This window comes from Dasypus novemcinctus, chromosome 1, assembly GCF_030445035.2.
Source record: "Dasypus novemcinctus isolate mDasNov1 chromosome 1, mDasNov1.1.hap2, whole genome shotgun sequence".
NCBI classification, from domain to species: domain Eukaryota; kingdom Metazoa; phylum Chordata; class Mammalia; order Cingulata; family Dasypodidae; genus Dasypus; species Dasypus novemcinctus.
In genome coordinates, this window is record NC_080673.1 from 36868046 (window position 1) to 36940134 (window position 72089).

A 72089-nucleotide genomic window follows, 5' to 3' on the forward strand; every position below is an offset into this window, starting at 1 on the left:
AAGCTGCCATTTCGAACATGTAATGCATGACCTAGCATGATTTAAAACTGCACTTTCTCCCCTTAAACCTACCCCTTAACCCTGTCATCTCACTCCATCCTATGACACTACCCTAGACCCTCCTACCCTCAACTGTATGAAAATGTCCAACCCCTTCAGCTTGGAGAGACACACAATGAAGACACACAATGTCTCCTGTCTCCTGCTGGGCTGGCCTTGCAATAAACTCTATCTCAGTTGTCCTCTGTGTACTTCGGCAAGGAGCCTGTTTGAGCAGTAAAAGACTATACTTGTTGAAAGGATAGGCTCTGCCAGCTAGTTGCCTATGTATGGGTATTGGCTCTTCTGTTAACTCTCCAGCTGACTTTTGGCAAGTTACTCAGACTTCATGTTCTCCAGTTTCCTTACGGGCTAAATGAATATGATAAAAGGATGAAAGGTTTGGTAAACAGGGGCACTCGGTTACTTTATTATTGCTCCCTGATCACCATGCTAATTATGTGGGTTTCCTTGTGAGCTTGGAGAGCAGCAGGGGCACTAATCCTTGTTTTCCAATCATCTCCCACCTTCCAGCCCATCTATCTCTGACCTATTAAATTTATCTGTTATAGTGCAGTACAACATTGTAAGAAATCCACACTTCTGTTTTATAGCTCATTATAGTATTAACACTATTTTTAAGAACTCTTCTTAAGAGGATTTTATGTGTCAAGAAATGCGATGAGCCACATTACAATGAGTTTTGAGTCTTCAAAGTTCATAAGTTAGGGAGAACATTTCAGTAGTCTCACAGAGAGGGCACTGAACTCTGAAGGGTTCCTATAATTCAAGAACATTTGGTTAAGTACATGTCAAGTAAAACCATTCACATGTACACAAGTGTGCACAATTTCTCATAGTCATCTTTTACAGAATTATCTTTTAGTTAACACTTTGGAAATATCCCTTTCACACGTAAAAAGTAGGTCAGGTTGACAGGGAAAGAATAACTGTCAAGAGGAATAGAAATGAAAAGGAGAAATATAACGTGGGTTGTAATTGAATAATGAACTAGATATTTCTAAGGAGCCTTAGTTTCATCAAAAGATAATAGATACCACTTGTGCTTTATAATTTCTTTTTTTGAAAAACTGACAAAGAACTGTCAGGTGAAAAAGTAAAGTCATCTTATAATGTCATCTCAAAACATTAATTTAGAAAACCTTAACTCAACTTACAGAAAGTTCCAATTTATTTTTCCTGAAATATTTTTTCTAAAAACCCCTTATATAGGACTCAATTTTCATAAATGTTCTTACAACCAGTTCATTGTAGTGTTTAGGTTCAAAAGAACTGCTCTAATCAGAGCTACGTTTTATAGATAAAAATACTACATATATATATGTATATATACAGGTGCATAAACTGCCTTAACTTTCTTGACCCAATGATTACTTTCGTTTTCAATTCAGCTACTTTTCTGGTTTTGTTTTTATAAATAGCAAGCTGTGATTCAATTAGCAGGCAAGGAGGAAACAAAACAATCAAATCTCTAAGATGACCTTTCACTTTTTATGGCGGACTCAATCATGTTTGTCTAGACCTGCTGCTGTCCAGTGTGACAGCAGGTAGACATTGAGCACTTGAAATGTGGCTGGTCCAGAATCGAGATGATTTTCAATGTAAAATACACACAGGATTTTGAAGATTTAGGAAGTAAAACTAATGCAAAATATGTGTTTAGTAATTTTATATTGATTGCAAGTTGAAATCATGAAATTATTTATAGAAAATAAAATAAAAAAATCATTAAAATTAATTTCATCTATTTCTTTCTACTTCTTAAAATGTGAATTTACTAGAAATTTTTTACATATAAAACTTCATATTTTATATTCACAAACATTTCATTTGTACTTGCGTCTGTAGCTCACATTATATTTCCATTAGGCTGTGCTGAATTCTAGCAGTTTTCTAGACAGTTTTAAAAAGTATGTTGCTTTGGAGAGAAAAAATAACTATTCCAATATATCAAGGGATTGCAACTACACCATACCATGTTATCCTGTTCTGTATTTACAACTGAGAATATAAAATCAGTAAACTGACCATATGTTTCAAAACATCATTGCACACACAAACGGCACCCTGCAGAAAGTTTTGTCCTCCAGACACACTTAACTTCACAAACCATCCTGCCTCTAATTCTCCAAACTACTGGCTTCTTTTGACAGGTTACCACCCTTTCTTGTCAGATCCTGAAATTGAAATTTACATATTTTTCAAGACATAATTTCTTCAGGTCTTGTCAATAGCTTGTCTCAGAGTTCAGGATACAAACTCCTCACAGGTGTCCCATTCAGAGTCCTATTGCCCAGGAGAAGAGGGTCAGTAGAATATTACACTCTAATATCTTTACACGAAAAAATACTAAAATCCCTTTTGTTATATTATTTGTACCAATACATTCAGAATTATATGTTCCAGACACTTCTTGTCTTTAATTTTTAAGAGTCAACTTTCTATTCAAAGGATAATATTCTGATTTGGTAATTGAAACTCTATTTGGGATCTAATGTGCCACTGTTCTTATGTCAGAACTGGAAGACAATGCTTGAAATCAAGATACATTTCTTCCCTTATTTTTAGATGATACAAAGTATAACTTTAGTTAAAATTTTCAACTTAAATAAAACTAATTAAATACATTAAGGCAACTGTCCATTAGAAACATATATATTAATACCCATTCCCAGTTATCTGTTTATTCTGAATTTTGGCTTGGCATAAAAAATCTTACCAGATGTTTGCCTCTAATTTGTTTATTTCTTAGAGGTTACCTTAAAAACCCTTTAACTGATATACGCAATGTTCTTTGACTTCTAAAATTAGTACAGTTAAGATTTTAGATCATCTTTCTTGTATTCCCAAAAGGATCTTGCCAAAGTCTCAGCAGTGGTGTGTTGGAATTTTTAACAAAAAATGATGGAATTTTGAAGTAAGAATTAACTTTAGATATCATCTCACCCCTTCCTTTTTCATTGATAAGAAAAATGAGTCCTAAGAAGTTAAATCCTTTGTCAAGACCACATGCCTGGCCTTGGCAGAACGTAACTCAGGCTCTTTACTCTGTTTTGCATTTTTTAAAAACCTTTACTATTTATTCTCTGTGATATGGTAGAGGTAGCAAGGAAGAATCATAAATGCATTTCTTTTTTAATACGAAATAAGGGTTTTTCCAATTTCCTCCTTGTAAATAAACAGTACTTTCTTATCTGTATTTGACAGCTTTTTACATAAGTTAGATGCTTAGAGTAGCACTGTAAAAAAAAACAAATTATTTTACCATTTTATACAGCTTCTTACAAAATGAAAGAAAAACTTATGGGTGAAATATCTGTAGAAAGTAAGTGAATAATTTCATACCAGACATATGTTCATTATTGGGGTAGAAAGAATTATTTTCATGATATTCCTTTGAACATGGGGGAGGGTGGAGAGGATGAATTCAAGATCACGCACAGGAAGAATGACAATTGAGAGTCAAGAGTCAAGGTAGTGAACTGCACTTGCAAGTGGCAGACTTAGATTCCAAACAGCATTCTCTGCTGCCCTCTATAGGTTCTAAGAAACATTAAGGAGGGCTGCAAAAAAGGAACATCCTGCAGACAAGAAAGCAAAACATATCATTTGACAAATCAATCCTAGACTTCAAGCAAATGAAATAATAAATTACTTCTGAAATACAGACTTACACGCACACATATATATACATGTCTACCTATACACAAATGCACATACATGTGTATAGGTGTGTGTGCATATTTAAATCAGTATGCTATTATAAAAAGTTAAAAATGTAAATATGCCTTCAATTTAAACTTATAGAATGTTTTCTTTATTTGGTTCTAATGTTTCTGTTGGTTTTCAGAGGGTTTATTTCAAGATACAGCAAAGTGAAAATGTGTTCACTGGGTTTTCCTGTTGTCCCTTTCTTATATACTCACGGCATGTGCTGGCCATGAAACTCCCTATAATTTGAGATGCATCAGAACATACCTCCATGAGTTAACTTTCAAAACATCTATTACTAGTGACTCTCAGGTCTGTTTTTCTTGTAGTATATATATAATCTTTTTAGTATTCTAGAAAATGTCAGATCCCAGCACCGCTGACTTCTCCTGTGTATTTCAATTAAATCCACCAACAATTCTAACTAGTGATTACTGTGATCTCCATTTTACAAGACAAAAATGGGGTTACAGAAAGGTTAAGTGACTTTACCAAGGTCTAGGAAGAAGCCAGTAAGACGTTGTTTGGAAATCAGACTGAATTGCCCCAATTTGGGAAGGAAAAATTTTTATTCTATGCACTTTAATGCCAATTAAAACATATTCACAAGAACATAAACTCGTGTTTAATATTCTTTCTACATTTCCCCTTAAACTGTTATTTTGAATTTCCCATCTTATTTAATGGTACTGTTACCTTCCCATTTCCCCAAGCCAGAATCCCAGATCCTTACTGTCTCTCATTTCCCATAACCAATACCTTATTATGCTCTTTTAATTCTGAAAGTTGATTGCTTCCCAATTAGTTTCCTTCACTTTAAATCACTTTAAATCAATACACAAACTTCTACAACAGCCTCCTGCCTCCACCCCGATTCCACATTCTTCTTCCTCTATTTTAGCTTCTGTGTGAATGGCTGCATGAGTTCCTCGAGACACAATTTTAGTAATATCATTTTTTAAAACACATTTTCCTTCTGTTCTCTTTATTCTCATTTTTCTTTCCTCATTCCCTTCAACTCTGACTTCTAACTCAACCAGTTTAAAAAGACTGTCCCTCAATTCCTTCACTTAACAAGTATTTATCAAGTGCCCATTTCAGGGGTAGGTTCACAGGATTCTAGGGAATCCATTCTTAGAATTAATACTGTAATAATGGAAGAACATGTAACATTGATAGAGAGGTATTACTAGAGGTTCTGAGGGGAGGGGATGGAATAATAGGTGGAATATAGGGCCTTTTTTAGGCATTGGAATTAAGTGTAAACCACAATGTAAACTATAGATCTTGGTTAGCAGCAATGCTTCGATATTAATTCATCAAATGTAACAAATGTACTACATTATTGTAAGATGTATTAATAAGGGAAGATGTGGAAGGGGGATGGATGGGGTATACAGGAATCCCTTAAATTTTCAGAGAAAATTTTCTGTAATCTGAAACATCTTTAAAAATAGTTTATTATATGGAAAAAGATTAGAAACAAATAAATAATAGAGAAAAGGAACTTACAGCCTAGTAAGGAAACATATATAAATAGATGTGCTAAGTATTGTAAGAAAAAAATTATAAGCAGGTAATACAATAAGGCAAGGAAAAATTAATTTTGCCAGAGAGCCATGGAAATGTTCTCAGATGAAAAGATGTTGAGTTGAAGAGAAATAAGAGTTTACCAGCTAAATATGGTAGAAGGCATTCCAGGCAGAATAATATATATAATTTCAGAGGTAGCAACTAGCAGATGAGAGTGGGAAGGGTGACAATTCTGTAGGCTCTGCTAAGGAGTATAGACAATGGATAGCAATTAAGTGATTTTAGACAGGAGATTAATCTTCATTTGACAAAGATCAATCTGGCTGCAATTTGGGAGGGAAAGGGCTGGAAATAGAAGGAAGACTTGGGAATTGTTCAGGTTAGAGATGATGAGCTCCTGAAATAGGATAATGGAGGAAGGAAAAAATATAAAAGTATTCAAAAGTGTATAACTGGAATGTAAGTTTTTCAAGGGTGTGGATATTTTGTTCATTGATGTGTCTCAAATACCTAGAGGAGTGTCATAAAGAGTTACTCAATAAATGTATGGTAGATTCTAAAAAGATGGCAGTACCAGTGTAGTCCTTGAATCTTACTGAATTTTCCTTAACACAGACAGTAAAAATAAGAATACAAAACCAAAAACCCAGGGACATCTAAATTAAACAAGACACTTAAACCAATTTACCTGCTATCCAAATATTTTAAAGAAACAAAACCAAATCCAACATACTGGACTCACTGAAAGCTACAATAAACAAGTTGTGTCATCATCTATGTGAGAAGAAATAGAAGGAAGGAAATGGTGCTGAGACAAAAGAATCCTCATATCACCAACACACACTTACGGGAAAACTCCCTGGACCAATCTGAGAATATAGCAGTCAAAACTGGGAGGGATTCTACAGATAACAAAATAATTGTAGAGTGTCCAAGGAGTCTAGCATAAAGTCTGAAGGTGTTGGTATGGGCTTGGATATATGATACTTGGAAATAACAAACAAAAGCTCCATTCCAGGACAAGGAAAGAAATTGCTAGGAGAAGAATCCATGTTAATCCAAACAGAACAGTTAGGACAAAGAAGAGAAGGTACAGATAAAAGTGGAAATTAAAAACACATGATTCAACAAGTCTCAGGACAAAGGAGAATTCAATGTAAAATTGCAGATAAAAAATGCTAAATTAAAAAAGGACATAATCAAATTCTGCTGAGTACTTCCAAAGATGTTATGAGCTAACACTATACTAAGGAAAATGTATAGCAGTAAATTCTTAAATCAATAAAAAAAATAGATTGAACATCTAATGAAAAAAAACTGGACAAAGAATAATAAAATAAAATGAAGTCAGAAGAAGAAATAATTAGACAGCCAAAATTCCTCAGTTAGAAAGTAGAAAAATAGAACAACTCATTAATAAATCAAAAAGGTAGTTCTTTGAAAACATAAAAAAGACAATACACCAATTTACATGATCTTGGAAAAAATGAAGAAAACAAACACTGAGGCAAAATAACCATCAAAAGTGAGAAAATTTTAAAAATAGTATGAAAATAAACTTTTTGTGACTACTAAAATAAAGTCTAAATGTTTTTCTAAAAGAAAAATAAAATTTATTAATATTGAGTCCAATAGAGTTACAATGTCTAAAGAGATTATCAGAGAATAGAGAAAGCAGTTAAGAGACCCTCCACAAAAATTCCCCAGTTCCTGATAATTTCATAGTACATTTTTACCTAACTTTTAAAGATCAAATAGTTCCAAAGTTAGGTAAGCTATCTTAGGCTAAGAAAAATAATAAAATTTCGTATTTGTCTTATGACTATATCATTGATCCCCACACCTGACAAAGACTGCACCAAATAAAATAGACTATTCCTCCTTATAAACATTAACAGAGAATCTTAATAAACTATTTGCAAAAAAATATAACAACACATTAAAAAATAAAAACATACTTATGCCTTAGGTAATTGAGATGTTATCGATGAGATAAGCTATATAAAGTCCTGAGAATTGAAACTTGCACAGACTAAACACCCAATAATTGTTCATCATGATTATTAGAAGTCACAGATTTGATGACAGGACATTAAAGGAGATGAAGAATGAAACTTGGGGAATACCAATTTTTATGAAGTCACTAGAGAACAAAGCTGGAGTATTTAGATGTCCAAATTCAAATCTTACTACAAAGTTACACTAATTGAGACTGTGTGATACTGGCCTAAGGATAGCTGTATAGATAAAAATGGAATATAACTGAGAATCCATACATTTATGGTCAACTGATTTCAGAGAAGAGTACACAAACAATTCAATAGTGCTGGTACAATTGGAGAACCACATGCAAAAGAAAAATGTTGAACTCTTACCTCACACTGTATACAAAAACTAACTCAAAATAGATCAGAGACCTCAAGGTAACACCTAAATCTATAAAAACTCTTAGAAAAATAGGTGTAAATCATTGTGGCCTTGTCTTAGATAATGGTTTTTAAAATGACACACACACACAAAATTAGGTAAACTGGACTTTAACAAAAGTATAATCCTGTGTGCTTCAAAGGACATTACCAAGGATATGAAAAGAAGACCCCAGAATGGGGGAAATATTTTAAAATCTTACATCTGTTTAGGGCCTAGTATCCATAATTTATAAACAAATCCTTAAAACTCAGCAATAAAAAGACAACTAGCTTTTAAAATGGACAAAGAATTTGATTAGACATTTCTCCAAAGAATATATAAATCACCAGTGAACACATATGAAAATGCTCAATATTATTTATTTGGGAAATGAAAATTAGAACCACAATGAGATACCACTTCGTATTCACTGGGATGGCTATAATTGAAAAATGGATGTTAGCAAATGTTTAAAAGTTGTGGAGAAACTGGAGTCCTCATACATTGCTAGTGGAAGTGTAAAACAGTACAGCTACTTTGGAAAATTTTGGCAGTTCCTCAAAAAGCTAGACATAGTATGGCCATATAAAGTAGCAATTCCACTCTGAGGAATACAATCAAGAGAACTGAAAACATGTCAACACAAAAGCTTGTACACAAATGTTCACAGTTAGCATGACTCTTAAAATCTGAAAAGTGGAGGCAACACAAATGTCCAGAAACTTATGAGTGGACTAACAAACATGGTATTCGTACAATGGAATTTTATTTAATCTTAAGAATGAATGAGATACTGGCTCATACTGCAGCATGGATGAACCTTGAAAACGTATTAATTAAAGAAGCCAAACACAAAAGGCCACATATTGTATGAGTTCATTTATAAGAAATATTCAGAATAGGCATATTCATAGAAACAGAAAGTAAATTAGTGGTTGCCAGGGGCTGAGGGCACAGGGTTTCTTTTTGGGATGATAAAATAATCTGCTATTACATAGTGGTGATTGTTGCACAACCTTGTGAATGTACTAAAAATCACTGGATAGTACTGTTAAGAGGTTGAGTTTTATAGTATCAGATCTCAGTTTTAAGTGGATTAAAAGGGAATTGTCAGAAACACAGCAAATTGTTAATAATTGTAAAACCTGGGTATGGGTATTTGGGTGTACACTGTGCAATTCTTTTTTATGTTTTGAAATTTTCATTTAAAAATGTTGGGGGAATAATTTCATAGAAACAATGAAAAGAGAATTTAAAAAAACAAAAACAAAACTATCCATGAGGCAGTGCTCAGTGCCAATGCAAAACAAGCATTGCAAAGAGTAGTATATACTGAATTTAGGGAATCAAAAATAATTTAAAGTCTGTAACAGGTAAACATTTAAAATGTACTTACAAAAATGGCATTAATAAGGTGACAACAAATAATGTAAATATTTTTATTAAACTTGACAATTGTCAAGAGACAAGTGAAAAAAATAATTTATTGCAGATTCTTTTACATAGTATCATGGAACATTTATACATATACGGATGTGCTGATATGAAATACTAAATTTAAAGTAAACCATTTTTACACAAAAGCTGTTGCATTATATTTTATAAAGATAGTTATTAATAAGTTATCAGAGATGTTGAAGAATAATAGGCTATTATTCCAATAGGAATGCATATTATGTTGAAATTCACTTTTCTGAACATGATGCCCTGGATATAATCACATTCTTCCAAACTAAGAAAAAGAAGCTGATTTCTGGGAATAAAGGCCAGGAAAGGCTCAAACAGGAGTTTCCCAGCAGTGATTCCAGCTTTGTTCTTGGTTATGTTTAGAGCCCTTAACATTTAGCCCAAGCCAATGTGAAACAGTGCAGCTTTCTATGACAGCTGCATGTGGTAAATGAGATTCAATAAAAGGAATAAGATATAAAAGATAACATTTTAGAAGAGTTGTAATCACCACATGATTTGAATGAGCAACCAGTTTTTAAAAAATGCATATTCTGTATTTCTGAGAGGAAATTAGCTTACTTCAAAATACTATTTTCTTAACATGGCATAATAATTCTTACTTCGGGAGTCTGAAAATAAATTGCATTTTCCCCTAAAACTTAGAATTCACTCTTTAGAAAATGATTTCTATAATGATATACACCAACGCTATATAAACTTTATTATATGTCATAGCCATTAAAATATACATATATATGAAGCACTGAACAGATTTGGTAAACCATGATATACATGATATACATACACATGGCCAAACACTGTTCGTTTCTGTTAATTAAATTCAACGAATCATGATTGGGTGCTTACTACTTGCATGTCACCATGTTAGGGGCAATGCTGGTAGTAGATTTTAAGACACATGAAGCTCACATTAGCCAGACTTCAGATAATGTACCTTAAACAAAATAATTAAAAGCAGAGCTAAAGTTGAATAATGACTAGTGAGAGAGATGTCTAGGAGAAAGGCCTGGGATAATTGAAGAGGGCAAAGCAAAATATGTAATCCATATGGGAAAATTGCTACTAGGCTTGGCACGTGTTAGGGGATAACTGGAACCTAAGCTGCAGTCTTCTTCATCTCGCAATCCAAGGTTCAGTCATCATCCTGCTCTGTTTCCTTTAAAAAAATTGAAGAAATAGGGTATTAATTTTCAGTGACAATAAAACTTGTTAAATCTCCAAAATACGTAGATACCTACAGTTTTTGCAAACCAGTCTCACCATATTTCTGGGTGAAATAGGGCCTCCCAACTAAGATGACCAATGGTTGAGGAATAGTTTGATTTATCAGAAGAACAATAGTAAGCATGCCAACCTAAGAGATAATTATTTAAAATAAAAGCATCAGAAAGAAAACAGAGATAAATATTTTAAAATTTGGTGTTCCTTTCCCTTTAGGATGTGTTAGACTTTAAAACCATTTTTAGGGGATGTACACATACATCGAAAGAAATATGATCAAGTAGCCTCATGCCTTCTAAAGACTAGGTCCATCAACAGGGACCCAAAGTATCAAACACTCTTCTGATGCAATATGGGGGAAAGGCTGGGCATGAGCTCTGCTGTAGAGCCCCACTGTGAGCCGCAGAAATCCAGTTTGGGTATGTGGGCATTCTGGGGCCCAGTCTGGTATGTGAGTTCTGGCTGGACTAGTAAGAACCGAGAACTTTCCCCAATGGAAGCATTTACATTCTGGCATATCATAAATCACTCCTCTCTCCAGAAGAAATCCACAAGGGGCTAGAATTTTTGCAAAGATCCCCAAACATTCCACAGGGGGTATCTTGACACTTGGAAGGATCTTATGCCTCAAGGTTAGGAACCCTTCCAAGAGCTGCTGCCGTGACTTAGCCCTCGTGTTGAACTCACAACCAGCTTAGAGAGCTGAGGGGAGAGGTCAGGAAAAGGCCCCTCCCAGCCCACTTACCTCTGTCATGTTTGAGTCAGATGCCAGAGGAAAGCAAAGAACAGGCCTTCTAGATCTATGGCTTTGGGTTTTAATTTCATTACAGGATAAAAGCCAGCAACCATAAAATATCCCCTAAGGAGCATTTATTGTTCTGACTCACTAATGTTTCAGTATTTCCGTTGTTTTACTTAAGAGTTAATTTTTGTAAGGAAGAATTCTTTACTCATGAAACATATTTTCAGTGATTCTGATTTCACTCCCATATTTATACTGTATTTAAAAAAAGAATTATGCCCTGATTAGTCATACCTCTGTTCCTGTATTTTTTCTGGACAGAAACCAAACTTGCATTGGCTCTTTTTTGCCCTTCATAGACACTGGGCCTCTGTGCTCCAAATGGAATTGAGGATCAGAATTTTCTGGTGTCATAAGACATCTAAAAGATGGGTGGCCGAAAATAGAGACAGAATTGTACACAGGTCATATGGAGAATGGTGATTAATTGAGACAAGGATACATACTCAGTTGTATTTAAAAGTAACTCAAGGTTTTAGTAATGGCGACCATATCAGGAATCACAGTGCAGTATGGAACTATTTAAAATGGTAACAATGACCCAGTCTTCAAACAAAAATATATACACAGGGAAGCAGATATGACTCAACCAGTTGGCCATCTGCCTACCACATAAGAGGTCTAAGGGTTCAGGTCCTAGTGCCTCCTAAAGAAGTCGGGCAGACCCTGCAACGAGCTGGACACTGCAACCCACTGCAACAAGCTAGACACTGCAACCTGCTGCAACAAGCTAGATGCCACAAGCCCACAGACGCTGCAGCCTGCAGGGAACGGATGTGGCCCAGGCCGTTGGGCACTTGCCTCCCACACGGGAGGTGCCGGGTTTGGTTCCTGGTACTTCCTGGAGAAGACACGCAAACACAGCAAGCAAAATAACCAGCAGGCAGACGAGGGAACCATCGGGGGAATAGGGAGGGAATAAAAGTGAATAAAGAAATAAGTCTTTAAAATATATATATATATATATATACACACACACACACAATACCTAAGAGGGGGAGTGATAACTGTTTAAAGGTAACAAAAAGCCTCAAAGATTTCAACCGCATGCAAAGACACATTTCCCTTGCAAATCAGCAAATACGGAGACATTTTTTCTCACCTGTATGTATATTCAGACACATTTATTTTCCCCTTTTCTCCAGTGGTTTCTGTTCTGCTTGTAAGATTAACAGTATTTCCAAAAAGACAATACCGAGGCATCCTCTGTCCAATGACTCCTGTAACCACCTCTCCAGTATGTATCCCTATTGTTATCTGCAGACATAACGGCTTTGCTTCAATAAATTGTCATTAACATGCTAACTTTTTTGCTGGCTTTATATTACAGAATGATGCGGAATCATTATTGAAATATAAGAATTCTCCAGAAGAACTCCAAGTATGTTACAGACAGAAAGCCCTTACAAGGGAAATGATTAGAGTTGAAAGTAACACATTATAGTGAGTATACTCAACACTGTTGATTTATAAATGTGATTGTGGCTGAAAGGGGTAGTCTAGGGTGGTTAATGTCTATTGAAAGAAAACTAGATGATCATCTAGAGACAGTCTAACATCCTGATTTTGGTGATGGATGATGAGTACAAATACAAGAATGTTTCTCTATTACAAAGTATTAAGAATATGGAGATACATGGGAAAAATACAACTAATGTAATGTACAGACTATAGTTAATAATATTGTAATATTCTTACAGTAATGACAAAGAATGTGCTATATCAATGATAAATGTCAATAATGGGAGGTATAAGAGGGCAAGGGAATTTTATTTTGAAATGAAAATGTTCTGTAATGAACTCGGAACTGATGACAGCACAACTCTGTGATGAAACTGAGAACCACTGATTGTACACTTTAGATGGATAGAAGAAGGCAGAGGACCAAATGACCGTGTGAATCCCAAAGTGAATGATGGACTATGGTTAACCATACAAATATAGAATGTTCTCTCATGAACAAGAACAAATATAAAATGCTAATACATTGTGTTAATAATAGGATGGCTTGTGGGAAAAATACACCAAATATAGCTATGGATTACAGATAGCAGTAATAGTATGACAATGTTCCTTCATTTGTAACAAATGTGTTACAATCATGTAAGGTGTTGGTGGTGGCGTGATGGATGGGAATTCTGTATGGTATGCATGATTGCTTTGCTAACTCACTACTTCTCAAAGAAAATTTAAAAAATAAAAAATAATACAATAAAATAAAACCCTCACAAAAGCTCTGTGAGATCTTTTTAAACAAGTAGACAGATTTCCCATCTCTATGAACAAATGTAAGCTATGAGTTCAACAAGACATAGTCCTTGTTGCCAAGATGTCCTTCCTTGTACTTATTTAGACTGCCTGGACTTACTGGTATTCTACTATAGACTTACTGTGATTCTAGCAATGGAAGAAATTACAACATTGATGTGGAGGCAGTGGCCACTAGAAGGTCTGCGGGCAAGGAGGGGCAAAAACAGGTGTAATACAGGGGTTCTTTTAGGACGTGGGAAACATCCTGAATGACTTTGCATCAACAGATAAAGGCCATTTTATGCCTTCCCATAAAATGAGAACTGTGTGGAAGAGAGAAGAGAGTGTAAACTTCAATGTGAACTATGGGCCCTGCTCAGTGTTAATGCCCCAGGATGCGTTTATCAATTGCAGTGAATGTGCCACACTAATGAAGGATGTTGTTTATTGTGGGAGGGTGTGGGAGGTGTGGGGAGTGGGGCATATGGGAATCCCTACAGTTTCTGTGTAACATTTATGTACTCTAAGTATCTTTAAAAAATGAAACATACATATATTATTTTTTTAAAAGTAGACTGCCTGGCCAAAAATATGAATCAGTTGTCCACAAGAATCTATTGCCACTAATACAACAGAGTTTTATTGACTAACCTGAACAGGTTCACCATCTACTTGAACTTGGCCAGCAATTTCCATCATGTCCAGGGCCAAGTGGCAAATGGATCGTGCGTGGTGGATGCATGGCTCTGGTAAACCACTCACTGTCATATATTTATCACCAACAGTCTCCACCTAACAAAGTACATATTCAGATGCTTACTTGTTAGCATAAAAATGACTGTTTCATTTGCTACTCTTATAAAAAAATAAATAATAAGGCTATCAGCAACTTTAAATTTTTCTCCCCCTTAAATCTCTTAAAATTCTAATGCATTTACCTCCAACTAAATTAAAGCTTATAATCATTTGGAATGTACATCCCTAGGGGTCTTTGATTCCTGGCAGGTAAAGATTCAGCATTGTTTTCTTTCGTAGGCCTAGATTCCCACCTCAGTTTTCCTTATAATTCAGTAGAATAAGTTATTTCCTGATTTCCCCTCTAAAACAGTGATGGTTTGATGGCATAAGGGTTGCTGCCTATTGTTCAGTGGTTTATCATGGTCATTAATCATTTATTTTTATGATGTGCTCACCAAATGCTACACTGTACCTTACAAAAAGACTGTAAAATAAATAGTCCTTCTAGATGCTTATATTACCTCAGATGCCTGAAGACGGTTCAGCTAAAATTCTTCTCTTTATGAAGTAATAGTCCACTGACCTGACTTTTCCAATATTATATTTGTTTCCCACTGGAAGGCAACAATGCCTTGTAATTGTTTACCTTCAAGCTGATGTTACCTTAAGGCAAGTCTGAGTCCCCAGTACCCTTTTCATGCTTCAAGACTTCTTTGCTGTGCAAAGCATTTATATAGTTGAGTAAAACTGTCTCTCGCAGAGCATTAAAATGAATGCTATGTTTATGCCAAGTGTGATAAACAACTTGCACTGGTTCGTTAGTCTAAGTGCAAATAAGCTGCTGAATCATTTTATCCAGGGAGTCTTCTGTTCCATGAAACATTCATCTTGGTTACAAGGAAGGGGAAGTTTTATAACAAGAGGTAATTACTTAAGAAAATGGTAAATACTGAATGAATCGAGGCTTACTGAACCAAGGCTGCAGCACGGCCGTCAGAGTTGGGGGTACAGAGTACCCTGGTAGCAGAGTCTCTGCAGGGTACGGAAGTCAGACCCCGACTATGGAAAGCACTTAGGCTATGGATTGGGATGTACCTTATAGACAAATGGATTTTTCCGTGAATCAGTCAGTGTGTCAAATCTGGTATACAGGTCATTGAGAAGGTTTACAATCTTCATGGCCCCTTCTCCGGATGCATGCTTGCTGCAGAAAGCATTGAAGCCCACAATGCCACTGAAGAGGATGGTCACATTGTCATATCTTTTGGCAGGCACTGGACGCTTATGTCTCAGCTCATTGGCAACAGAAGGAGGAAGGACAGAATACAGCAACCTGTTGGGTGGAGTTAGGAGAAAAATCACTGTAAGAAATTCAGAGCATCAGTGTCATCTGTACAGTAAAGGCACCCAGTCTGATGGAACATGTGCTAAAATTAGCATCAAATATTAGCCATCTTTCTAACCAAAGAAAGAGGCATGTGAAAAAATGTAAATCATCGGTTTATTCTAATTTTATAATATACCCCCAAACCCAAACCAAATCAAAGTCAAAACGAACAATACAATCAAAGTACTGGCCACAGAAAGTCAGAGTTCTGTTTTGTCGTCCAGAATTCTGGGACCGCCTTTATCTTTACAGTATGAACACTGTCATTAGCAGCACCTGAAACACATTACCAGAAAAGTGTCATACCTCTCAGGAGAAGAACTCTATCTCAACCTTGGTAATGTAATACTAAATGAAACAGAGTTTCTCTTCTTCCTCACTTATGCCTCCGAAACAGATAAAACAGGTGGAAACTGGAAGAGAAAATATTTTCTTTCTATATGAAGCACTGCCACCACTAGTGACGGCCTCAGGGATCACGGTGAGGGAATGTGATGCATGTGGAAAGCACAGCAGAAGGATGGCAGCTGAGGCTTTAGAAGGAGAGGAACAAAGATTAGGGAGCCCTACAGACTCTTGACACCAAAACTCAGAGGTACAAGTGAAGCCTTATTTGTACTTGCCCTCTAAAGGCAAAGGGAATATCATGCTAAATTTAAATATGTAAAATGGAGCTGACCTCAATGTTTTTCTTAGCCATCTTGGAAGTTCTCTAGTCTTCCGTTTGTAATTTTTGAACAGTACATTTTATAAAATACCTTAAAGCTAGACTTAAATATCAAATGTGGATAGTTTTAAAGAAAATTAAGTGATCTTTAAAATTTAATAACCTTGAAAATCTGAAACAGGTAAAAACTGAAATCTAAATCTAACAATTAAAAAATAAATTAAGGGGGTAGCGGCTGTGGCTCAACTAGTTGGGCTACCGTCTACCATATGGGAGGCCCTGGGTTCATGTCCCGGGGCCTCCTTGTGAAGGCAAGCTGGCCCATGTGCCAGGAGAGCTGATAGCCCATGTGCTGTGGAAAGGTGATGGCCCATGTGCCGCGGAAAGGGAATGGCCTGTGCACCAAGAGTTGGCACAGCAAGATGACACAACCAAGGGAGACAAGCAGATATGAAAAAACACGTAGCGAATGGACACAGAGAAGAGACAGCAAAGAAAGGAACAAGCCACGGGGCGGGTAGTAAATAAATAAATCTTTTAAAAAATGAATTAAATAAATTAAGTATTCTTTAGGCACAACTCTAAATAGTATAGTTTCCAAAGGCCAAGTCTACCTTGGATAACCAAAACAAAATATAGCTCTGTGATGAGTATTTATCAGCTATTCACACAAAAGACAAACCCAAGCTCTATTCCCAGTACCTCCCAATGTTAAACTCTTCTTCTAGTGAGAGAAGCAAGTATTCTGCTTAGGTTAGCTATCAACAAATTTGATTTACAATGCAAAATATGACGCAGAGACAGTTTTCTAATAGAACACCAGAGCAGGATATTGAATAACTCAAATGTCCAAAACCATTATGATTTGTGAGCTTACGTTTAAGTACTCTCTTCAAGTTCCATAAAATGTGCTATTTTTCCTGAATGGAGTTGCTCCACGAACCAATAAAGCACATACGTGCAGTTATTTTTTACACAGTAAGGGGAATTTGAACTGTCTGCCTCATGTACCATCTGAAATTTGCAAAGATACATAGAAAGATTGAGAGGTACCATTTAGGGCCATCAGGGAAATGAATTGGTGTCAAAGGAATATAAACACTGCTTTCAGCTTCATGAAGTATGCAAAATAAAAATTTATGGATAAATGTTAGGTTCTATGTATGGTACTCGAATAAAATTTTTTAAAAAATCCATGGAAATGCAGAACAAAAAAAGAGTGAACCCTAAGTTAATCCATGGGCTATAGCCTAAGTTTAACCATGGGCTATAGGTAATAGCACAATTATAAAAATGTGATTTCATCAATTTTAACAAATGTATCTCACCAGTGCAGGGTGTTAAAACTAGGGTGGTTTATGGAAATCCTGAATTTTATGTATGATTGTTCTGTAAAATTCACAACTTCTCTAATAAATAAAAAGAAAATACATGTATAAATGCAAGAGAAGTATAGAGCGATAATGTTACTAATTTTTGGAAGTTCAAGTAGAGTGAAATAGTTCTTATGGGAGATAAAGCAGGTCAGTTCAATTCTCCCAGAAAATAGTTTCCTATTATAAAACATTGAAATATGAACACACAACAATCGGGTTAAACTCTCCTAGAAACTTCAGTAATTTCATGCTTTTAATTAATATTGGGAAGCAAGGCCAAGCTGTCTGTATGATGTGCATTTTAAATGAATATTCATTGAAATGCATTTACTTGAAAACAGAGTATTATCATTTCATGCTCAGTATTCCATAATTTAACTCACTATTCATAGAAAAATAATAGCTTTATATTTTGTTATTTTGGTTTATGTATTATATATAAGATTCATACCTGCCAATTCCTAAAATAATTCAGAGTCTAAGAGAAATCTCATTAAATATATCAGTCAATTCTAACTTCAGTGTTCAATCTACCCCTCAGACCTGGCAGACAGAAGATGCCCAGTACATATTTCTTGAATGAATGAATGAATGAGTATATTTTAAATACTTATATCTGAATTATTCTGATAATTTTCAGAGAGATGTTTTGGCATATAAGTTTCTCAATTTGACTTCTAAAAAGAGAAAACATATTCCCACTACTAGTAGTTTATTTCCATATGCATAATTTTCTTTTTAAAAAGAGATGTGGAAGATTTTATCAACTACTCCAGAGCTACAGATTCCATGCTTTTTCAGTCTGGTTATCAAATTTTTACTCTGGTAGAATCAAAACACACTATGAATAACAGTTGTGCTCTTCTTCAACCAAGTGGGTTAAATTCTTACGTGTCTGTCTTTTTCTTTTCATCTTCCAGGGCTCTTAAAGTGAGCTGCAACCTGTCTGTGAGGATTTCCAGTTCTTGGGTCAGTTTGTACTCCTCTCTGAATTGTTCTCCCAAAAGAACGAGATCGCGAGTGGCATCGTGCAGAGGGATGTCACTAAGGTATAGACCTCTCCTTGTCAGATCGTCCAAGTTCATCACACTGGTAGACAAAGAAATGTGGCAACATCAGTCCCATCTTGCCCACATGGCAATATTAACCCTAAATACCGTCAAGGAATATGATCCCGGCAGCTTTTACTATTAGCAAACTTGCCTGAAGGAAAAACAAAAATCAAAATGGAGCAAACTTGAAAATGCATTTTTACCAAATTGCACTTTTGGTGACATCAGCCTTAAGTGAAAGACAGCATGGAGAACTGCTCTATGAAAGCTGCTCAGGTATTTAACACAAGACTGTTTCTTACTATTTTCACATGTATCAGGAGATGAAGAAAATTTCACTGTACTCTCTTAATTAGGGCTAATGGTGCTTCTTTTGAGGAACCAGTTCAGTTTTGCTTAATGGAGTCTATGAATCCTGTTAACTGGGTGCTTTTCCCTTTTGTAAATGATGACTAAAATTCTGCAACCAGATTTCTGACCCATCGCAAACATGTATCTTATGCATTTAAGACTTTTCGAAATGTGTGTTACATGCTACTCTAAATGGGCCTAATTTATTTTCTATTCTTATTCTCTTTGACTGCTTATTTATTTGAAACATTATTTGATCTTGTGAAATTTTAGAAATCTTTGCAACTTACCTGAAATTATTTTGGACATAATAATGTTTATTGACTCAGTGAAGATCTTGTAAGTAAACAGTTGAGTTTTGTTTGAGTTTATTCTTCAGCTAAAACGTCTTAACTTTATATTATTTGTTTGAATTCTTTAAATGCAAAGTAGTTACTTCTGGTCTTTCACAATAATAATTTCTCCAAAATAACATAAGTAAGTTAGGACATCAGTGAAGAATTTTGGATCAATAAAAATATTTCTGCAATGTCTTCTTAACACAATTGTCCATAAATCAAGGGAAAAATAAGTGTGCTGATATTGAAAAATAACCAGAGAGTTTACTAATAAAGCACAGAGTCTCTTTAGATTAATTTTATTTAAATGGATATGAAGGTCAAAGCCCGCTTACAGAAAGCAGCCCATCAGAAACATGCCAGACCACCTTCCAAATGACATCTAAGACCTCTCCATGAGCAGAGGAAAAAAACAAAAAATTAGAAGCTTAAAATGGAAATGAATGGCTATAAATGCTCAGACTGATTTAGAAAACTTAATCAAGCTTGTAAACATATCAATGTTATAAGCAAATTTATTATTATTTTAATGTATTACTAACAGTTTGTAAAAATGTAACCTAGAGCTTTTGGAATTATTTATTGTATAATTAACACTATTTTTAATTGACTTATTATGTGATTTAATGTCGGTATAAATCCTTTCACACACTAGTAGGTCCTATGTGACAATCTGTGAATGTGTCACTATGTGAACAATTTATGCATATGGCAATTAACAAATAGGCTCCAAATTTTCTACTTCTGTTTCCAAAAAAACCCCTATTTCTCCATGACAGAAATGATCCCTATTGAGATGTTATCTTTCTATTGAAAGTACTTTGCTGAATGTCAACCTGGGAAGAGGTAGAAGAAAATAAAATACTTGCTGATAGAAGATGAAGATAGCTAGATCCATGTAGGCTAAAAAAATAAATGGTTTACATTCCTAGTTTTATCTTTTTTTGTGATATATATTTCTCAGTAAAAACCATCATCATTATTATATAGTTTTGACACTGTATTTATACAATTAAAGGAAGGGAAGCGGACTTGGCCCAGTGGTTAGGGCGTCCGTCTACCACATGGGAGGTCTGCGGTTTGAACCCGGGGCCTCCTTGACCCGTGTGGAGCTGGCCCATGTGCAGTGCTGATGTGCGCAAGGAGTGCCCTGCCACGCAGGGGTGTCCCCCGCGTAGGGGAGCCCCACACGCAAGGAGTGCGCCCCGTAAGGAGAGCCGCCTAGTGCGAAAGAAAGCACAGCCTGCACAAGAATGGTGCTGCCCACATGGAGAGCTGACACAACAGGATAATGCAACAAAAAAAACACAGATTCCCTTCCCGGTGCTGCTGCTAAGGATAGAAGCAGACACAGAAGAACATACAGCGAATGCACACAGAGAGCAAACAAGGGGCGGTGGGGGGGGAGGTTGGGGGTGGAAGGGGACAGAAAGAAATAAAAAATAAATCTTAAAAAAAAGCAATTAAAGGAAGTTGCTGCCGGAATTACTAGATTTTTCCAAAATTTTGACAGTCTTATTAAATCAAAAGTGATCACAGAAGTTTTAAATTAAATTTTTAACCAATAGTCCACCAAAACATGCTTTCTTAAGGGTTTTACACAAGAATATGCATATATTTTGGTTATGCAAAGTTATAAATACATAAAGTACCACCTAAAAATAATTTCCACTGTTATCTTTTGGTTTTATTGTTCTAAAGCTAATTTAGAGGGAAGCAGACTTGACCCAGTGGATAGGGTGTCTGTCTACCACATGGGAGGTCCAGGCCTCCTTGACCCGTGTGGAGCTGGCCCACGTGCAGTGCTGATGCACACAAGGAGTGCCCTGCCACGCAGGGGTGTCCCTGCGTAGCGGAGCCCCACGCTCAAGGAGTGAGCCCTGTAAGGAGAACCACCCAGCATGAAAGAAAGTGCAGCCTGCCCAGGAATGGTGCCGCACACACGGAGAGCTGACACAACAAGATGACACAACAAAAAGAAACAGATTCCCATGCCACTGACAACAATAGAAGCGGACAAAGAAGACACAGCAAATAGACACAGAGAAGAGACAACCGGGGTGTGGGGGGAAGGGGAAATAAATAAATAAATAAATCTTAAAAAAAATAATAAAGCAAATAAAGCTTATTTAGATATAATGTTTGCTATTGTAAATTCCCATGCATCTTTTAGAAGAATCCTTTCTCAGCAGGAAGAACATTAATCTATAGTTGTACTTCCCCCTGATGTTTATTACAAATAATAATTCAATTTAATATATTTTGAACAGTGTGTTCCAATTAAAGAAGATTAATATTTTAATATAAAATAGTTCAAAATCAGAAATCAACTGCATCCTTTTTCTTTTTTTTACTTAACATACTATGGAAAAGATAATCTTTTGGTACAAAATGCATCCATGTATTTAGATGCTTTAAATAATTGCTTTCTTACATGATGTCTCTTTTGAAGGTATAAAACCAACCATAATACTAGATAACCAGAGTTTAGGTAGACCAAGCTCTAATGATGGCAATTGATTAAGACATGGCAGGCAAAATAAAATACATGATTTCTTCTGAGTTTATTAGCAAGTGTTAAATGAGATTATCCTTGTTATAGAGGGGTGTATAACAAAGGTTACAACATAAAATTACACATTAGAAAATTTAGGCATGATTGAAAAAAATTTTTATTGAATTACTTTGTTAGTTAAACATGGGTAATAATATCCATTATAATTATACTAAAATGTATTACCTTGGTGAACACAGAAAAAGTATGCTATCTGCTTCAGGTAAGTAGATCATTTGACCCTTGAGACGTAAGCAGCTGGTCTCAGTCCCGGTTAGTTCATCCTCATATTCTAATTTCTCTACATCCAACAATCCTTCCTTGAAAAGGCAAGACATAACCATTAACTACTGCCTTCCGCCATACCTAACAAGTCACCAGGTCAGTAGGAGAATAAGTGCATCAATTAAAATTGGTTAGGGCATTTCATCAGAGTTCTACCAGATAGCAAGCCTAGCAACTACCTTAACAACACTGCAGAAAATCGATTGACTACCTCTTCTGAATCCAGACAAGTAATAGCTGTGCCACTGTTCAATATTTATTTAAAGGCTCAATTAATCCTTTTTTTCTCCCAGTGTGGTTATAATATACATTACTAGGCTTCACCAAAGAATAAACCAAGCTTTCCCATTCCCCACCCCTCAGGATAGAGTCCTGGAAGTAATCCATTTCACACACAGAGTATGTGCAGCTAAGCCCTTGAGGAAGGCTGTAGGAAGGGTGAAATTGTGTACCCTAGCACAATGACTTATGCTATATCTATCCCAAGAACCGAAACAATGAGATCTGGGCACTATCTACAATATCAACTAAGTGGATACTTTATCTTTTTATTTTCCTACAAAAATGGCAACAAATATTACGGTTTTTAAAAAGAATAAACCAGTGGCTTTGGGTGAAGGTTTAAAAATGTCTCCATGAATTCTTCTAATTTCTAAAAGAAGGCACGGTAGCAGTACAGAGAGCAAGATTAGTTTTGTTATGTGAAATTAGGCTGTCAATTCAGGGCAGGCTCTAAAATTTGTTTTGATTCTATTAGATGAGAGAATGTCACTGCTCCTAACGCAAACCAAAAATCAAGAATGCTGCCTTTTAAATAGGCCTCTCTTTGAGATTTGTTTTTCCTCTCAATATACCTTCTCTATCTCATAAAAAGTGAGAGAAACTTAATTTCTCCCCTGATCACTAATTTGTTACATACATTTTTCACTTACATTTAACGAAAGAATGTCTTGATTACCTTGCTTCTCAATACAAAAACCGTATTGATATGTGAAAGTATTCCATGAAAACTAATGTCAATATGAGGACGAACCAGAGAGAAAACAGACAAAAGGCTGCAATTCCCAGGCTGGAGCTAAAATAAAGAAAAAAGAAAAGGTTACTTCATTTATTTAAAACAATCTTTATGAGTTGATATCAATCATTAGATTAAATCAGATCAATTTTATTAAAAAATGGAAAATAATAATTATTTTGTAGAAACTCACTTTAACCATGGACTTAAATCTTGACCTGTTTAACTTAGTGGTTAAAAGGACATAAAAGAGTTGCATGACCAGGGAGCCTAACATGGATTCATATGACAAACTCTCACGTATAAGCTAGTGCAGATAAAAATGCATTTTCCAAAGAAAGAAAGAATGGAAATTTATCCTTTAAAATTAGCATGGGGTGTTATATACCTGTTTAAAGTGAAGTTTTGACATCAAAAACACCACAGCATAAACTCAGCGAAACTATCCAGACGTAAAAACAACAGTAGCAATAATAATAATAATGACCATGTGTATAGTGGGTAACATTTATTGATCTCTTAGAGTGGACCCGACGCTGTACAAAGTGCTGGCGATGTGCTAGCTACACTCACGTTATAACAAGGGAAAACAGGCAGAGAGAGGCGAAGCAACAAACTTAACGTCGTACAACGAGACAATGAGGAAATGGCAGTCAGCTTGGGGACCCAGGCAATAATTCTCTTCTGCTTCCAGATTTATGGGAATTTACAGGATTTAAAACTTTTATCCCATTTTGAATGATCAAGTCCTACTACTAATAAGCAAAAAGCACCAAGGAGAAAATATCATTATAGCTACAAAAATTAATACATGAGAAAAAAAAGAATAGGGAGGATTTTATAAGCAGGCATGAATAATACAAATCAAACAGAGGTTCTCATCATCACCCAACTGCTGTCCATGGATGTTATTTCTGCTAAACTCCATGACAGTCTGTCTTCCTTATCTTTTAGGTTTTATAAATTCCCTTCTTTTCCCTCAAAATACCAATGCTTGATTTTGAAAGATTTTCAGACAGTAGCTATCCAATGAGTATTTACTAAATGAATGGATAATTAAGTGAAAGCTACTGTTACTGTAAAGGTACCCATTTTCTCATTAGGAAGTATACTATGTCCACATTATTTTCCTATTGCCCCTAAAACTAATTAAAGCAGAAAAAAATTAGCTACCCTAGGGAAAGTTTCAGTATGCTCTAATACACCTAGCTCATGTTGAAACATTGTATGAGACACAGGATATGCTGCACATCACCTGATAAGTAGCAAAAGGGTTAAATGAATGAATGACCTATGTGACGGTGGTGACTTTATGGCTTTTTTTCTCAAGCCCCATGAAAATGTGATGTCATCTTACCTGTGGGAGCACTCTGTATATGGCATTGCCACACTGGGTGACCACTAGGTCCCGGTCAAATATTATGTGAAAAGGAAAAGCTTTGCAAAAAGTATATGGACTGATTCGTGATTCCTGGGTACCATTTTCTTCAAATCGGTCAAGATCTTCATAAAAATCCTCTTCTTTTGACTCTTTTTCTTCAATTAAAAATTGAGTATGGTCACATTCTTCATTTCTTTGCTGAATAACCTAGATGTCAAGAAGGAAAGAGCATTAGCTGTCGGAGTTCCAGTTTAGTTAAAATACCTGCAGTACTTCAGAAACTAGAGATGAAAATCGTGTTTAGGGATTCAATTACAGAAACTTTATATGCAAATACTATACAATAAAGAGAAAAACATTTCTGGGCATTGAGCTATGAAATTTTAAGATTGATTTATTATTTTCAATGAAACTGCAAATCTGGTACCAGACCTCGATCAATCAATATAGTCCCTTTGGCAGAAATATACAACCTGGGGGGCTCAGCCCCTCAGCCAGGCACACTTGTACAGGAAACAAAGTACGCAATCATAGAGGGTGAACTTGTCTAATAGATAAAAAATACATTTAAAAACTGTGTAATGAAATAAAAGTGATACATATTAAAAATGCAATTTCATTTTTTATGCATCAGCAGAAAATATATAAAATTGCAATACAATATATAAAACTGAGTAGAGTACAGAAAAAGAGGATTATCAAGTGCCACTAAAGGGAAGGGATTTTAATTACTTCTGAAGGCTAACTTAATAATATGCCTCATAGTCCCTGAAAAGCTGTAAATTCTTCGTCTTAATTCTAAATCTAGGATTTCATTCTGAGAAAGCAAACAAAATTGCGAGCATATCTCTAAATGTATTAAAATAACTACATTTATAGAATAATATTCACTGGAAAATATATTATTAAAGCATAGAAAAGAGTTTTCCTTTTAAATTTAAGAAATTACAAGTAATGAATTCTCTTATAAAGGAAATCTCTTATCTCAACTGAAGCCAAATCCAAATGGGGAATTGGTAGGGCAATATCTCTTCAGTTATAGCTAAACAAAGACAAAATAGTGCTTATTTTCACTTTTTCATTCAGGTATTCACTGCAGAGCAAATAGAATAAATAACCATGGATGCTACTGTATATGCAAAGATATATTATTCCCTGGCAATATTAGAATATCATAATTACATATAACTGAACTACTAAACTACTGCAACAGCTATGCTTAGTATATATCACTTGAAAATTGTGCCGCATTAAGGTATGTTTCCCTCAAGTCTCATAAGCACAATGAAACAGAGTCAAATTCAGGCCTTACAATGATGTTCTGTTTCTATTTTGCTTAGAGGAACTGAGTTAGAATGTGCCCTAATTTTACTCATTGATTCCTCGATTCCACTTTTTGCCTTGATCAAACTAGCAAAATAAACTGTTTTTCTGATTCTATTTTGAGTCTTTCTTTGGTATATCACTTCATGACATGGTTTAATGTTTCTTATGTGGTTCAAATTGTCTGGTAGTTCTGGACCTGTTATATTTACATATTTTGACATACATATACTTCATTAAAAATTACTATGCAAAAGACAAATATAAATGTTTGTTGCTGAAAGGGCAAGATTAGGGTTGTGGATGTCACTAGAAGGAAACCTAGAGGATGAAACCATGGTACTGTATAACACAGTGAACCCTACTATAGATGAGTGTGGTCAATAGTGTAAACATAAGAATGTTCCTCCATGAATTAGGACAAATGTACATTAATATTATAAGATGTTAATTATAGGGCATAATTGGGCAAAAACACACCTGTAGCAAATGAAGGACTATAGTGAATAAGAGTATATTAATATTTTTCCATCAATTAAAAATTTAAAAATTATGCTAAGTGAAAGAAACCAGATACAAAGTACTAGATAAAATGTAAATATAAATACATTTACAGAGACAGAATTAGATTAGCAATTATGTACTGCTGGGGAAGGACATAGGAATTGAGAGGTGACAGCTAAGGGATGGAGGATTTTTATTTTTAGAGCAATGACAATGCTCTAAAATTGATGGCAGTGATGAATGCACAACTTGGTGATTGTATCAAAAGTAATTGAATATATACTTTAGATGGATTATATGGTATGTGACTATATCTCAATAAAATTGTTTTAAAAAAAGACAATTACAACATGTAAATATTCCAGAAATTTATATTGGGGTACTTGAATAAATGAAAGAGAACCTAAATATTTATAAAGTGAATCATGCAATTAATAAAAAATGTGGATTCTATAAAGAATGTACTAATGCTATCAACTTCCCATGATTAAGGCTCTATAATATCCATAGCAACTATACTTCTTTTCTGATGTTTCTATGTACCTGCTTCTTATTCAGTTGAGTCAAATAAAAAGCAAAACCAATAATCCACGGTATGTAGTAAGCCGCTGCCATAGGTTCATTCAGTGTAGAGAGAGTTTTAGTTTGCTACATAGGATCAAATATTGGAAATAAGAGGCAGATAACATTTTGATTAAATTCCAATGACAGTCCCCATTATGGATAAATTTCAATACTTTCCAAGGTTTTAATTTTTAAATGTCTCTGCATTTGATAATGTGGTGTGAGAGTTTGAAGCTTTTTGTGGAAACCAGAAGTTAATCCATTCCTGTGGACATGGGACCCTTTGACTGGATTGGATTCAGTTGGGGAGCCTTTGATTGTTGCGTCAGTGAGGCATGACCCAGGGTGGGTCTTGATCTTCTTACTGGGTTCCTTTATAAACAGGACTGAAAGCAGAGCACACAGAGAAACAGTGGTGGAGACAAAGAAACCCTGAGAGGACGGAAGAGAAAAAGCCTGGAGGAGAAAGCAGAGATGAGTCATGTGCCTGATTTCCCAGAGTTGAGCTCAGGAAAGAATTAAACCTGGAGGAGAAGACAGAAGCAGAGACCCAGACCAGCAGAGCTGCCATTGTGTCTTGCCCCATGACATGAGTCCAGGATCGCCAGCAACCAACCTTCAGTACGACAGCATCTCTGATGATGCCTTGATTTGGCCATTTTCACAGCCACAGAATTGTAAGCTTTCAACCTAATAAATTCCCATTATAAAAGCCAACCCATTTCTGGCATATTGTTCCCAGCAGCTTTAGCAAACTTAAGACATCATGATACACATACTTGCAGAAAAACTAATATTGCACCTGAAAGTCACCAAGTGCCAAGTAAGAATCAACACCAATTTCTGAAAGAGAGAAAACCATTGAAATCTAATGTGACATTACTAGATTAAATATCTGCAATACTTTTCTATTATAACATATTTAAATATTACAATTTTTGTTTACATAATACTCTACCTTTAAAGTTGTGGGCTTCCCAGGTGGCTAGATAACCAAGAAAGTATTGCCTGTTAGATTACCCTTAATGCTCATTGTCCACTTGGCTCAGTCTTAGAGCCGCTGCAAAACAGCTCTTGGCACTAACATGCTGAGCATGCAAAAAAGAGTTGACTGAGAGGGATCATGGGCACCAGAGATACAGAAATGTGGTGGTTCTCTTTGTTGCATAGGCGCTGTGTAAGTACCCCCAAAATTATCATTCTACATTAAGATTGTATATTATCAATAGCAATACAATTTTTAAAGTACTAGACCTGCTTTCCTCTACCAAGATAACTTCATTAAGGAAAAAACTTTCAGCTCATAAAATGAGACATCCCAACCATATTTCAGGGACAGACAAAAAGAGTTCCACAAAGAAACAATGACCAGTTGATCAATAATATATCTAATCTTATATTATCTTAGAGTTTGACTACCTACATTATGGGATTTTTGTATTCTAAACCCAATAGTTCAGCTAGTCATATATCTTCCTTCTTCCCAGCTGCAGTGTGCTCAGTGAAATGCAAACTAAATTTGATGTTGCCTAAGCAATGTATAATTAAGAAGAAAAATCTCCTGACACAAGGGGGGAAAATTCTGTATAATATATTCCAAAGCCAAATATAGATTTCTGGTGTTTCCCCTGTTGTGACTTATATATACCACTGAGGGAATCCTCTAGTAGAGAAAACTAAGGGTAAATTCAGAGCATAATTTTTATATTCTAAATCATATGTTCAGAAGAGGATCCATTACTGATCATTACCTTCATGTCTATTTCAGTGCCATGTATTTGTTGAGCAACTGTTTTGATGATTCCAATGACAATATCCTGAAGTCCTTCTCTCTCTGAATAGTAGTGGAGAATGAGTCCTTTGCCCTTTTCTGCATCAGTGCACCTAAAGGAAGGTGCACGCATACCTGGGTAGATGGTAGCAAGGTGGTCATGCAGAGCATCAAGGTTCTGCAATAAAGAGGAAACGGTGATGTAAGAATAATGCCTCCACAATGACAGCAGACTGGGAAAGCAAAGCAAGGCTCATGACTTGAGCTTATTGGGCAGATCAGCAGAGTGAATGTTCACACAGCACATCCTTCACCTACGTCACCAAGCTATCTATAAGGCAAGAACCACAGAGAAATTGAAACTAAAATAGCACAATTTTGGAAAACATCTGTGACTATTAATAGTTAATATTCTAAGAAAGGATAAATAAACAAGTGGGATATAAAAAGAATGCCTAAAGAGAAAAAAAGAAAAAGTTTTTTTCATAGCTGAAGGCTAAAGCAAAATTATGGATATTTACAAATATTTGGGGGCAGTTGTATATGCCAGTTAGGATTCACAAAATGGAATGCTCAAAAGATGACACATTACCCTTCTGTTTACACTACAATCCTAAGACTTAATTATTAATTTCAAAAGCTTCATTATAGTTCTAAGCATATGAAAATTGTTTGGTTTCCTTTTGTGAAATTAAAACACATTTTAGAATTTAAAGCAGTATCATTTCTACATGTTGGGGAACTAATGCATTTGCCGATATTTTCTCTTCCCATAGCCATAAATTAACAACATGTCAAATTCTGTCCAGCATCCTGTAAAACTCATTATTATACAAAGTTGACTTGCATAAGGATTACAAGAAGTCATGGTACACACTTTATATTTTACTGGGTCCAAAATGATTTTTCAAACAGCATTTCGTTCATATTGCATGTTTTTATGTGTATTGCACATATATGGTAGGATTTACACAGAGCACAAAGCATGGTATTGGAATTAAGAGCAAAGTGGTTTTAGAGTCAAATATACTAGAGTTTAAATTATGACACAGTCATTCTCCTAGTAAATCAATTTACCTAACTTTTCTAAAACTTGATTTCTTTGGATAAAATGGAGATGACCAAATGCAGAACAATTTTAATTTAAATTAAGATATTAATATTGATAAAATGTTTAAATTTATCACTTGAAACAAAGAGAGATAAAAGGTAAATCAGAATGTTCATCTTTTAAGCTTTTTTGTGGGAACCAACTCTCCAGAGATTTACTGTTTTATTGAATTACCTATTAATTAAATGGACAAGCAAAGTGTTGTCCATAAAAAATTTAACACCACTGAATGTAATATTGATTTTCTTTAGATAGTGTCTTACACAAAAAACACTCTTGAGATTTCTTTAGTTACAGCTTTCCTTACTTGGTATTACTCTCTCCATATTAAAGTGATTGCTACAGCCAGCCTATTATGAGAAACAGAATTGCTGATTAAAAATAAAATTATTTTCATTTGAATACATTTCAAGGAATAAATTTATATCTCTAATAAATGTATTTCCTATATGGTCAGATCATAATTGTTTTCAGCAACTCAAATGGAAGAATTGTGAGACACTTAATAGAAAAAGCCTTAATTGCTGTGAAAAGATTGTTGGTAAAAATATGGATATTGAGGGTATATTCAATGAGGACTTAGAAGGAAATGATGAATGTGCTACTGTTCACTGGGGGAAAAAATGCAATCCTTGTAAGAAAGTAACAGAGACATTGGTAAAATTGTGTTCTGGTGTCAGACTGAAATGGAACTTGTAATCAACAAACTTGTATATTAGCTGATACTTCCAAGCTAAATGCAAAGTGCAGCCTGGCTTCTCCTTGAAGCTTATAGTAAAATGCAAGAGGAAAGGAAAAAGCTGAAAACTGGCTTCTTTAAAACAATTTTTTAAATATAAATAGAGAAGTTGGGGGTTTACAGATCAATCATACACAAAATAACAGGATTCCCATATACCGTCCTACTATTAACACCTTGCATTGGTGGGGAACACTTGTTACAATGACAGCACATGTTTATAATTGTACTTTTAAATATAGTCTATGGTTTAATTTAGAGTTCACTGTTTTCATACGGTAGTTTCATGGATTTATTTTTAAAATTCTTATTGTTACCATATATACAATCTAAAAATCTCCCCTTTCAATTACATTCAGATAAATATTTCAGTGACATTAACTGCATTCACAATGCTTAGCTAGATCACCATTACCCATTACCTAAACATTTCTGTCATTGCAGATAGGAACCCTGTATATTTTAAATCGTAACTTCCTATTCCCTATATCCACCCCATCCCCTGCCAAAACATATTCTAGATTCTGACTCTATGATTTCGTTTATTCTAATTATTTCAAAGCAGTGAGTTCATAAAATATTTGTTCTTTTGTGTCTAGCTTATTTCACACAACACGATGCCTTCAAGTTTCATTCATGTTTTCACATGCATCAGGATGCCATTCCTTTTTACAGCTGAGTAATATTCCATTCTACATATATACCACATTTTATTTACCCATTCATCAGTTAAAAGACACTTGGGTTGCTCCCATCTTTTGAAAATTGTGAATAATGCCACTATGAACATTGGTGTGAAAATACATGTTCTAGTCCTGTTTTTAATTCTTTTGAATATTGTATGCTATTTATACACTTAGCTTTCTGAAGAACTGCCAAACTGTCTTCCACATTAGCTGTACCATTTTACATCACCACCAGCAAAGAATTAGTGTCCCTATTTATCCACATCCTTTCCAATTCTTGTTATTTTGTTTTTTCATATCAGCCATTTTAATGGGTGTGAAATGCTATCTTACCGTGGTTTTGATTTGCACTTCTCTGATGCCTAATGATGTTGAGCATCTTTTCACTTGCTTTTCAGCCATTTGTATATCTTCTTTGGAGAAATGTCTATTCAAGTCTTTTGCACATTTGTTAAATGGGTTGTCTTTTTGTCGTTAAGTTGAAGGATTTCTTTATGTATTCTGGATATTAAATCTTTATCACATGTGGTTTCCAAATATTTTCTCCCATTGTGTAGGTTGCTATATTATTTTCATGATAAAGTCTTTGAGAGGCAAATCTTGTAAAATTTTTATTAAGTTCCACTTACCCTTTTTTTTTTTTTTTTTTTTTGTAGCTTGTGCTTTGGGTGTAAAATCTAAGAAACCATTTCTTAACACAAAGTCCTTGTTTTCTTCTAGAAATTTTATAGGTCTGGCTTTTATAGTTAGGTCTTAGACCCATTTTGAGTAGATTTTCATATGAAGGATGAAGTAGGGGTCCTCTATTTTTTTTTTTTTTTTTTTGCAAATGGAGATCCAGTTTTCCTAGCACCATTTGTTGAAAGGGCTAATCTTTACTAATTTAGTGGTCTTTACCCCTTTGCCAAAAATCAGTTAGTGGTAGTGTGAGGGGTTGATTTCTGTGCTCCTAATTCAATTCCATTTATCTACATGTCAGTCCTTGTATCAGTATCATGCTGTTCAGATGACTGTGGCTTTGTAATGTGTTTTAAGATTGAGACATGTGAGTCCTTCAACTTCACTCTTCTTTTTCAAGATAGCTTTAGGTTTCAGGGGCCCCTCACCCTTCCATATCAATGTGATGATTAGGTTTTCCCTCTCTGCAAAAACAGCTGTTGGAATTTTGATTGGGATTGCACTGAATGTGTAAACTGCTTTGGGTAGGATTGGCATCTAAATGATACTAGCTCTTTCAATTCATGACCATGGAATGTCCTCTCATTTATTTAGGTCTTCCTTGATTTCTTTTATCAATGCTGTGTAGTTTCCTATGTTCTTTTCATCGCAAAGAAACCAGAAATTGATGGTTTAGGAAATTCTAATTCTATCCAGTTAGTGTTTTCTGAGAGTAAGTCCAGAAGTAGTTCTAACAGGGACCTCCCTGTGAGGGTTTAACTGAACAACCCTCTACTAAGAGGGAGTAGCTGAATATGGATCCATCAGACATTGGAAATGCAGTTAACCAGGAATGATCTATTTTTTTTTTTTTTTAGGAGTTACCAGGGATTGAACCCAGGATCTCATACATGGGAAGAAGGTGTTCAACCACTGAGCTACACAAAAAAGATCTACTGTCTGATGATTTCAACTCACTTAAACTGCACACAAAGCTGACAAGGTTTTTGTGAAACTCATATGAGCAGAACCACTGCCAGCCTTGAATTAAAGGGACAGAGAAGGGATGATCTGAAGGAAAAATGACTTCAAGGGCATATGATGGAAGCTGAAGTCTGGACAAAAAGAACTTGGGCCAAGACAGCAAGTCCACCCAAGTATGTGGAAAGGGTAGTCTACCCTGCAATTGGTGGGGGCAGGCCATCTGTCTAAAGGAGTTGGAGCAGGATGACTTTGGCCCTTTTCTTTAGCGACAGTGCCACCTGAACAGGTCCCATGTTCAGAGGCAGTGGGCGTGTGACCCAAGAGTTTGTAAAGAATGGGGCTGCCAATCCATCAGGCCTAGAGGACAAACAGCCATCCACAGATATCTCTCAGACATTGAAATCTATTGAAATTGCCCTGGGGTTTTGGACTAGTTTGGGACCAGTGATCCCTATTTTCCTTTCAATTCCTCCCTTCTGGAATAGTAAAATCTATCCCATGCCTGTCCCATTGTATATTGGAAGCAGATAACTTGTGTTCTAGGTTTCACAGGTCCACAGAGAGAGAGGAATCCGTAACTGATTTTGATGAGGCTTTCTACTTAGCATTGCTACTGAAATGACTAAAACTTTTCAGATGTTGTGAGGGGATGAATATATTTTAACTGTGGGAAGATCATATCTTAGGGCATCTAGAAGGGGGACTGTGGTGGATTGAAGTATATACCCCAGTTTGGACATGTTCTTGGTCTTGTTCGGCATTATGTAGGTATGGAGCCATCATAAATAGGATCTCTTCAAGATGCTATTCGGTTAAGGTATGGCCCAACTGAATTCAGGTTGGAATTTAATCCAAATTATTAGAGTCCTTTCTGAGCAGAGTGAAAGTCAGACGGACAGAGAAGCCACAGAAAGCAGCCTGAAGCTGGAAATCAATGGAACCCAGAAGAGAAAAGATGTCACCATGTGCACTGCCATGTGACAGGAAAGCCAAGGACCAAGGATCGCGCCAGCAGTCAGCCCCAGAATGCTGCAGACTTCTGGGAGAAACCCTCACCTTGCTGATGTCTTGATTTTGGACTTCTCCTGGTCATAAAATCATGAGCCAAGATATTCCCATTGTTTTCACTAGCCAATCCATTGTACGATATTAGTTTTAACAGTAAACTAAAACATTGTATTCTGGATAATAAGTTTCAAATCAAAATTGGTATTGCTTTATTTCTAGATATGCACATGGAAGCAGGTACATTTACAGCAAGAGCCGAATAGTCAGTTACAAAGTAGGCTATATGTGTTATAAAGAGACAGAAAAAACTTAAACACATATATATATGAGCACAAGCAGTTTCTCAGGAAACAGTGAAGCAAATCTCTAACATTCTTTTATGTTATTCTTCTTTGCTTTACAAAATTAGAAAATAGGAAAGGGATACATAGCATGTCCATTCATCTCTTTTACCTCAAGATGTCAAAAGGTTAGCCTGAGGTTTTAATTTTATTTCTTAATGTCCCCATATTACTTTACTGCTTTTTCTGCAATCAAAATGAATGTACTCTTTATACTCAGGAATGCTACTATTCCTAAGTTAAGGTCATTTTATTATCCATCATCTGTCATTTACAGAAGAATGATTATTTCTGGTGTCCTGGGAAATTGTACTGGAGTTCTAGATTTAGGACCCACCACAGATTTAGGAAACAAAAGATAATTTAACATTTCTTTTATAAGTCTTTAAATTTTTTAAGCTCATGGTACATTTCAAAACAAATGCAAATTTTGCCTTTGCAATATACATGGCAAAAATAAACTATCCTTAAAGAGGCAAATGTTTCCAAGAGTCAGATACCTCCTCTCCCTTCTTCTAGGTCACCTAATTAAATATTGCTAAGCAATCTACATAGATATTTAAGTAAGACCAGGCCTGGAAAGCACTATTGGAGGGAGATTTTTCAGTCTCCTAGAATTCTTAACCTAGTGAAAATGTGAACAGAGTTCTCATGTTATTTGAGAACATTACTGAAGGTTAGACCTGGAAGAAATCTCTTAAACATCAGTCACTGTAAATCTCCCTTCTTTCCAGGAAGGAGGATGAGGCACAGAGCATATCTTCTACCATTTCTTAATCTTCACATGTCTGAAACATAGGGTCAATTCAATACTTTTTATGAGAATCAAGTAATTTGAAAGAGATCATCAGAGTTTAATGGAACAAGGTCATTTTAAAATTTGAAGAACATCTAAACTAGAAAGACGCAAATAAAGTAGAATACAAAAACCATGACAAGAGGAAGCACCAAGGTCAGTGTGTGGGTAGCATGAGATGAGGGCAACTAAGCTAATGCTTTAATGATATTTTTCTTGCCTTCAATGAAGAGAATTTTTTTTTAATAACGTTAATCCCTATTTTAAAACAAATTGTACTAAAGTCACTAAAATTATTTAAATCAGAGTATTTTTAAAACTACAGATATATCATTACCATCCTCTAAGAAGAAACACTTAAAAAAAGAAAAAAAGAAAATAGTCATAGAAAGAATTCCCTCTATAATATACTTCACTTATTCTACTGGTTTTCAACTCATGTTAAAAAAGGATACTACAATTCTATGACAATTAATGAAGTTTTGTAAAGTAGTGAAAAATATAACAGTAATTCAAAGAGAAGAGTCTTACAACTCTGAAATACTTCTTGTCTTCCTTTATAAATTCTTTTAATGAAACGAAGTCTCCACAATGTCAACCTAAAAATTAGAGGTTATAGAACTTGGTATAAGGAAGTAGTTCCTTTTGAAACTCAAATAAAGTGAATGGTGCATTTTTTTCTAAGAACTATTTTAAATAATTTAGGGAAGTACTAGAATTTTACAGCTGTTCAGGAAAATCTTCTTATTTCCCAAAATAACACTTTGCACAAACATTTAAGAATCAGATCAGCCATCATACCCAGACTACTCCCGGTTGACTGGCCAAATTACAACGTTGTGTTTTATAAGCCAAAAACTGGAGCTGACACATAGGAAAGAAAATCTCTTCACAGACTGAACAGAGACACTGAGAGAGGAACTCTCAAACGTGTGAGTCGAGGGAATAAATAAAACTGCCACCATCCTAAGATGAAGTGAAGAGTCAGTGACCCAGCAAGCAATGAAAGAATGTTTAATTATTCAATTGATGCTCCTATGAAATTTTTAAACAGACTCATAATTTAATTTTTTCACTGGCCTCTAAGAGTGCATATTACCTGTTTATTTTTCTGTAGGCAAACAAGCAGCCTTTGATGCCCATTTTCATTTCATTTTACCATGTAAAATAGTTGGGGACATAATGAATATATAATGCAATAATATACTACTACCAAAAAGGTATCGGGTACAGGCATTCAGGAGGACACCTCTTTTAGCCATAAAGACTTAGAGAAAACGATCACATCTGGGACCTTCTCACTATCCCTCCCTCTAAAAATCTCTAGATTAACTGAATTCTTTTAGAGGTTGCAAGTGGTAGGAGGTAGTTTGGGAGCCAAGGTAACTAAAGAATTTCTAACTAAGGCAGATCCTGAATCACATGTTGATTCCAAGTCAGAGTTAGATCTCCCTAGTTGCCACAGGATATACTTGATTGTCCTGTTTTAGATTAGCTAAAGGTCACATTTTTTTATCTACATCAAAAATGTCCTATGCAAAGCCATCGACTCTTCTACAAATATGTGTGCAAATCTAGACATATTAATACAGACATAAAACTAAAGGGAAAAATAAAATACAAGTGCTGTTCCAGTTACCCATTTGCTGCTTAACAAACACCTCAAAAGGTATCAGCATCAAACAATTATATTATCTCACATGGTTCTGTGCATTGACTAAGTTCAGATGGGCAGTTCTTGCATTAGGTTGGAGTCAGGCAGCAGCTGGGGCTACAATCATCAGAATACTCTACCAGGCCAGTTTTCTAGGCTGGGATCTCTCATATGACTGGAACTTTTTGCTGACTCATAGCTGGGCTCACCTGGGAGAAGTCTGAGAGCTTCCATGTGGCCCTTCCATGTGGCTTGGGCTTCTCAAGGAGCATCCAAAGAGAAAGTGTCCCAGAGTCCCAAGATTTCTTATGATCTAGCCTCAGAAGTTTCAAAATGTCAATTCTGCAACATTCTATTGGTCAAATAATTTACTAAGGCCAACCCAGATTCAGGTGAAGGAAGCAGAAGAGAATGTGGGATGGGAGACATTGTTGCAGTATTTGGAAAATATAATCTACCATAATGCAATAAGAAATAAGAAAGAAAGTAGAGACAAGCATGGATTAAGGTGGAAATGCCATCAAAGTGGACATTCTGTGTCCGCTGTTTTCTTATGGAGCTTTCAAATCCCATATACTCTCTGCACAAATTTACTATAATAGCAGCTTGGAATCCCACATTTTGTTCCTAAATTAAAAGTAAGAAAGTAGCAAAATAGACCTTAAAAATTTCCTGCTGAAATATGGTTTCATCTTTAAGACACCACAGCCACATAAAATGTATAAAATACAAAAACCAAATAAAAATGTTTTCAGTCTCTTTTTTTTGATATATCATAATTTCAATAACTAAATCAACCAAAGGATTATGACAAATTCCAAGGGATTATTTATTTTTATCAATAGTCCACAAAATGGTGGATTTGCAGATTTAAGAAAAGCCAGTTCCAAACACGTAATCACTGAACTTGCCTTCTCTGAAAAGTATTGTCTTAAAATATCTTGTTTTACTTTATTAAAATTTCTAGCTTTTTCTGTTAAAATTTTGTGATAGCTTAAAATAAAGATAATGCACAATTTTAAAAATTGAATACAAAAATACAAGAAATTGGTAGCAAAGGCATTAAGTGGGGAAAGACATGACAGGGTCCACTGTTTAAATCAATTAATCAAAGGAAAGGATAAAATATACTTCAGAATACAAATAATATTCTGGAGCTAAACTACAGATACAGATAGAGAGTGTGTTCTTGAATATAACATATCTATAAAGCAGGAGAGGTATTACCCTGATAAAATAGCCTAATCCAAAATTTTTTTTATCAGAATTGAAGAATTATAGTATGCAAAGACTACTGGACTATCATATGCTATGCCTATGATACGCTGTGTATGGTAATCAGAAAACTTTTCAAATTATTTCAAGAACAGTAAATACATAAATATATATGTATCTACCTATCTATATATATATGTATATACATAGAGAGACAGTCTTATTAATGGATCCAACTGAGAGGCTGGGGAGTGAAAAAAGGCACACAAGGAAGTCTTCCTTAAAACGATGAGTGAGTCAGAGCTGCCCCAGCCTAAGGCACAGCCAAATTGTTTCTGATATGATTTTGGTGTGTATTTTATTATTCCCTGAAACCGTCAAATGGGAAGACTGAGATGAACATTTTTTAAAAAGTGTCAACATACAGATGTAATGTATCCTGCAAAATAATAAACAGTAATTCGCCACAGCCACGCGAAAAGGATCCTGGTATAGCGTGAGCCTGTATGTTTTTTGTATTTCAATCTAAGATTTATATCTAAATAAGATTATGAAGTCTCCCCCAAAATGAATTTTGGTTATGTTATCCTTAATAAAAGAATTCTTCTTTGCTATTGGTGTGTTGTCTTCCTATATTTGTGCCAACAACAAATATTTCGTTTCTTTTTAAGATATGCATCCATTCCTTAATAAGTAATACCTGGGGCTGCAGAGAGACAACATTAAGAGATTATACACGATCTCTAGCTTCTTGAAGTTTACATTCCTTTCCAACAAACAGGAAATGACAACACAGCGATAACCTCTGTGTCTGGGAAGTACGGTGTGCCCTGGGAGCCTGAGAAAGGTCAACTGCCCTTACTGGTGGAGGTGGGGGGAGGAGTAGAAGCCTCCTGGAAGAAGCAATTTGATCTGCAAGATAAACAGAGTGTATTAGGTGAAAAAGAACAGGTAGAGTGTTCCAGGCAAAGGAAAGAGCATGTGCAAAAGCTCCGAGGACAGAGGAACAAAATTAATGACAGGTTCTAAGTATGTTGCTTTTGGCCTGGCTGGGGCAGAAGGTGATAAAGGATGGCATGGTATGGAAATAGTTCTAATAGTTCCAAATATTTTTGACATTTTCCCATAAGCACTTTGGAATCACTGACGGATTTAGGCAAGAAAATGATACGATGAGAAATATTTGCAGTTCAGAAGAATCCCTAGACTTACAGAATGGAGAACAGATTTGAGAAGTCATGAAGCCACGCAGGGAAGCCATCCACACTCTCTACGTTGGCAGATTCTCCTAAGGACGTGTCAGGGGAAATGGAGAAATGGAAAGGATCCTGAAAATTCAGTATTTAGAAAATAGTATCTAAAGGAGTTGGTGACTGATTGAAAGTGGGGTGAGAGGGAAAGAGGAATGTTCAAAATGAGGCCCAGTTCATTTTATGCTTTGGATGAAAGGTCGAAGTTTACCAAAATGTGTATTTCATTAGCTTATGTAATGAAAATATCAATTTTATATGTGAGCAAGGGTTTTTTAAATGAAATAATCTATGAAAATCAGTTGCTTTATTTTATAGTCCCTCAAACAGAAAAATAACAATTTAATTATCATGTAATTAGCCTAATCATGGCATAAATATTTACTTTTTTAAAAAAGCAGCATTTTAACATATTCGATTTGCCACTAAGATATGTAATTTCAAAACCAGGAGGAAAAAATTGGGTAAAACATGATTACAATATTGATGAAAACTATAATATCTTTTCTAGTTTCTTCAGTATTCACACTCTCAAAACTGAAAGTGAAAAAATAAAATTGTATGTCATTTAACATTTTAACTTAAGCATCCTATTGACTCTGAGTAAAAAGACTTAAAAGTATTTGAAGCATTACTTTCTAATCTAAATAAGAGGTGAGTCACTAAAGTACAGCAAGCCATGAATGTGAGCCACAGGTGCGATGATAATTTTCTAGTAGCCACATTAAAACAAGGGAAAGGAATCAAGGGATATTAATTTTAATAATATATTTTATATAACCCAATATACCCAAAACATTATCACTTCAATATGTAATCAATATAAATATTACTAAAGATCAATTTTACATTCTTTTGTTGTTGTTGCTCTAAATCTTCGAAATCCAGTGAATATTTTACAGCATACTTCATTTCAAATGTTCAGTAGCTACATGTGGTTTCACTCTCCTACTGGATGGAAGAGCTTTAGAACATGGAGAAATACACCCAGAGGTTGATTGCTCTCTAATGGTCCCATAACAAGCTTAGCTGATGGTCACAATGAGTAGAGGTAGGGAAAAAACTGGTAAAACCATTTGAATTACTTGTTCTTGTTGCATAAATGGACCATTGAGACAGAAAGTTAAAATTGAGACACAGCACCTAAAAGTTGAAACACTGCTGATGGGGTAACAGTGGTCAACAAAACTACTAAAAGTATTCAAAAATCCCAAATCCTAAAATACCTTTCAAATATCAAGTTTTAATCCATTTAAAATCATCCATTTAAATCCAGTCTGTTAACTTTTAACTTAAATATCCCCTGACTGTTATTTCATGTGGAAGTGGCAGCCTTTTTGACACCAGTAGTTTGGTAAATCCATGACAGGGAACTGCAAACGGGTTTCTACTTTGATTTAATGCTGTTTTAAGTTTGCAAGAAAAATGTTACTATGTAAACAACAGGCATTTTGATTAAACACTAAAGTTCTTATTTTGGCTGTTAAATCAATAATGCAGCTGGACTGAGAGTCGTTTACATTCCCTCAGAACTGGGCTTCAGTTCAGCTAGTATTGCACTGACATCATTTTCCAGCAAGCTCTGGCTGCTTTCAGCAGCTAGTTTAGAAATACCTATTGCAAACAAGGACATAATTTTCAATGTTAACACTTTTCAAAAAGAGGGTCTCACAAATGCCAGTTCTTAAAATAGCACAGTAGATCCAGAAATAGTCTCTCATTTAATGTGTAATTTACTAGCCAAAACTTTTAAGGTAATTTTAGCAAGAGTGTAAGACAAAGGCCTTTAGTTACAAGATTTATCTTTTAGTTCACCTGAAACTGACATGGAAAGGTTTCCTGTTTTCCTTCCTATAGTAGAATAATTATCCTGTAACTCAGAGCAATGGTTCTCAAAATTGTTTTAGTGGCACCTGAAAGACACGGTATTTGTTCCTGAACAAAAATCTACTGGCAGAATTTCATAAATGTGCTATATTATTTAATTATACTATACCAACCAAGAATACAAAGAAAAAGTAACACTATATTATATCTCTAAAATATAAATTGTTTTAAAAAGCAGGTGAACAAATCACAATAGGCCCTTATTAACTTTGTCAAAGAACGTTAATTTCAGACACTTGCAACTCCAATCAAAAACTAAATAAAAAACATAAAGCAAAAATGCTAAAATGTAATCAAGACTATCCAATAACTATTATTTAATGTGAATTAGAAAAAGATCACTATGATTTCATTTCAGTAGTAAAAACACTCTGGTCTAGGTGACTGATCTCAAGTGTTCCATGGAGTTTTGTATGTACTACCTCAGAAATTTTTTAACTACTGGACCTCAAATTTCTTACCTGTAGAAATTCTCTGACATTAGATCCCAGGACACGCAAGATTGTATCATATCCAGATTCTTGACAAAAGACAAAAAACATCTTTCCAAACATTTGGAGGATTTCTCCAGCATTGAGATCTAGTTTATAAGTTTGAGAGAAAAATGTATTATAGGTGGAATATAGTTACTGGGAAAAATGAAGACAATTGCACATTAAAATAATTTAAAATATCTTCAATGTTTATGCAGAGTGGCCATGGATCACATGAAAAACTTCTGGCCAAGAAAATACAGTGAGAAGACAACATAGAGGTTAACAATTTAAATTTGTACTTATAAACAAAGCAGTCCATTTTTTAGCTTCTATAACAAACTAATTAATTTGATCATTCTAAAAAATATATTTTAATGCATTACTTATTTTTTCTAAAAATTTAGAAAGGTTGTTAAGAACTTCAAGAATGTGCATGACTATTAATATTGGGGTGCCTATAGAACCTTACTATTTTTCCTCTATATAAATATGTATAATTAATAAGTTGGCAATATATAGTATGCAACCTAATATCCTGCTTTTATTGTTAACATACATCTTACATTCTTATTTTGAAAATTTTAATTTAATGTCAAGAACATCAATTTTATTCAACTGATGAATACAATCATTTATTTTACCTCATTGAAAATGTGCTTTCAATTTTTAGTCATATAAATAACTCTGACAGGAAAACACTTATCCATAAATGAAAGAAACCAAACATTTCTTTAGGAAGAATTCCTAAAGAATTTAAACATTTTTTTAACAAAGACGTTGACTCGTGCCAAATTGTTCTAATTTGCCATTATATTAAAAATATGCATTACTTTACCTTTTACTCTCCTTTGACAACACCACATATTTCATTTTAAAACTCATCAAATTTGTATGAAAAAAGTTATATTTGTTTCCATTTCAGTTACTAATGAGGCTGAATATTTTTCTTCTTATTACCAACCATTTACCATTCTTTCTTTGTAACTCTTTTATTCTGCATTGGGTACATTTATTCTCTAGTTATCTTTGGCAAAGCTAGAACATTTCATTCTTTTCTAACTAAACTATAGCCTAGTTATAAATTAAGCACTATGGGATAATTTCAAATACTACTTTTTTTGCTTTCTCAAAAAAAATATTTGTTTTCAGGTACTACTTTTAGAACAGCTTTTTCTCCATGAAGCCTAGTGAACTTTGCCGCCTTCTGCATTAGCTTTGTCAGATGTCGACCTCGATTTCCTGTTTCTGTTACCATGGCTAACATAACTCGTGGTTGCAAAAGAGATTTGAAGGTGGGTAGTATTTTCTGCTTACCACACACGTGTTATTACTGCTTTGTTGAAACGGTAACTGGAGTTAACACACCGGGTATCAATAATTCTCTTCCTTCCCCCAAACAAGCCTTCCTATGGGGAGGGGCAGAGAGCATGTTTTTCCCTCCTTCATTCCCTGAAGAGCTTGTCGAAGGGCAGTATTCAGCACAGATGGGGCCTAGCAGTAGCTGAGCATGCCTTCCCCTCCAAGTTGTGCAGGGCAGAACCTGCAGAACCATGCAATGGGCACTTGAGCCATACATTTCTTTGGGCTTCTGTGTGTAACCTAGCCAAAGAAGGTACATTACAGCCAACTTACTGAGAACTTTGCTTGCAGCAGCAACCAAATCGTAAGTTTTGGAATCGTCATATATGATTCTGACAAGAAATTGTCCTTCTTCATCTAGCTGTGCCTCTTTTCTGGAAAACAAAACCAAGAAAGATAGGAGAAAAGTTGAAATAAGAGAAGTGACTATAGCTACCCTGACTGTAAAAACAATGAGTTTATATCTGAAATAGATGTGTTTTTTTGGAAAATTTGTTTAAATCAATATCATGGTACCTAAAGTCCAGTAATTAAGCAGAAATTATGTCCCACGGACACCCTCAAATTAAAAGGATATATTTAAAGTATATTTTAGCAAAACTAACATTTAATAAAATTACATTTACATATTACTTTAATGCCCAACACAATATCTGACACATAAAACACAATCAAGAAATAACTTTTTACTTATAAATAAATATTCATCCCATATTTTTTGAGTCCCTGTATGCCATGCATTGTTTGGGCACTAAGGATACAGCTGTTAATAAAACAGAAGGAAAAAACAGAACAAAACATGATCTCTAGAAAAAAATATATTCTAGGAAGGGCTACAGACAAGAAAAAATAAATAAGTAAAACGTATAATGGTGAGTGCTGTAGAGAAAAGTAAAGCAAGGTAGGGATATGGGAGCTCAAGTACAATAGTTAGAATGCCTCCATGGGAAGGTGGTGTTTGAATAAAGTCTGGAGGAGGCAAAGGAATGAGCTTTGAGCAATCTGGAAAAAGTAAGTTCTAGGCAGGGGGGAGAACAAGTGCAAAAGGCTATGCAGGAGCATGCCTGGGTTGGTAGGAACAGCAAGGCAATAAGGTCAGAGAGGCAACAAGGTGTCATGCTGTTTGGGCCTGGCTGGATGTTGCAATGATGTCCACATTTCCGAAAGAGATGGAGGATCTTAACACTTGTGATATGAACTGACTTAGGTGAAAGGATCAGTCTGGCTGCTATTTTAAGAACCAAAGGGGTCTAGGACAGAAGCCAGGAGACCAGTTATGAGGCTCCTGGAAACATTCAGATGAAAGATGCTGGTGACCTAATTCAGAGTCAGAGCTGCAGAGTTGGTGAGAAGTGGTCCAATTCTTGATATATTCTGAACATAAATTCCACATGAATAATGGTCTGGATAAGGGATGTGAGAGGAAGGGAAGAAGCAAGAGTGACACTAAAGGTTTTCACCTGAGCAACTTGGCTGAATTTGGAAAGACTGTCGGATGTGGGCTGGGGAATGAGATCACCAGCTATGTTTTAAAAATATTAGTTTGAGACATCCTTAAACATATTATGTTTGAGATGCCAAAAACAACTTTCAAATATATCCCTAGCTTATTATCCACAGTAGCTCAAAATATGCATAGTATTGGTGAAGGAAATTATATTTGCACATATTTTATATTTTTCATAGTTATGATTATATGAATGTATTTACTGAGATAGAATTTGGATTACTTTTTTGAACCGCATGTCCAAAGGAGGGAGTCAGGCGTAGGATCTATTTTTCAAGATATTGCCAACTGTAGAAGAGAGCTGACAAGTCCCAGATCTCATCTTTACAAAAATACGAGAAGTTGGATATCCACTTCTGAATCTCAATCCAATTCACCTTAAATCCCTGTGTGTTGCCAGAATACAAATGAAACTAGCCACTAAGATTAGGTGACGCACATACCTAAAATAACGTCACGACAGGACACAGTAAGTTTCTCTTACTCCCTTAGAAGCTGTGCTGCCAAAGCTGTTGCTCATAGCTAAAATACCTGTGGTAGTTTAGAGCTCTGTAACCCGGAAGAAAACGTGTTCTGAAACTTAATCCATCCCTGAGGGCATGAAGCCACTGTGAGTAGTGCCTTTTGAGTAGGTTCCTTCAGTTTAGGTGTAGCCCAACTCAATAAGATGGGTCTTAATCCTGTTACTGGAGTCCTGTAACAGCACAATGAAATTCTCTGGAACAAGAAGTTGAAAGTCAAGGAAACTTGGAAGAGAAAGGAGAGGCCAGCCAGGAAAGGCTACTGTGCACCCTGCCATGTGACAGGAGAGCAAAGGACCAAGGACGGCCGGCATAGGCGCAGAACACCTGTCTTTGGGAAGAAAGCATTGCCTTTGTGAGGCCTTGAATTTGACTTGATTTGGCTCCCCCTACCCTCAAAACCATGCGCCAGTAAATTCCCATTCTTAAAGCCAACCTATTGCATGGTATTTGCTTGGATTGCCAAGGAAACTAAAACAATACCTGTGTCAGCTCAAGAGAAAAATTCCAAATGGTGGCATGGCTTAATTCTAGGCAGGATGGAGGCATTCTTAAAAATATTCTGTGTTCTTCAGAACATGCCATCTATTAGTCTGAAACTATGTCTATCAGTAAAAGCAAGGGAAAAAGTATGATTTTGGTAGGCAAGGACATCTGAATTTCAGAGCCCAAATTTAGCCCCCAAATGACCCTGGGTAAATCACAAAAAACATAGGAGCATTTAAATCTTTCATTTCTACAGTAAGAACAATAGCATTCCTTACGCAAGGCATAATGTATGAAATGTATGTTCAGAGTTGTTTAAGCATTAGGTACTACTAAAAACCATTGTGCTTCCCATTTCTACACCATACCCAAAATATAATAGAGCTATGCATTTACAAAATGTGAGATTCTTCTCCTTTTCTAAACATACTCAACTGGGTGCTATCAAATGAAAGAAGCATAGCTTTACATAGACCTCAAGTTTTTTTAGTACTAAAAGTCAGTGAGATATCAAAAAATTATGAAAATGTATCTGATGTACAAACACTGACTTAACTTTTAATAAATGCCATTACATATTTTATGCATTTAAAACTCTAATTATAAAAAATAAAGAACAGAAAACGGAAAAAGAATTCTTTCCTATTCTGAGATAACCACTCATATTTAACACACACAGGACCATACTGCTTTAAAGCTACTTTTTCTGACTTAATAGTTGATGAATATCTTTTCATGTCAATAAATGTATTTATATGCCATCAATACATAAAATTACAGTGCATAGACATACTGAAGTCTTGGTGGTGATATTTAGATTGCTTGTTATTTTTTCACAAGCACAAACAATGTTGCAATGAATATCTTTGTAGCTAATTATATTTCTACGTAAAAATAGAGTAAATTTCTAGAAATGGAATTGTTAGTTTGAAGGATATGGATATCCTGATTTTTCTCATTTTCTATTAAATTTTATTATGAGATGTCACTAGTTACAGACTGGAATTTTGGAGCCTCTGATTTGGGACATTCTAATTATACATGTACAATGTAGTATAAATCAATTCATGTTTTCAACAGGCTCTATTTCCTTTTTTCCAATTGGAATAAATGAAATAGCACACATTTCTATAATAAACTCAGTTTCTCTAAAACACTCATCAATCCATAATAACCATTAAGTGAGTGCAGAAGAAACAGAAAACACAGTCTCTCTGATTTCTCTAGAAATCCCCTGACCATAAATCAATCCATTTTTCACTTCTCTTTTTAAATTATTATTATTAAAATAAGCTCCTTGGGAAGCAGCTGTGGCTCAATCAGATGAGCTCCCGTCTACCACTTGGGAGGCCCTCGGTTCTCCTCCCGGGGCCTCCTTGTGAAGTCAGGCTCGTCCACACACTGCGGAGCGCCACCCGGCCGCAGGCCAACTCAACAAGGTGACACAAAAAAAAGAAGGGAGGCAAGCGAGAACACATAAGAGCCCGCAGCAAATGGACACAGAGAGCAGACAGCAAGCAAGCCGCAAGGGAGGAGGGTAAATAAAATAAATAAAATACAGACACAGAAGAATGTACAGCGAAGGGACACAGAGAGCAGATGGCACGCCAAAAGCCATAAGGTGGGGATAAAAAAAAAAAAAGCTCCTTTATCTTTTAAGCTTTATTTTCTGGAATGATCAGCCCATCATGCTCCCTGGAGGAGGGGTATAAGAGAAAACAGTAGCATATGGAAGGAAATAATCCTCTCTCTGTAATTTCATAATGAATTCCACTGAATTACTCAAAATACTTAGATTTCTTTATTCACATTTATCTTAGAATGTTTGGGGGACTCTGAGCTATCCTTTATTCCTTTTTTTTCCATGTCTGTCTGAGGGAGAAGTTTTACCCCAAATATTTATTGAGTGCCTGCGATATCCCAAACACTTTCTTAAGCACTTAAATCAATGAACACAACAGATGAAGAGCATGCCTTCATAGAGCTTACATTTCAGCTAGTAGAAATAAAGAGTACACATAATATACCTAAATTTTATATACCTAAATTTTATAATTCATTGAGATGACAAGAGCACTACAGGAAACGATACAGCAGGATAAAAGGATAAAGGAAGTAGCGATGGAGAAGGAAGTGGAAGGATGCAATATTAAATAGAGAGATCATGCTATAGGCTTCATGAAGAAGGTCATATCTGAGTAAAGACTAAAAGAAGGGAAAATGTGTCTCTACACCCTTCCATCTAACCATTCTGGACCTATTCCCCTTCTTTTTGTAGTCCACCCTTCACCGATTTCCCTTTTCAGGAGAAAAGCTAATTGGAGATATCACTATGTCTTTAGTGTAGGGGTTCTCAACAAGGGGTCCATGAGCTTAAATTGAAATTCATAAAAAAACATTATTCTTGTGGGGACATGTTGGTGCGGTGTGATATATTTACTAAATAATACATAATATAATGTGGACTTAGTAAGGGGTCCATGATTTTCACCTCACTGGCAAAGGGGTCCATGGAACAAAAAAAGTTAAGAACCGCTGCTTTAGTGTGAATTGGTATAAATATGTTAAACTATGCTGGAGAATTTACAATGCAAAAGGGGTCATATCCAAGAGAATTAATTTCAGGCAATATGGTAATTGAAGTTAGTAGAAATTTTGAGTCTGCCTCTGTAAAAACACTACTTTTTTTTTTCTTGAGGTACCAGGCACCAAAGATTGAACCCAGGACCTTGTATTGGGAAGCTGATGTGGCTCAGTGGTTTAACATCGGCTTCCCTGCGTTGGTTTTTATGTTTGCTTTGTTTGTTGTTTGTTTTTGTTTTAGCCTCTGGATAGCACAGAGATATAATAGTTATAATCTCCCAGTACTCTTCAAGATATATCTACCACTGTTCTTCTTCAGACATTATAACTTTCCTTGCGTCCTTAGTTTATGGAGAATACAAATAGTGTGAGAAATTATTTTTCATCTGTTACTTGAAATCACAAAGGGTGACCAGCAAATGTAAGAAAAGTTGTGAAGTAAATTAATAAATCACATAAATGGTTTAGATAATTCAGACAATATTATCTCATAATTCCCCATGTTCCACTTTGTCATCTGAAAACTTTCCAGCTTTCTCCTTCAAAGAAAAGGGAAGGAAAGACTCAAATATGTAATAATATTTCTAATAAAATTTAAGATGTATTTTTCTTGGTATGTTAGTTTCTTTGGGGCTTAAGTTATCCAAATTCAGACGTGCACTAACCATACTTGTGAGACTCACTCATTCTTTGAAGATACATTTTTTCAGCACTAACTTTGTTCCCTATTACTTAAATTGTATTTAGTTTACATGTGGGAAAACCCACAGATTTCTCTAAGAACCATAATTTAAAATTTTCCTGAAAATGGACGTCTTTGGACATACTTTTATTTTTTAATGACTTTTAGAAGACAATAATACCATATAAAGCCATAGGTAAACTGAACTAAAAGGTCTTCAGTTATGCTTACCTGGCCAATAGCAACCAACGGAACTACTACCAGCCTGCCTTAGCTTGTATTATTACATTCTGCCGCTTCCTATTATTATTTTTAAAAAACAACCTTGTCTAATCCCAAAGAAATATAGCCTTTCACTATTTTCAAATAGTATGACTTGCAGTAGACCTGTTATCTTTACAGTATCCTCAAGAACTATGGGTTAAAGCATTAAATTCTTCTACTTGATGCATTACTCAATAAAAGAGATCAGTAGACAGTAACAAATATATAGAGGCAGTTAACTTTTTTTTTAGGAGGTACTGGGGATTGAACCCTAGACGTAAGGAAGCAGGTGCTCAACCACTGAGCTACACCCACTCCCTGAGAGGGTTTAGTTTTTAACATGGCCTAAGGCCTAAATGAGAGTGGATGAAGTGAAAAGGCACTTCCTTTGGCTAGGAAGCCAAACTAGATAGAGAGAAGCTCACTTGGTTTCATCTATATCATATAACAGAGTCTTTATTCACACACAGTACCCAAGAATAAAAACAACTAAATTAATCTCATTGTAGGTGCAGTGACCTTGGGCACATTAACATCTCTGCTTTGGTTTCCTCATCAGCGAAATAGAGTGGTACAGTCCTTACCTCAAGTTACTGTGCTGGTTAGCAGAGTTTATCTACATAAACGTTAATATAGTGCCTCTCACCTAGTTAATGGCCAATACCTCTGAGTGGTAATAGAGTGATTGAAGAAGATAAGGAGGATGGGGAGGAGGCGTAAGAAATGGCAAGCGAAAGAAGAAGAGTGGGGGAAGAATGGCAACAAAACCATAGGAAATTTTATTCAACAACAAAATAAAGTGAATGTGGACAGAATTTGCTGATTAGCTGATAGAAAAAAATTTTAACACAAATACCCAAAAACAAAGAATTTCTATCACCCTAAGCACTTTCAAAATAAGCAACAAATTCTTAATTAGAGTCAAGATGAGAAGTGGTCATATTCTATGTATTTGACCACTGAATAACTGTTCAAAAATAGATTATGCATAAATGAAATATTTTCCCCATCAAGATGATTTCCTACTTACTTTGGGAGATTGTTATTGGAATTTAAACTGATCCTTTATTTACAATAATTGTTTTTCCCCAAAATGGGAGTAGGTATTTTTATGGTGGTGGTGTAACCCAATTATTTAGAATCGAATATGTGCTCAATAAACATGTGTATGTTATTTAAGTAAATGAATTAAAAAATAAAATTACTTTCTTCACCCATTTCCAACCTCTCTACTAAAAAAAAAATCAAACATACTAACAAAATTACTGGCAAAAGTCCACAGGTTGTTTTCAAAATCGAGAATATTCAGTATTATTTTCATTTTAAAGATTTGAGTATAGAATTCATCAGAATTGTCCCATGTGCATTTCTCATAACTCCATACTTAAGGAAATACTCCTTCTTAACTACTGTATGTGAATGTACCAAAAACTGAATTTATATTTGCACACTGTATGTCTACTATCGCATACTTTTCTAGTAAGTTTCCTCTATGAGAGGACTACTAGATTTTAAAGTTGATTCCCATGGAGGCAGGAAAATGGGTGTTCTGAAATGGGAGAGCCTGAATACAGGCATCTTATAACTGCGTGATGAAAATGAAAGCCACTGAGTGTACATTCTGAATGGTTTGCACAAAGTATGGGACTGTATAACACAGGGAATCCAATGGTGGAAAAAGGGCTGTGGTTAACAGAACAGATATGAGAACAATCGCCCATGAACTGTAACAAATGCATAATACAAAAATAGGGTGTTAATAATTGGGTGGGCTGGGGGAAAAATACACCACATGTAAGATACGGGGTAATGGTTCATAGTTTGTAACATATGTTTCAAAACAACGCAAGGTGTTTTTGGTGGGGTGAGGTATGGGGGCCCTGTATGATGACAGGCTTTTTTTTTTGTAAGTTCACAACTTTTACTGTACTTATTACTTATGTATGTTCATGTATGAATTGTATATGTGAATAAAATTTTATTAAAAAATAGGTCTAATGTCAGGCAGGAAAGGGAGCAGACATCAAACAATTTACAGGATCAATGACAGCTCAAAGTGGGTAACGCTCCTTAAAAAAAAAAACAAAAAAAAACAGAGCACATGCTGTATTAAAAGATGTTATATAGATGACTTCTTGAAAATGAATCCCAGGACAGTTCATTTTAATAGCATCATAAAATGCTGGGTTTTGTCCACAAACACCAATATCTAAAAAATTGTATACAATATCTAAAAAATTAAAGTATTATATTGCATTTTTCTGAGCGGTTGTGAAAGGTAATGGCCTCTGAATTTCCAATTGGCTTAGCAGACAAGTTCCAATCACACTGAACTCCCAAAGGAGAGCTCTAGCTTGAGGGAACTGCAGAGGAAAGAGGCAGGAGCCCTTTAAGTCCAGCAATGGCATCCTGGTTGGCCCTTCTTTTGGTTGGTAAAGGTCAGTCCTTTCTAGTGAATGTGTTCACTCTTGCAAGTACTGTAAACAGTGACAGTAAATGCTTTCCCGAGTGACACCCACATCGTCTTAGGGAAAGCAACAACACTGTAAATATATTTGTGTGTGCACTTTCCGGCTGTGTGCGGTTGCTACAGAAGACACTTAATATTCATTGCCCCAATTCTGAACCCACATCCACAAGGTTTTAAATGAGCAGTTTTTAGTAGCTTCATTGGACCAATGAATTACGTCCACACTTAAGTATGCCCTTTATTGTTAACACTGCCTCCTGAGCACATTAGGTTCTGGCTCTTCTTCAAAGAAATAAGTTGCTCAAAATTTCCCAGTTTCTCATTTTCTTTACGAGTAATACGCTGGTTGGCAAATGAAATCACCTTTAAAAATAATATAGTCAAAATCATTCAAGGGACAAGAAATCACCCCTCTAAGTGCTTGAACATTCAGGTTAAAAAAAAAAAAAGCCTGTACTAGCAAACATATATGTTGCCCATTCCATGCTAAATTAATTGTCTTTGGAATGGAGACATTTATGGGTCCTTCTCTTTGGAGGAAAGTGTATAATTTGGTGATCACAGGCCTACCCATGTCGAAATCTCTGCTCTGATGATTAACACCTAAGTGGTTTAAGGTAGGGCTTTTAATTTTCTAAACCTCGTTTATAAAACGAGGATAATTAATGGATCTTCTATAGTGGTTGTACCATATTATGGAGGTAATGTGTGTAAAACACTCAGGAATGTGACTATTGAACCCTAACAAAGTGCCCAAGTCATGAGCTATTATATTCAAAACAGAATGATAAGGGGAACATTCTCATCTGGTTTTTAAATTTTGATTTCATTATTAAAAACATTTATCTAAAGCTTTGATGCTGACTTTAAACAGCACCATATACACCTGCCTTTTAAGACATTCACTAAATTCTACTTTATGCTAAATCCAATCCTGTAACTATCTTTTGATATATGAAATAGGCAATCCCACAGCAGTGTTCTTATCCTTTCATTACAGGCATGTAGAAAGTGAGATGACATAAAACAGTTCCATTATCTCCACAAGGAAATCTTATAATTTAATACTATACGTTCTGTCTTTGCTGATATAAGAAATATCCACTTCAATAATGCTTATATTTTATCAAATAGTAGTTGAAGATGTCATCATTCTGAAATAATAAATTTGGTTTGAAGAAAAAAACTTGTAGATAATATGTATGTGCTCTCTTATTTGGAATTTAAAAACATGAAAGACAATTCAGTTATATATGTTTACTGAGCATCAACACTTTACCAGGCTCTCTCATAGGCAATGGAGAGCTGGTGAGCAAAACACATAGTGACAGAGGTTAGAGTCTAGAGAGGCAACTGACATTAATCAAGTAATAGTGCAAATGCTTAATCACAAACTCTTATACGTGCTATGAAAGGACACACTAATTTGGAGGATGAGAGAGGCCTTGGCTTAAGAACTAACATTTGTTTTGCAGTTAGAAAACTGTGAAATGTTTTTGCTCATGGAAAGGAATGGGGAAAGCGAAGAAAACGAGCCTGGCAAAAGCACAGGCATTATCCTGACATACAAAAGGTCAGTTTGGTTGAGGAACTAAAAACTGGCCCATGTAGCTAGTGTGGTAAGTAAAACATGGCACTGGAAGGTATCCAGGTTTGAGTGATTTGAAGATTGGCCACAATAATGCAATGATGTAATATTGCAGGATTCAACAAAGAATGACAAGATCAGAATATGCAACAGAATCAAAGCCACAGTAACAAAGAGGAACAATAAATACTTCAGAATATGTATCTTTTACCTTGAATAGAAACTTCTTTAACCTCAAGAGCTTTTGATATATTTTAAAAAGGTGCCTCGTTTTCCTACACATAAAACAATAAAGACACCATTTTCCCCACAGTTTCCTTTTAATGAACAATGAGGCAAAGCAGTGAATGGAAAAACTGCAAGTGCTCACGTCTTCTGAATTGTCACTCTCTGGGAACAGTCACACACATTTCTTTATAGTGTCCATTTCCTTAAGTGTGTCTTCCTGTTGATGTCTGCACAGTGTCAGGCTGTAACTATCACTTTCCAACACATTGAGGAGAAACATTTGCTTGAGTCCTTTACTCTGGAGGGAAACTGTGAGCAGAAAGGACATTGTCATTTGCAAACAGAGACCATGCCTAGCTAATGTTTGCCACTAACTAGGTCAGGATATAATAAGGATGAGAATATATATTTCTGATTTCTCCTCTGGTGTGCCTTCTCTGACCTAAATCAAATAATTTTTTTTTCAATTCTCAGAAACTGCAGTAACAAGGAAAACAAAGATCCCCTTCGATTTCTAGGGGGACTCTTCAAATCGTGAAAGGAAAAGCTTTAGTGCACGCTACGACCAGGGTTTTTGGCCCAGAACCATGCTCCTCAGGCATGGTCTGGGTTCTAGGAGTGCTGTATACAAACCACTCTCTGGCAGCTATGAGAAGGGGTTTGGAAATCTAGTTGCACCTGCAAAATCAACCTGAAATGTTAGTGAGCTTATCAACTAACGTGTTGGTCCTTCCTCTATGGGGCTAAGTGGCAGATCTTTCTATAGGAAAAAGGTTCGGATCCTAGCAATTATCTATTTTCACCTGAGTATTACTTTGTTTATTTGCACTGGGGAAGTTTCCGGGTACTAAAAATAATATGGCTTCATGTTTATACATATACTACCTTAGTTCCTATTACAAAGTTATATCTTAAAAGAAGCATTAAACCTAGCACCAGAAGAACTGATTCAGAGTTCTGACTTTTCCCTTTTCTGTACAGAATTTTCCAGGTAGTCATTTAATCTCTTGAGAACTCAACTCTGTCATTTTATTTTTTCAAATATTGAGCTAGAACATTTATTTCTTTATTCAAATGGATGCTGTAGCACTCAAATAAAATTATGGAGTGGAAAACACTTGGGAAACTTTAAAGATAATGCCCCTTAAACATTTTAAAACTTATATAAATGTATTTTACTTGAACAAAGGTACAGAAATGTACAGAAATTTAATTAAAATCCTCGTGAATATGAAAATCTGATTCTAACATGGAAAACCATGGTGCACTAGTTTGTTTTGTTTCTAGAGGGTGGATATTAAGAACATTTTCTGCATATTCAAACAACAAATGGAGACAGTAGAAGGTTAAAGGACTAACATAAGATGGATTCCAAAGAACTGATGCAGAAAAACACCAAAATAAAAGTGACATTCTTCTCGTAGTTTACAGGAAAAACAGGAGGAAAGTCAGAGAACCTAGCTAGGGAGTAGTTAGGGAAGGTGATAAAAGTGAGGATGAAAGGGGAAGAGGAGAAAATAAGAGGCACTTCAAATTCAAAGGTACTGGTACCAGAGGTGTGGATGGATAAAAAGAGGATTGAAAAATGACAGTAAGGTTGACACTTTTCCTACAGTGATGAGGAACCATTTAGACTGGTGTAGAATGTACATTGCATAGAGTAATTGTTATTTAAAGGAGAGCTTCATATCCTTCAGGCGAGTTAGTGCAGGGAAGAGTCAAAAAACTCTAATTCTAGAGTAAAAATTAAAATAATAGTAGTTATTTATTAAGTAGTTTTTTTAAGAACAGTGTTAAGCATTTCACAGAACTTATTTAATATATTTCTCTCAACAACCCTATAAAATAGGTGTTTTTCCTTATTAAGATGAGACTTGAAGAATTTATGGAACTTGGAGAATCACACAACTAGTTTTAGCAGAACCTTTGCTTATTTGAACCATAATGATTAATTTGTGATTACCACATATTAGTTTTGAAACTGGAAGATCAGCATATCTATCCACCAAACAAAATGTTTGGGATGAAAATTTTTTAAAATAATAATAAAACTAGAATAATGCTGGCATTGCTAGAATTTTCTTAAAGACAAGGATATCACTCAGTTTCCTATATTCTCAGTGCCTAAAAACATCAGACTATGTTCATTAAAAATAAGAGAATAATAGAATGAATGAATCAATGAATGAAAAAGTAGACTTCTTTGCTGTAGGTAAATCACATAAAATCATATTAAACAAATACATATATTTCACACAGGGGAGATGTCTGACAGCCTCCTGAAGGCATTTATCTCAATATTTGTCACTAATGGACTCATTACATTAATATCATATTTATATCTCTCATGTTACATTTTGACCCAATTGCTTATATCAGATCTTCTGTTAAATGAAGAAGGGCTAATCAATGCATTTTGCAGGACTTTGGAATTTAGAGACTATTTTAAATGTGTTCCTTGACCTTTTCAACAGTAGGCTAAATAATCAGTTTCATTTAGTTGCTAATAAGGTACTTTTTGTTTGTTTGATCGTTTTTATAGGATTTTAATTATCTTAAGTTTTAGTATTTTAGAATCCATCCTTAGAATCAGTATGTTCCAGTGAAGTTAGAAAATCTAAAATTTCATCCAGTAATTTGATGGAATGATTAGTCTAGCCAGGGTAGCTATGGGGATAACAGAAATGATTAAATCAAACATTTAGGTGCTTTTCTAAAAATATATAATCCTGACCTTGTGTGTTTTCTAAACTAATGATTGATTTTTTTTCCTCATCATTTAGGAACCATAACTTCTTGAAAGGACCATCTGAAAATTGAAAGGAAACCAAGAAAACATGATTTGAAGTAGTTTCATGTCTCTTTTGTTTTTTAGCATGTTGTGGTATCAATCAAGGGTAGACAAACTACAGCCATGAGTTGAATCCAGCTGGCCCCCTATTTTTGTCTAATCCTCAAACTAATATTTTTTTTAAATTTTCAAATGGTTATATTTTAATAGTTGTATGGGTACCTACATAATATCCTCAATATGACTCTTGGCCTGCAGCACCTAAACTATTCACTGTCTAGTCCTGTAAGAAAATGTTTGAACATTGGTCTAAACAGTTTTGCTTTTTCATGAAAAGAGAAATTTAAAGCTCTTGTGAAGTGGTTATATTAATGGTAAGAATGTAAGTGAATACTGAGTTTAGAACGGAGATTTTTTTTTTCTCTTATCCACTCAGAACTTTCTGTCTGGAATCTGTTACTTAGGATTTTATTTGTCATTAAATGTTTTGCATCCTTTCTCATGAAGGATGGATAACCATTTCCAACTAAACCAAAAAAAAAAATTTTATAAAAATTTTTATAAACATCTATGTAGACAGTTTCTCACAGACCGAAACGGAAGACAGAATTTAGAACTTACTGGATAAGAAAAAATTAAACTTTATAAATTTAATTTCTCATAAAAAATTAAAATATCTTGGACAATGACTGCTATGATCCCCCCCTGAAGCAGAGGGTGGTGTGGGAGAAGGGATCACAATCACCTTAGAAGCATTTTTCAACATTTTCCAATATATCCTCCTCAATACTCTGCCCCTCACAGTGAAAATCTCTGTTTTGGTAAGTAAAGGATCTCCCAGGGAGTACGCAGTAATTTCTCTGGGTTAGAAATCAATGATCTACTTTAATCCCTCAATGCAGAGCTGAACCATGTTCTCCTGCCCAGATGCCAAACTGCACCCTAGACAAGATGGGATCCCCCCAGAAGCATTCAGACAAAAGAGAACCCAACGAAACACTGGGATCACAAACAATTGTCTAATAGCATCTTTGTTCTGGAAGCACATACCCCTTGATTCACTTTTGTAATAAGAACACACAAAGAATTTATTTCATATAACCAGAAAAAAAAAAGTGTTTTTTTGTGTGTGTGTGCTTTGGAATGCTATTACTTAAAAAGATAAAGAATACTGTTAGGAATTAAAAATAAATTAGTGAATTTGAAAATACTGACATTTAATTAATAATTTACAGATTATTTTTAAAACAGAACATAACAGTATTCCTAGCATGATTTGGCAGAGTTAAGTTCTCATCAATGGAATTTGGGTGTTCTTAGATATTTTGACCTTTTGTGGGAAAAAGATGGCCAATATAAACAAATCTCTTGGTAATTAAATTTTTAAAATTTCAGATACATTTCTTAATGAAGTATAACTTTCATCTGTGTATTTAATAGTGATCTAAATTGGCAATAGAAAGGACATGGATTCTAAATATGGTTAAGGCAAGAGGACGTGGCCCAACTGATAGAGTGTCCGTCTACCATATGGAGGGTCTAGGGTTCAATCCCAAGGGCCTCCTGACCCGTGTGGTAAGCTGGCGCACACACAGTGCTGCCACGCACAAGGAGTGTGGTGCCACCAGGGGTGCCCCCATGTAGGAGTGCCCCACGCACAAGGAGTGCACCCCACAAGGAGAATCGCCCCACATGAAAAAAGTGCAGCCCGCCCAGGAGTGGCACCACACACACAGAGCTGACGCAGCAAGATGACGCAACAAAAAAAGAGGTGCAGTTTTCCCGTGCTGCCGTATGCGAACACACAGAGAATGGACACAGAGAACAGACAACAGGTGGGAAGGGGAAAGAAAGAAATAAAATATAAATCTTAAAAATAAATAAATAAATCTGGTTAAATTGAATAACGACTGTTTAGCCATAACAGCCATCTCTTACTACACTGTCAACATTGTAAACCTATTGTCATAGTACTTCCACAGGGAAATTTGAATTTCTATTATAGTGAGAAAATATCATATTTATATTGCTTCCATAAATTCACCAAGTGGCTTATAAATAACCTTAAGTTACACTGTTTAATATCATGCTCTTATTGTCTGCCTTCTCTACCAAGCAAAATTAAAATTATGAACCTACTAATTAGGTGAACATAAAATTCAAATCCCAAAACAATCTTTAGTGCCTATATTGCTCATTTATTCAGCCACATAATTGCCCAATCTCTATTTCCCTTATAGTATATAGATGTGCCCCACAGGTAACATAACTGGTTTTCAGAACAGGAAGGTAATGCCCAAAAGTAGAGGCCCAATTAGAAAAAAAGTTGCATTCTTGTGCTTAATGTATAATTTCATCACTTACATAGCAACAAGCCCTTAGAAGAAATCACTACCATATAGCTGCACAATAATGCCTATTAGAATTAACTGCTAATCATAGTAATGTACTTAGAAAAAGAAAATACAGCCTGGAGGCATCACCTGCTTGAGATAACAAAATGAAATCAGTGAATACAGGAAATTGGGGAAAATAACAAAGTGTTCTTGTCTTCCCACCCAGCTATTCTTACCCAGCCTCCATTAGAAGATTATAGTTCAACTGTTGTTCCAATATGAAAGTCCATAAATACGGTTTTAGTGTAGCTAGCTATACTGATAGTGGTCAACTACACAATAAGTTAAACGCAAATTTCACCGGGGTGACAGTGAGAGAAAAAGGGGGAAGGGAAGGCCTCCTCAGGTTGAAACGCTGAGCATGCCTACAGAGATGACCAGTCACTTAGGTTCACGTCTTAGCTGGGTGAGATATTTCCCCTCATATCCACAGCTCGAGGGTTCAGAGTCCAGGCTCACACTAAGATGGTGCGAGCTTCCATCACATTAGAAAACACAGATATCTGAATGCAGTTAAAAGGGGGAAAGGTTAGGTTGTATATATGGTAATAGAATAAAAAATTTAAAAAAACACTATAGAACTGCACTACAGCAACAGTGAACCCTAAATCAAACCATGGACTAGAGTTTATAGTACAATAATAAAAATGTGCTTTCATCAATTGTAGCAAATGTTCCACACCAACGCAAGGTATTAATAATAGGGTGGTATATGGGAATCCTGTATTCTATGCATGATTGTTCAGTAAACCCATAACTTCTCTCATTTTTTTTAAAGAAAAAGAAATTTGGGGAAAATGAAAGAGGAAATATTCCAATTTTACCTTATTTCACAATGAATACATGCCCTTGATTCACAGTTGCTCAAAAACACTGTGTTTCAGCAAACTAAAAAGACCTAACTAGCTTACCTATCAGCAAGGTGCGGGAATTGCGCACTGGCCAGCGTCTTCCGTTTGCTGCTAAGACCTCTGGGCGCAGAAACCCCGCGGATGCGTGTGTTGTCCCCAGGGCCCCTCTCCGCGTGGGAGCCGCCCGGCCTGCAGAGCCTGGAAGCCGCCGGCAGCGCGTTCCCACGCTCAGGCCGGGTCGGGAGGCCGCGGCGACCCAAGGGGATCCAGCCCCAGGCGCTCGCTCCGCTAGTCCCGCCCAGGCCGCCCCTCCTCTCCCGCGCCTCCCTGCCCGAGCGTGGGAGCGCAGCTGCAGCCTCGGGCGGGCAGACGCAGGCAGCGCAGAGGATGCGCGCGGCGACCCCGGCCCGCGGCGGCGGAGGAAGCGGCCCGCGGGCTCCGCGCCCGGGCGGCCCGAGCAGCAGGCACTTACTTGATGTCTTCCCACACCTCGGGGCCGTAATTGCGGATCACCAGCAGCTCCAGGGCATGATTCACAAATCCGTACTGCGAGAACAGAGGGAAACCGGAACGTCAGGGACCAGCCGTAGGCGGGACGGGGCTGGGGGACCAGGCGGCTTCATCTGCTCCCACTGCGCTAACAGAACCGTTTGTTCCGGCCCTATTCGCAGTACTCGGAGCAAAACAGGGTGGATGTGGAGGGCACAACCACCCTCCCTTCCCAACCCCGACCATCAGGGAAGACCCTCTCCCTCCCCATCCGCCCCGGTCTTAATACCACCCTACGCTGGCTCACCTGTGGCTGTCCCGAGGCCCGCCCGGCTACGGCACCGCGCGCTGGGAGGGCACCCGGCGCCTGTCCCGTGGCCAGTGCTCAGCCTCCCATCCCCGCTGCGCCGACCCGTGCCGGGAAGCCCCCGCGCACCGAGCTCAGAGCGGCGCAGCGGACCCCTGGGAAGCAAAGGCACCCACCGCCCCCCACTGCTACCCCTGGCACATGTCCCCCGGCCCTGGCACAGCCGTATGGTGAGGCTGCTCCGGCGGCCGACAGTGCGCTGCCCGGCCCCGGCGCCGAGCTCGGGCTGGGCTGCGCGGCGCGATCCCTTCCGCAGCCAGCTGGGGCCCGGCCACGACGTGAGCTTCCGACCTGACCCGGCTAAGATCACTCACCATGGTGACCGTGTCCGGAGTCCGGGAGGTAGCTCCCACGCAAGGCAACGGCCAAAAGGACCCAGGCGGTGGCTGCAACGGCGACACCGGGAACGCACCACGGCGGCAGCGCGGAGCGGGAGTGAAGCGCAGCCGCCGCGGCCCGCCCTGACTGCCACCTCTTCGCAGCCAATGGCAAGTCGAGCCGCGGGGGGCTGGCCGCTGCCTCCCAGCTCTCAACCACTCAAAGACAGAGGAGGGAATTCGGATGCTCTCAATGCTGCTGTGCTCCGAGCCTTCCCACCCCCGCCCCGGTGACAGGCCTTCATTTGAGGCCGTAACAACAAGGACCATGAAGGCCCAGCCCTGCTCCTTGCATGGATTCCGGATTAGGGATAATAGAATTGTTGTGGTCCTATCAGTGTACCCCTATCCAGGATGTCTATTCTTGGGGGCGGCAAAAACTATGCAGGGCTGTGAGTGTGTGTGTGTTGCACAAGTCTTAAAAGGAACCCACTCTCTTGTTCAGCATACTCACGTTTATATGGTCTTGCAGATAAACTTTTCCTCTGTGCCTTGGTCCTGCAACGGTTCCTGGCAGACTGAAAACTGATAATACTTTTCTGAACTTAACACATTTTACTTAACAGCCAATGAGACTAGTTGAGCGGCCCAGGTAAAATCTTAAGGAATATAGTTTAGAATGCATCATGTCAAAACCAGGCCTGCTCATTACAAAATCTCTCCACAAGTGCTTGCCCCAGGTCGAACATCCTACAGCATGCCGAGAACCATGACTCCAGGGACTTTTGACTCTCTAGAAGTGGCCTCCTTTGCTGTTTCTCAGAGGTAATTGACGACCTGGAAAAGGGCCAAGAGTGAACTGCCTCTTGATAGTCTACCTACAGTCTACATCCCAGCAGGAGTTGGGTTCCTTAATGCTCTGAGCCCCATCATAGAGAGGTGAGGGGAACAGGACTGAAGCTCTGTTCCTATGGTGCACGGATACTAGTTGACATAGTGTAAGGACAAAGAGAAGAACGGAACAGAAGCACAGGTTCCAGGTTCCCAGTCTCCAGTGGATTTGAGAGGTCAGGACAATATTCAAAGATGTGAATAGTTTGCTGTGAGAACAATCTCAAGACGGTTGAGAAAATGTGAAAACAATGAGATCACAGTGCTAGGTACCCAAACATGTATATAGGAGGGCGAATGGTACAGAATCAAGTATATAGCAAACAACAACAGCAAACTACCACCTATAAAAACAATTATTTCCGTCAATGGTGGAGTGATTATATAAATTATAGTCCTTAATAAAATGGAACTTATTACTTTATACAACTATGAAAGTATCAAAACATTATTTAATGTTAACCATTAATATTTAACCATTAAAATAGTGCCTTATTCTGTCAGCCATTAAAAAGCATGAGGAATACTATGTGCATGATATAGAATGAGGTATTCCTTAGTAAACAGATGAAGCATGGACATAAGCACCCTCCATATGTTAATGGTCATATAGAGTAAGATGCTATTTTCATAAGAACACATGCACATTGTTGTAAGAATAATCTTCTGGGGGGGTGCATTGGAAACCTTCGATATGGTTATTCTTGTAAATAGAACCAGTAGTTAGAATGACCAAGACTTTTACATTTTATTTTATCACCTTCTTACCATTCGATTTTTTTTCTACATAGACTTAATGAATTTTTTAAAGATTTTTTTTTAAAGATTTATTTATTTATTTCTCTCCCCTTCCCCCCCACCCCAATTGTCTGTTCTCTGTGTCTATTTGCTACGTCTTCTTGTCTGCTTCTGTTGTTGTCAGTGGCACAGGAATCTGTGTTTCTTTTTGCTGCATCATCTTGTTGTGTCAGCTCTCCGTGTGTGCGGCACCATTCCTGGGCAGGCTGCTCTTTCTCTAACGCTGGGCAGCTCTCCTTACTGGGCACACTACTTCCACGTGGGGCTCCCCTATGCGGGGGACACCCCTACGTGGCAGGGCACTCCTTGCGGGCATCAGCACTGCGCATGGGCCAGCTCCACACGGGTCAAGGAGGCCCCGGGTTTGAACCGCGGACCTCCCATGTGGTAGACGGACGCCCTAACCACTGGGCCAAGTCCGCCGCCCTTTTAACTCATTAAAACTTCTTTTACTGGGGAGCAGATATAGCTTGGTGGTTCAGCGCCTCCTTCCCATATACAAGGTCCTGCATTCAATCCCCAGTACCTCCTTAAAAAAGAAAAAAGAAAAATAAACCACTTCTTTTACTGTGTCTCCACCAGTTGTACTATCAGCAACAGTATACCCATGGTTTGTCTCAGTGTAGAGTATGCTGCAGTGTCCTCCAACTTAATATTATATAGGCAAAGGATAAGGAGAGAAAATCCCTGCCTAAACCTCTCTCTCTCTTTGAAGTTCAAACTTATGCCATCATTGCTCCTTTTGGCACTTACTGGCTGTTTTAGTTTCCTTTAGTTTCCTGTTTAGTTTATTTGCTAACATAAATACCATGCACTGGGTTGGCTTACACAATGGAAATTTATTGACCCACAGTTTTTAGGCTACGAGAAGTCCAAAATCAAAGCATCATCAAAGTGAGTCATTCTCCCAGAACACTGTGGCATTCTGCAGGCACCTGCTGGCAATCCTTGGTCCTTGGCTTTTCTGTCACATGGCAATGCACACGGCAACTTCCCCTGGATTTTCACTTCTCTTCCAGGTCCCGTTGTCTTTCAGCTTCTAGTGACTTCCTCTGACATTTTGTTTTTCTGTCACCTTCCCTATAAGGCCTTCAGTAATAGAATTAAAACCCATTCTGATTCAGCTCAGCCACAATTTAACTAAAGTAACCTCATCAAAAGGTTCTATTTACAAGAGTCCACACCCAGAGGAATGGATTAAGTTTATGGACTAAGAGCATGTTTTTCTGCAGTATATAGCTTCAAACCACCACATTGTCCTTTTGTCCAACAAATATTTACATTCGTAATTATATTACATTGCCTTGTTTTTTAATAGTCCTATTATCAGTCTGTATCCTAAAGGAAGTTCTCTTCACTAAACCTTTGGTAACTTTCATTTGAACCACAAAAGCTACTACAAGGAATGTGAGATTCAGTGAGATGGTGCCCATCAATCATGGAGGATCCCAAACAAGGTCATCTTGCTTCTGTAAGTGCCCTTCCTGTTGCCGCAACAGTGACCAAGGATCACAGGAGTAATATCGCCATGTGGATTACTACATTCTCAAAAATAACATATCGCCATCATCTATGTATGCTCCAAGTAGAGGAGAAAGGGTTAGAGGGGAAAACTGATTAGGAGCTTAGGGAATGGTTGAACCACCCCTAAAATCAACACTAGCTCAAGGTCAGTCCAATGAGTGAAACAATAAATAAATAAAATGGAAACATATGGTATTCAGAAATGTCAGCTGAAATGACTCAATTTTCAGCTATTATTAATTAGGTAAGGAGAATATTAAAACTGTTGTGACCATTGTCTTCAAGGTTTTTCCGTTAGTGTGGACATAACAACCCTCATGGAGATAGAGAGAAGCACAATTTGGGGTGTTTTCAAGTCTGTGCCTGTGTTTTTCAAAACTTTGGTGTTTAGCAAGTTTTTTTTTTTTTTTCATGGAATTGACACTTCTAATTTTGGATCATTTTGTGCTGTAGTGTGTTCTTTAATTTCAAAACTTCCTTATATAACGGTGTGCTTTATTTTTATATGTTTCTTTACTCTGCTTGGCTCAGAGTCCAATATTGTTTCTTTGTGAAGCTTTTGGGGTTAGTGTTGGGTGGACACATAGTAATCATACCTCTTGTGATTTTTATCATCACAAAAATTAATATCAAGTCACTTAATACTTAAAGCAAGGAGTTCGTTGTGCTTATGAGCGAAGTAAAAGGCACATTCTAAATGACACATTCTGTGCTGTGGTATTGGTTCAGTGGGAGAAAAAGATATTAGAGAATTCAGATTCTTAAAGAGGTGATATTCAGATTTTGTTAAATTTTTTAATTAATTGTTAGTTTAAGCACATGAAAAATATATTATTGAATATTAAGAGAAGCATTTTTAAATGTTAACTTTTCACAAATTCTTCTAAATGTCTATCTTGCCATCAGAATTTATAAACATAAAAAATCAGTCATACTCAGGTCTCTTATAAAGGACCTTCCTTCCAGGAATATTCAGCCTATTAACCCTTGGACAGGAACTCGGTGAGCTCAGAAAGCTCAAACATTAAAAGGAACTCATGTATTCTGACAAGACAATGAGAAGGACAGTAAAAACAATGGGTTCCAGTGACCAGCACACCTGTTATTCAAGATAATCACAGAGTTATCAGAAATTTACTTCAGATCCCTTCATGGCTGCCAAAATAAAAAGTTGAGTAGAATTTGAAAAAAAAAAAATCAGTAACATACACATATGTACAGGATGCTTGACCTCTATAAATAAATGGAAAGAGCCATAAAAATAATTAGTATGATGCTTGATATTAATGTTATAACAAAAGCGTTAAGGTAAATCATCTCATCACCTATATTTGTATTGAGAGTATGTAGAATTAAAAACAGTTTTCTCTTCTGAGAAAAGCTTATGAAAACTAGACTTAACCCTAATGTTATGCTTCTGAAATCAAAATTAAAACTGGCTGGTGCTGGATTGGCCATGGTCCAGTTTAATACATGACTGGAAAAGATTATCTGCTCTTTTTTATAAAGATAGATCTTCTTTGATTGTGCCAAAGATTCACTGACTTTGAGCACTGAAAGATAATTCAGGGGTCCTCTAGTCAATCCTTCTTTTTCTATGCCAGGAAACCACTTTATATACCTTACTTTATTGAGAACAATGAAAAATTAAAATCTTCGCCAAGAAGTAATTGTAATGAAGTGTCCCCAGAAGCTCTGGAGGGTTTTAAGATTCCCATCAAAGTAGAGCTAAATATACAGAACGTTCCTATAGTCTCACCCAGTGGTCATCAATATCTCGCTCTTGAGCAGCATGTGTCTCTTGCAAAGCAGCCATACCATGTAAAAGCCTCCTGATAAGCATTAAAATATTGCTCCTTTCAAGAGTATATTCAATTACATACAGAGTAATTCTGATATAGGAGATAAAGGAAATAAGAGAGAATGGGACCCTCTAATTCAATTGCTTGATTACTTGTCTTTTTACTTCTTCATGCTTGTAAAAGGATATAACAAAGGGAGCAACGAGTTCAGTATGGTGTACTTGCTAATTGCTCAAGTCTTTAGACAGATTGCCTGAGTGAGAATTCTGGTTTTTACCACTTACTAGAAGTACAACATTGGCAAGGTACTTAATTTCTTTGGACTTCAGATTCCTCACTTGAAAAATGGGAAAAAGAAATGATCAATGTGCTCTAAGATGGAGAAGATTAAAAATATTTTGAATGGTTTAATGCAAGTGTTACATTTAAAGCAGTGGGTGGTAACATTAATACTCAGGAAGTATTAGCTAGTATTATTTTTTAGGTTACTATTGTTAATACTCTTGTTGGTATCAGCTGCTAAGGAAATTCAATCATTCAGGTGGTAAACCCTGTCTTAGTTTGCCAACCTGCTGTGAAACATATCATTCAATGGTTTGGCTTAACAACAGGAATTTTTTGGCTCATAGTTTTGAGGCAAGAAGAAGTTCAACATCAAAATATCAGCAAGGTTTGCTTTCTTCCCAAAGACTGTGGTTTTCCAGTGCTCGCTGCCAACAATCCTTGGGGTTCCTTCCTTGTCTTGTCTCTACCTCCTGTTGTAGGCAATGTCTTCTTTCTGGCTTCCATGACTTTTGGGTTCTCTTGGTAAAGCCACCAGTAACCCAGATTAAGGCCCACCCTCATTTATCTGGGCCATGCCTTCAATAGCATTTCAAGAGGTCCTATTTATAATGGGTTCACACCCACAGGAATATGGATCAAGATTAAGAACATGTCTAAATTGGGGTACATAATTCAATCTGTCACCAACCCCTTGTGTCTACCTTAAAGAAATGTAGTATGTTCACTGGCAGCTAATTCACAGAAAAGAGCTGAAACATGGAAGTTAAAAGTTTGTAATTAACCTCGACAGTTCCCTGCTTACAAAGCAATCTGTCTGTGGCTCAATTCCCCTCTCTTAAAATGGTAGCAACAGTGCTTGACCTACCTCAAAAGAGTTTCTATGAGGATCAAATGAGGTGACTTTTTAAAGAGCTATTTACAACTCTGTTACTGAAAGCATGCAATCACTTACTGAATATGAAGCAATGAGTAGAAAATCTATTTGCTCCACATTTTTTCAAGAACTGATACTTGCTGCTTCTGTTTTTCACAACCAGATTACCATTCTTTTCTTTCTCTTTAAAAATAAAATCCAAAACTAATGAGCAGATAAGGTTTTTGTTTTGTTTTCTTTTCTTTTTGCCTGAATGGTTGCCTCAGCAGCAACATAAAACGTCAACATTTGCCTATGCTGATGTGATAGATCGTTGCTAATTTTAATTGACATTTAAAGCAATTTTACTTTACTTTACATATTTTATTAAGTGCCATTTAGGATTTATTTATGTATTTGAAGTATTTTTATGATTTCCAGTGTCTCCACATGAGACTTTCCCCACATGACACATAACTTCAAATTGAAATATGCAAACAAAAACAGCTAAACTGGTTTAGCCAGATTCAAAGAGCGTTAATGATGCTTCATTTAAGAAGCAGCAATGCCAGACTGAAAATATTACCATATAAAACACTATTTATTCCAAAGAAAAGATACTATTTAGTTTAAAAATACCTTACTTCTAAACCATCTTTGCAGGTTACAAAGTGCTTTGAGATTTTTTTGAGGTAGATATTTTCATGCTTCTTTTGGATGTGCAAGTTTGAGGCCCAAAAGAGTAATAGAATCACACATTAATGAGGGCCATTGACAGAACTGTTGATCCCGAACCTGTAGTTCTTTCCTTACGATATTATTCTTTTCCTTTATATGTCTGGAGACTCAGCAGTGTTTGTTTGTTTGTTTGTTTAATACTGCCAAATAAGTGGAGAAATCAGAAAAGAGGGATTCTGCAACTTGTCAGCAATGTAATTTGGGAGAATTCATGTCGTTTCCCTAAATGTCACTTGTTATGCCTGTAAGACAAGGACGATATGGTAGTAACTTTATTACTATTTGCTATCTTTATTATATGATCTGCTGTTTGAATTAATCCAATTTTGAACATTCTTCATGTAAGAAAATATCATGAAGGAAATAAGAGAATGGGATTCCTATGACTTCTGGCTTTTGGCCACATTGTGGTAAAGATCTAGACAAATTACTAAACCTTCTACTTCTCAGTTTCTTATCCTGCAAAGAAAGGAATCATGGAGATTAAATGTGGTAATCTATGTAAAGGATGTATTACTGTGCCTGACACATTGTGAATGCTCATGAAATGAGAACTTTATAATCCATTTAAGCAATGTGTTTATACCAATGTTAATATCTATTTTCATATGTGCTGAGTTTGAGTTAGGACAGCTTACTTAAATCCCATACTGACATATAGAGAAAATAAACCATGGTTTCCTAATACCTTCTTTTATTATCACTCCAGCACGACAGATAGACGCTAAAGTCAACAGAGTAAAGCAGTCACAGATGAGTCCCTTTCCATTAATCTGAGTGAATGAAAATCAACCCACCCTTAGGGTGTGTTTTTATCTCCTATTTACCAAAATACTGTGAATTCAGTTTATTGAACTGTTCCTACTTCTTTCCTCTTTTTATTCTATTGCTTTCATTTTCATCCCTGCCAAGAGACCAATACAAAAGGCCACAAATATTTGGCCAAAATTTACAAGGCTACTCAGACCTACTTTTTATAGCTTGCTAAAGAAATCTGTAGTTTCTCCAGTATAACCCTAATAGCAGTGATTTTAGTGAAGCCAAACGTTTACTCACATGGAAAAAATGAGGTTTGTATGCTTTTCATCTATAACTATTATAGCAGTTTGACATGGTTATGAATTCCAGAAATAGATATTGGATTATGTTTATAAACTGTTCTGTACCTGGGCATGATTAAGTTATGATTAGGGCTTTGATTAGGCCATGTTGTTAGGGCATGGCAAAAGACAGAGTTGAAGGCTTTTAATGTTGGACTTTTGATGTTGGAGTTTGATGCTGAAGCCTTAGGCTGGAGCCCCAGGAAGTAAGCTCACAGAGGAAAGAGAAGCAGGACCCTGGATGGAAGGAACCCAGGAAGCCTGAACCCTTGCAGATGTTGGCAGGCATCTTGCTCCAACTTGTGAAAATAGACTTTGGCGAGGGAAGTAACTTATATTTTATGGCCTACCCCAAATAAATACCCTTCATAAAAACCAACCAATTTCTGGTATTTTATATCAGCCCCCCTTTAGCTGACTAATAAAATAATATATAACAATTCTGAAATAGTTATTTTAGTAACCATAATGTATAACCTCATAGACAATTAAGTATAGCTGAATGGTATATTAGAATTAACTCTGAACTGAGTTAAGGAGTTTGAGGCTGTGATCTGAATCTTCCCACATATGCAACAGGAAGGATGCTCTGGTAGACAGCCCTGAAAATCCACTTTAGGCTTCCGATCTTCAGACTTAGCATAATAAATGTGTGATGTTTTGAACTACGCACATTATGGTCATTTGTTACAGCAACAATAGGAAACTAATACAACCTGGAAGTCATCTTTTCAGAACTAAATTCTGATATCTCTCAAAGTCCTGCAAGTTACATGTCTCTGTTAATCTTTCATGAATTTCAAGAAGAGTAGAGTGTTTCCCACTCTAAGTGCACACATATCTTGTTGCTACATGAATCAATGCTTGTTTGCCAGTTAGTTAGGCTGTATTGTTGAGAAATGCTGATATGGATGTAGCTTACACGGAAGGTAAAATCCCCTTTCGTGGGTAGTCACAGCCTTTTTTGGGAGGTGGTATGTTTCCTCAGGATTAATTGTCACAGAAATTGTTGTTCTATCCTTCAGACAAGGTTCTGCATGGCAATCAACAGGAACCAGCTGTGGCTGGCTTACACAGAAAGGGAAGTTATGAATATTGGGTAGTTCAGAAAGTCATACAAGAGACTAGAAAAATAGTGGGAGAAATTGAAATGGTTTGTAAATTTTACTTATTCCTCCATGAAAAGTGATGCAAACAATATTGATTTGGGTTGATTATACCGTATATGTTACTTAAGTGTGCAGATTTTGGTGGCTTTTATAAGGAGCTAGCATTATTTAGTTGTTAGTTTCTATTTAGAGAGTTAAAACTGTATTTTTGCTCTTCTTGTGGGTAAGTACATAATAGGGTCTAAAGTTGTTTTTTTCCTGCCTGGATTTTCACAGCTGGTAACTGCCTTTCTACCACCCTCAAAATCCTTGGTTTCTTTCCTAAAGCTAATTAATGCTTCCGTTTTTCTTCATTACATTACAACATCAGGAATGGGTAGAGGGAGGAAGTTCATCCCGGGAGTTGACAATGAGGTTTGAGAAAAACCCAGCAGTGAAGTTAGAAGGCTTGGAAAGAGGTGGGAGCGACATATGTAACTATTCATCTTGAAGGCATGGAATAAAGATCCAGAAGACAAGATGAGTCACACTTCTGTGATCAGCCTGTGAATACAATTCAGAACTGCTATTTATCACAGATTGCAGGAAAGATGCGGATTTCAAAATTGAGTGTAAATGCAGTGAAAATGCAACAGGCCACTAAAGGCCAATTGGTAGGATTTTCTAGATCCCGTTTCATCTTCAGGTGTATGGCTTATTCCCAGACATACCCTGATGGTGTGTGATCTCTGTCTCTGTCTATCTCCTCTACTCTTGCTTCAGTGCACTAGGCTGTAGAAATCAGCTCCCTAACCTACTAAGCCTGGGAGAGCTGGGAATAATTAAGATGGAAGAGGTCCTAGGAAGCTTGATGTTCCTCTCTTTCCCTAAATATGGTCATGCTCATGAAATAGGGGTTTGTGGTATGAAAATGCTTACTTATCAATCAAATGGTTAGAGAAATGTTAGCAGAGCTTGCCCTTCCGTGTGTAAACACCGATTGAGGCAGCCCAAACTTTTGTGAGGTTCCTTGGATTAATGACTCTGATGGAAATCTCCTGGGCAGTTTATTTAAAATGCAGACCCCTGATGCTCTAAACCAGTTATTCTAATTGACAGGTCTGTGGTGGTTTCCAGAAATATTCGTATTTGGGAAGCACCTCGCTCCATCCACCCAGTGATTCTAAAGCAAGTGCTCCATATTTTGAGGTCCCCTGCCTGATTCCCAGGTGAAGTCTAGCACATAGTACTCCTGGTCTCCTCTCCCCCAATCTCAAGGATGCAAAATGAATGGCACCCAATATGCTGAGCCTTCCCTGTGAAAAACTGCAAGAGATTCTTCAGCAGGTTGCATCAGGCACAATGAAGTTCTATGCAGATTATTTCCAGCTCTGTCAGTAATGAGCTTCTGCCAGCAGCTCTTTGGCTCAAAATTTAACGCTTCCCCCTCCCCCATGTGTGGTTGGCTGGGCAGAAGGCAATAGGCCTGGAAGAACTCGTTGTCCAGACCCCTCCAGGGTCTCCTCGAAGTGCCGCCGGCAGCCAAATAAAGGTGGCAGCCCTATCCACACTAAGCAGCTGTCACTGGAGATAACTCTCTGCCTTTGCCTTGTGATAACAGACCACCTTGTTTGGAGATATGCCTTCTGAGGTACCCTGTATCTCCTCACTGGGAACCACCCATTTGATGATAGAGTGACACTTCTTGTTTTTAACTCAAGTGTGTTCTCTTTTCCCCTGGAGCTAAGGATCCCAGGCCCTGGTCCAGCAGGCTCAGCAAACGATGGGCACAATCGAGAGAGCTAGAGAGCACCTTCAGAGATAGTCCTGATTTGGTAGACAGGGAAGGGACATCGTGCCCACGGATGCTAAAATGGGTTGCCACATTAAGATTCTTCCTTCATGGTCTTCTTCCCTCATTGCTTCTGGGCCCGAAGATGGTCCCTTCAATCTCATGAGTATTTGGAACATCAAATAATATTTAGGGCAAGGTGTGGAACACTGCCAGATACAAAGTATAAGCCCTCAGTAAATAAAACTGCATGGATGAGTCAGCCATTCCAATTCCTTCCTAGCTTCCCTTGCAGTGAGATGGGTCATGCAACGCAGCTCAATTAATGGGATACGAATAGCAGGGGCGTGTGTCACTTTCGGGCCTGAACATAACAACCTCCCACACATACTCCTCCATTCTCTTTCCCTATTTACCAGTTAGATATGTAGGCCCAGGGTGACACAGAAAATGAGAGCGCTCTGTAGGTACAGAACCCAATGTCATTAATGCCTGAATCCTGGGCCAGCTGCCGAATGCATACTCACCACAACTGTGACCTCAGCAAAATAAATGCACACAGATATTTCACATCCGCACAATGGGAAAACTGTACTGATAGTTAAATCAACTATCTTCCTGGCAGGTACATACAATTCTTATTGTATGTGAAGCAAATCACATTTAGGTGTACCAGGGGAACTAATTCAAAAGATCCTGTTATGAAACACTGTAAAGAAAAGATTATTTTTCACAAAGCAAACATCCACACAA

The 72089-nt window shown here is 36.6% G+C and overlaps 1 protein-coding gene across 4 annotated transcripts; it reads right to left on the reverse strand.

Annotated features, from left to right (window-relative positions):
- Positions 1–8073: 8073 nt before the first annotated feature.
- Positions 8074–60701, reverse strand: GUCY1B1 (guanylate cyclase 1 soluble subunit beta 1). Of its 4 annotated transcripts, none has more exons than XM_071214361.1 (15): positions 60463–60621; positions 59765–59838; positions 43199–43299; positions 41552–41670; positions 28743–28940; positions 24577–24807; positions 23163–23279; positions 22106–22239; positions 18516–18713; positions 15290–15527; positions 14108–14248; positions 12309–12463; positions 11441–11567; positions 10444–10537; positions 8074–10339 (listed from the first exon to the last, which is right to left on the reverse strand). In XM_071214361.1, the coding sequence occupies exons 1-15, from the start codon at positions 60463–60465 to the stop codon at positions 10323–10325; spliced, it is 1947 nt and encodes a 648-aa protein (XP_071070462.1). In that variant the 5' UTR covers positions 60466–60621; the 3' UTR covers positions 8074–10322. The 4 variants fall into 4 exon arrangements, with proteins under 4 accessions (XP_071070462.1, XP_071070460.1, XP_004471709.1 ...); XM_071214359.1 differs by having other exon boundaries at positions 59353–59838; positions 60463–60585; XM_004471652.5 differs by lacking the exon at positions 10444–10537 and having other exon boundaries at positions 60463–60701.
- Between the last annotated feature and the right edge of the window lie 11388 nt (positions 60702–72089).

What these genes read in the sequence shown, in the direction of transcription:
- GUCY1B1 (XM_071214361.1), bottom strand. An exon ending in GAGGTGTGGGAAGACATCAA is followed by an intron (nt 43,300 to 59,764) that starts GTAAGTGCCTGC and finishes TTTGTTTTCCAG; the next exon opens with AAAAGAGGCACAGCTAGATG. An exon ending in GCACTGAAATAGACATGAAG is followed by an intron (nt 24,808 to 28,742) that starts GTAATGATCAGT and finishes CTTGACATCTAG; the next exon opens with GTTATTCAGCAAAGAAATGA.